The 60,956-nt window shown below is 50.1% G+C and overlaps 1 protein-coding gene and 2 gene segments (V, D, J or C); 2 read left to right on the plus strand and 1 right to left on the minus strand.

The window, feature by feature from the left end:
• Positions 1 to 2,152: 2,152 nt before the first annotated feature.
• LOC134151127 (olfactory receptor 6F1-like) lies at positions 2,153 to 4,897 on the minus strand. The gene is given in 5 exon segments (XM_062595401.1): positions 2,153 to 2,988; positions 2,991 to 3,087; positions 4,506 to 4,562; positions 4,564 to 4,602; positions 4,892 to 4,897. Coding segments are annotated over 5 exon segments (1,035 nt in total).
• Positions 4,898 to 29,658: 24,761 nt separating this feature from the next.
• Positions 29,659 to 38,268, plus strand: LOC134151128 (T cell receptor alpha variable 1-2-like). The segment is given in 3 exon segments: positions 29,659 to 29,707; positions 30,599 to 30,894; positions 38,236 to 38,268. Coding segments are annotated over 3 exon segments (378 nt in total).
• Positions 38,269 to 44,204: 5,936 nt separating this feature from the next.
• LOC134151129 (T cell receptor alpha variable 4-like) lies at positions 44,205 to 50,710 on the plus strand. The segment is given in 3 exon segments: positions 44,205 to 44,256; positions 44,717 to 45,054; positions 50,573 to 50,710. Coding segments are annotated over 3 exon segments (528 nt in total).
• Positions 50,711 to 60,956: the final 10,246 nt, after the last annotated feature.

Raw genomic sequence — 60,956 nt, forward strand, 5'->3', positions numbered from 1 at the left:
GCAGTGGGTATTGTCTATATTGATTTTAGTACAGGATTTTGACACTGTGTCCCATAACTTCCTCAAAGAGAAGCTGATGAAGTGTTGGTTAGGTGACTGGACAGTGTAGTTGATTGAAAACTGTCAGAACTGCTGGGCTCAGAGGGTTATGACTAACTGTAGGAAGTCTGGTAGGAGAACAATTATCAGTGTTGTACTCCCAGAGGTCAATACTGGGTCCAATACTTTTCAGCTTCTTCATTAATGGTCTGGATGATGGGATAGAGTGTACCTTTGGCAAATTCTTTGAGGATACAGAGCAAGGAGAAGTGCCTGATACACCAGAGGGTTGTGCTGCCATTCAGGGGGACCTCAACAGGCTCAAGAAATGGGCAGAGAGGAGCCTCATGAAGTTCCACAAAGAGAAATGCACAGTCCTGCACCTGAGAAGGAATAACCCTATACATCAGTACAGGCTGGGGGCTAACTTGCTGGAAAACAGCTTTGCAGAGAAGGACATGCAGGTCTTGGCAGACCGGAAGTTGACTGTGAGCCAGCAGTGTGCCCTCGTGGCAAAAAAGGCCAATGGTATCCTGGCTGTATTAGGAAGAGTGTTGTCAGCAGGTTGAGGGAAGTGATCCTTCCCCTCTACTCAGCCCTGGTGAGGCCACTGTTGGTGTGCTGTGTCCAGTTCTGGGCTCCCCACGATAAGAGAAATATGGAACTACTGGAGTGAGTCCAGCAAGGGCTACTAAGATGGTTAAGAGATTAGAACATTTCTCATATGAGGAAAGGCTGAGAAAACCAGGACTGTTTAACCTAGAGAAGAGAAGACTAAGGGGAGATTCTATCAGTGTGTATAAATATCTGAAGGGGAGGTATAAAGAAGATGGAGGAGTCTCTTTTCGGTGGTGCACAGTGACAGGACAAGAGGCAATGGGAACAAAGTGAAACACAGGAAATTCTGACTTTATCTAGGGAAAACCTTTTTTACTGTGAAGGTGGTTGTACACTGGAACAAGTTTCCCAGAGACATGGAGTCTCCAACCTTGGAGATATTCCAAAGCCATCTGGACACAGTCCTGGGTAGTCTGCTGTAGTGGGAATTGTGGCCCTGCTTGAGCAGAGGGTTGGACTAGATGATCTCCCGAGGTCGCTTCCAACCTCAGCCATTCCGTGATTCTGAGGATCACACGGACTCCATTTATTGTTAGTGTGCAGGAAAAGGAACTTCAGGAGCATGATTCATCTTGTTCTGAAATGAAAGCCCTAGGAAGGGCAAGTGCCCTTTGGAAGTGCTAATCTCCATCCACTGAGTGTAAAGACAGACCTACTAGCCCAATGCCATTTCAGACTTCTGTCATTTAGTGAGAGGAATCTGTTCTCTGGTAACTTTGCAAAAGTGCTTCCACAGCAAAGCCAAAAATGCATGGAATGATGGTTTGCTTAGCATTGGTGTGAAACTATAAATGTGGAAATGCCCTGACTCACCTAGCACAAATCATGGTATTTTGAGTATTTTTAATGAACATTAATAAATGCATTGAGAAATTGTGGGTGAGGAGGAAATAAGAATGTAAATTTTGTTGATAGCCTTATGTCAGGAATAACAGCAACTGCTAGAGATACCAGTCATGGTCAAATATGTCTTGCATCTAAGCATGATCCAATGAAACAGCCACAAGGAGGTGGCATAGATACATCTAGACAATAACAAATTAAAAGGGAGACTACTTGTCCACTTCCATAAAACAATGATTCAGGTATTTGAAATGCTTTAGAGGTTCACATTAATCCCTGACAAAGTTAAGCACTTAGCAAATTGAATCATGAACCACCAAAGATCCACTCCTCTGAATCTATCAGTAGGTTGTGTTTGGGTGGGATGTCTCATCCTTTTCAGTGGCTAGTCTTTGGAGCACTATGAGGCACTCTAGATTTATCCTATAATGAACAGAGGAAGGTGGGCACAGCAGAATCAAGCTATACCCCATTCTTCACCCCAGCCATCTTAATGGCTGTAAGCTGACTGAGATGAACTTGCACTGGAGCTGGTGGTTTGTTACCACCTGTGATACCCAGATGCTCTTACACTGAGGCGAAGAACGTTTGGGGACCAGAAGCCAGGGGGAATGTATCTGCTGCTCACAGGAAGGCCTTTTCATAAGCTACTTCACTTCTTCTGGAAAGCCCTCTGCAGAGCTTGTGTCACTTCCTTATTTCTGAGTGTGTAAATGAAGGGGTTCAACAAGGGAGTTACAACTGTGTTAAAAGTATTAACAAGTTTGTTTAGATCCAAGGATTTCTGGGCCAATGGCTTGACATACAAGAATATAGTGGAGCTGTACCATATTGTAACAACCATGAGATGGGCAGAGCAGGTGGAAAAGGCCTTTTTCCGGCCCTGGGCTGATTGGATTCTCAGGATGGTAGAGATGATGTACATGTAGGAGACCAGGGTAACCACACAGGAGACCACCACAACAATAATGGAGATGAGGAAGGTTGCCAGCTCCACAGGCCATGTATCTGTGCAGGAGAGGGCAAGGCAGGAGTCTATATCACAGAGAAAATGATTGATGACTTTTGGTCCACAGAATGTCAGCCTGGATGTCAAAAAGGCCAGCAGTGAGATGGCCAAAAAGCCTCCCAGCCAGGAGCCGAAGGCCAGCTGAGCAGAGAAGACATTGTTCATGAGGGAGTTGTATCTCAGAGGGTAACATATGGCTAAATAGCGGTCGTAGGCCATGGCAGCCAGGAGAAAACATTCAGTGGAGCCTAGGGAGAGAAGAAAGAACAACCGAAGGATGCAGACTCTGAAGGAGATGGTCTGGTTAGTGCCCAGCATGACTCCCATAGCTTTGGGAACAATGCCTGTTATGTACCAGATCTCCAGGAAGGAGAGATTACAGAGGAAAAAATACATTGGGGTATGAAGCTTTCTGTTTGCCCATACGAGGGCTATGATGGATGCATTGGCTGTTACTGTCAGGGAATATATCAGTGCACAAGGGACACCCGGAAACGCCATGTGCCTGGGAAACCCAAAAGGATGAATTCTTGCACAGTTGTCTTGTTTTCCATGTCCCTCCAAGTGTAGCGGTCCATCTGTCAAGATAGAAAAGATTGTGTGATAGCTGGAATGTCTAGGCTGGGCCTAGTGGTAGGTAAACATGCTATCAGTAATTAAATAAGATCACCACCCTCGGAAATACAGCTTTCCCAGCACAGGGAAAAGCTGTAACTGTGCTACACACTACATGAGGAAGAGACTGAACTGAGGTACCTTAGGGAGTGTTTTGTCTACCTTGATTTAAAGATGTCAGCTAAATCATACCTTTATTTGGACAGATGAATATGACTCTGAAAACCAAGTAGCACAGTCTAGGGAACCTAGAGAATTCTTTATCTGACGAAGTGCATGGATCTTCTTTAGAACATGGTGACTCTAATGGCTTCTGAGAGCTGAAAATCCCATTCAGGGAAGTGCAAAAGGCAGATTGAGAATCTTCACCTACATGAAAGGCTGTAGCACAGATGAAGGGAATAGCATATCTGCACTGTTCAGGGCAAGCAATATGAGTTACAATTTCACCAAGTGAGACTGAGGTACGTACCAGTAAACTGTAATGAAAACATGACTCTGGAGGAAATCTTCTGACCTCGTATAAGTCAGTTGATCACAAGGGCTTCTGACTGACGTGGCAGTGGCAGAGGATAACAGACTAGAATGACAAATATTACTTAAGAACTCATGGTCTTGTAAAGTTACCTTCTTCCAAGTACTCAAGACCAGAAGCTTTCAGAAATTATCTCTATTAGCTCCATTTAGGTCTGCTTCTCAACATAGCTACTCAGGGTAGGACTTATCTCCAGAATTTTGCCATCTGAAAGTCATGGGAAGACTCAATGCTGACTATACTTAAAAATTATTATTATTAGTAGTAGTAGTAATACAATAATAATAATAATAATAAATTATATCTGATCACCTCAGCTAAAGTCCCCTCTTTCTGAATGGATATAAAAACAGGAGGCATAGCTAACCTCATTTCATATAGATGGCTAAAAGCACTCTAAAAGTGCCAATTTCTCCCTGAGGACTAGGGCAGGAGTTTAGTGACCGGCTCAGGTGGACAGGTCAGACATGTCAACTTGGGAAGAGACATCCATGTATCATTTTTTGCAGGCCAAATTCACTGAGCTGAATCCTACCCAATGTAACTGTGTTGAGAAGTCAGCTGATCTGAGGGGTCTAATCTACTTCTTCCTCCCAGTCCATGGAGGGAGAGCTGTTCCTCCAGAGAAGAACTGATCTCTTCCTCAGGTGTGTGTCAAAGACAGATGGGGTTGAATCATCATCATCTGAATGAATCATCACCCTTTCTTTCTTTTCATCCTCCTTAGGAACATATATATAAAATCTCATGTGGCTAGAGCAAAGAAATCCTCCTTAATCCATTTCTCTTTAAACATGCCAGGTATCAAAAGTCTATACCAGATGTCCTGGGCAGGCTTCACTCTACCCACTCTGCCAGTTGAAATGATCCAAACAAACTCTCTTCATGCAACTTCATCTCTCCTGCAGATGAAGCCATGATCCCCTTTGGCTGAACGAAAACACTGACAAGAGGGTGATTTGTTGGAGCTGTTCTAGACAAGCACCTCAGAAAGCAAAGCCTCTCCCCATGGAAGTCTCCAGTCTCTCCACAAGAGAAGTTAAGATGAATACCTTCCTGACTCATTTCAAGATGCCTAAAATTGCCTGCTGTTGATTCCTCCCCTTCCACCCATTAGGCAGTGGCAGCTTGCATTCCTGCTTGTCTTTCCCCCTCACAGCCACCACTGCACCTCTACAAAGGGAGCTTAGCGTGCACACACAAACACACACTGCAAATTATCTCCACTTTACCTCCATGTAGTGACAGCACACAGCAGAGACTTAAAAGACAGTCAAAATCTTCACCGTCCAAAGACTGAAAAAAGATCTTTTTCCTGCTGAGAACTCCCCCAGCATCCTTAACAAAAAAACATCTCCACACCCACCTGGTTAACACACTGAAGCTCAAACTTGCTACGCAAAGGAGGCTGTTTTGTATTTTTCCTCTGTATGCCACAGGGAGTTTGATCTCTTGGGGATTTCACAGGCTGATTAAAGAACAGTAAGGCAATTCTCTAAAGTAACTGTCAAACGTGGGTTTGCTATGGTATGCGAGCCTTGGCAGAAACTCAATGTTCTCTAGTGTGACAATTTCCTGACAGGCTGATGTCTGAAATAGCTGTGTCCCAAAAGACTGGAAGTGTCAAATACCTGGATGTTGGACATTAAAATCTTGAAATCTCCAGTTTGGGGGATAATTAAAGACAAATATGGCCATATGAATACAGAGATGGAAAGGTGGGATTCACCTACCTTATTTCAGCTGTCAGAACATCTAAGAGCAGTTGAGGCCTAGCCTTCAGTCTTAATCTAAGTGAAGATCTAAGCTCCAAATCAGAGAAGACTTGAGCACAGACATATTAATCTACCTTGCTTTCAGGGCAAGTGTCTCTACATGATCTATTCATCTTTGCTCTACTTTTCAGCAGTGAAGAAATCAGGAACTGTCAGACCTCAGTTCACCTCCTCCAGAGTTATTGTCTAATACAGGTCAGGCAAAGTCTGCTTTAAAAGCATCGATTTTTCTTCCAGTGATGCTTATGAGAGACTTGACAGCTGACTCAGACAGAAAAAAAACCCAACCAAACAACCTCCCTCAAAACAAACAAAAAAAAACAAAAAAAAACAAAAACCAGCACAGTAGACATCCAGAGTTGATTGAGAGGATTTGCACCCAAAGAGAAGATGTCTTCACTGCCCAAGGGCACCACAGAGAGATGTTTTAAATGACAGAATCATCTTCTGCAGCTCCTGCATCATGTCTAGGGGCTTGGTTAATGTTAGAGGAAGAGTACCTGTCATAGTGGGTGTATGGGGCAGCTACAACTGATTAGAATCACCTGCCCAACTTGACCGCTTCACACAAAATCCCTCTGCCTACCACCCCTCTCTCTCTAGAACATGTTGGACACAGGTATGAGGTTCAGCAAGGGGGAGGTGCCTGTACAGGCCAATATGGCAGGTTCACTTCTACTCATGTGATGAAGTGAGCCATGCACATGTGGCCATACAACAAGTTCACAGCACTCAGCTAGATCAGAGGACATTTTGTTCACATTGCCTTTACCAGTACTCTCTCCCAGATTATCCTGATAGCCAAACTATGGAGATAAATTATGGAGAAACAGAGATTAAGGTGGATGAAACATTCACTGGATGTCTGGGCTCGGAAGGTTGTGATGAGATCAGATGGAGTATATACTCCATCTCCTATGAAGGCATCTTGTTCTACTGAATTTGTGACCTCTGAATGCCTTGTCTTTACTAACACTGGAAGGCAAAGCCTTAGACAGAAGACTGGAAAAAAATAAATTGCCATCTTCTGCAGCTCCTGTTATGGGGTAACAGTTCTGGTTAAGGCAATTTGTTTGAGGGAAGGCTGTTTCACGGTCTGTAGGCAGATGCAGCTGGCTAGAATAACTTATCTAGTTTGAGCACATTAATCCACACCTCTGCCCCTTTTCTGCTGCCTCTCTCCCTAGAGTACCTTGGTAGAATTACTGCATCAGCTGTGTTGGAAGCTTCAACCCAGACAGAGCCTTTGACACCTGATGCTGCCCTACAGGTCTCAGGCTGCAGGGAATGCTTGGAGCCTCTGCAGAAGGCCTGGACTGATGGTCTGCCCTCCTGCAAGAGCTATGCTATTGTTGACTATTTGTGTTGTCAAGTCAAGGAGTTGTGGGACGAAGTCAGTAGACTGCGAAACATCTGAGAAAGTGAGCAGGGGATAGACAGGGCATTCGTGGAGACCATACTGCTCCGAGAGTCCCAGTCCCCTGAAAGAGTTGCTCAAAGGCTCTGTGAAGAGTGAAATAGTACAGCACAGCACTGTAGAAGAAGGCTGGAAAATAGTTGCTTTTTGTAGAAGAAGAAGAAAAAGAAGAAGAAGAAGAAGAAAGGCCCCTAATCCTCCTGTAGACTTGGACTTACAGTTAAAGAACTGGTTTAATACCCTCCAGGATGAGGAGGACCTGGACCTGACTTCAAGGGAAGCAACTGGGCCGTCAGACCCTGTGCCTTGCATGACCACTAGGAAGAGGCGATGAGTGATTGTTGTGGGTGACTCCATGCTGCAGAGGATGGAGGTGCCTATCTACCACCCTGACCCCTCCTCTAGAGAGGTTTGCTGCCTGCGGGGGGCGAGGATACGAGATGTGACTGAAAGGCTGCCAAGGCTTGTCCACTCATCAGACTACCCTCTGCTACTCTTTCATGTGGGTGCTAATGATACGGAGAGTGAGCTGGAAACAGTCAAGCAATACTTCAGGGATTTGGGCATGGTGGTCAAGGGTCTGGGAGCCCAGGTGGTCTCCTCATAGGTCCTGCCAATTAGGGGGAGAGATGGGAGGAGGAGTAGAAAAATTTTCCAAATTAACAACTGGCTGAACCGCTGGTGTTGGCAACAGGGTTTTGGTTTCTATGACCATGGGACATTGTTGGAAGATTAGCAACTGATGGGGAGAGATGGGATTCAACTCACCAAGCGGCGCACCTGTGTCTTTGCCAAGAGGTTGGTCAGCCTGGTAAAGAGGGCTTTAAACTAAGTAGGAAGGGGGAGGGGGAGAGTCATAGAGAGAGGGTAGTCAATAAAACACAACTCGGTTTGGGGGGCCTCCAATGGGTGCATGCAGCTGGGGATGTGCCTTTGGGACATGCCTATGGGGGACCCCCCTACACCTTTCCTGGGAAACCTGCAGGCATGACTACCTCTTTGAAATTCATGTACACCAATGCATGCAGCATGAGGAATAAACAGGAAGAACTAGAGATCTCTGTGCAGTTGCAGGGCCATGATCTCATTGCAATCACAGAGACATGATGGGATTGCTCACATGACTGGAATGCTGTCATGGACGGCTGTGTGCTTTTTAGGAAAGACAGGCCAGGAAGGTGAGGTGGTGGAGTTGCTTTTTATGTGAGAAAGCAACTGGAATGCATAGAGCTCTGCCTAGGGGTGGAGGAGGAGGCAGTTGAGAGCTTATGGGTGAAGATCAAAGGGCAGGCTAACACCAAGGACACTGTTGTGGGTGTCTACTACAGGCCATCTGACCAGGAACAGGAAGTCAATGAGGCCTTCTACAGACAGCTGGAAGTAGCTTCAGAATGACAGGCTAGCCTTCTTCTCATGGGAGACTTCATCCAGACTGACATCTCCTAGAGGGACTACACAGCAAGGCACAAACAGTCCAGCAGGCTCCTGCAATGCATCGATGATAACTTCTTGTCACAAATGGTGGAGGAGCCTACAAGGAAGTGTCCTGCTGGACTGTGTCCTAACCAACAGAGAGGGACTGGTTAGAGATGTGAAGGTTGGGGGCAGCCTTGGCTGCAGTGACCATGAGATGGTGCAGTTCAGGATCCAGCATGAAAGAATTAAGGCAACAAGCAGGATTGCAACCCTGGACTTCAGGGGACTGGCCTTTGGGCTCTTCAGAGACCTACTTGGAGGAATCTCATGAGTTAAGGCCCTAGAAAGAAGGGGGGTCCAGGAGAGCTGGCTAGTATTCAAGCATCACTTCCTCCAAGCTCAAGAGCGATGTGTCCCTATGAGGAAGGGGTCCAGCAAAGGGGGCAGGAGACCAGCATGGATGAGCAAAGAACTCTTGGCCAAATTCAGACATGAGAAGAAAGTACACAGACTGTGGAAGAGGGGACAGGCCACTTGGGAGAACTGTAGGAATGCAGTCAGCATATGTAGAGACGCAGCAAGGAAGGCTAAGGCCCATTTGGAATTGATCTGGCAAGGGATGTTAAGGACAATAGGAAGGGCTTCTTCAAATACATCAGCAGCAAGAGGAGTACTAGGGAAAATGTGGGCCCACTACTGACTGGGGTGGGGCCCTGGTGACAAAGGATACAGAGAAGGCAGAATTACTGAATGCCTTCTTTGCTTCAGTCTTGACTGCTAAGCACAGCCCTCAAGAATCCCAGAGACTGAAGGTGAGGGAGAAAGTCTGGAGAAGGGAAAACTTTCCTTTGGTTGAGGAGGATAGGATTAGAGACCTTCTGGGCAAACTTGACATCCCCAAATCCACGGGCCTTGATGGGATGCATCTACAAGTACTGAGGGAGCTGGCAGATGTTGCTAGGCCGCTCTCCATCATCTTTGAAAGGTCCTGGAGAACTGGAGAGGTGCCTGAGGACTGGAAGAAAGCCAGTGTCACTCCAATCCTCCAAAAGGGCAAGAAGGAGGACCCAGGCAACTCTAGGCCGGTCAGCCTCACCTCCATCCCTGGAAAGGTGATGGAACAGATCATTCTGAATGTCATCTCCAAGCATGTGGAGGAAAGGGTGATCAAGAGTAGTCAGCATGGATTCAACAAGGGGAAATCCTGCTTAACCAATCTGATAACCTTCTGTGGTGGGATGACTAGCTGGGTAGATGAGGGGAGAGCAGAGGACATTGTGTACCTTGACTTCAGTAAGGCTTTTGGCACTGGCTCCCATAACATCCTCCTAGATAAGCTCAGGAAGTGTGGGTTAGACGAGTGGAGTGTGAGGTGGATTGAGGACTGGCAGAATGGCAGAGCTCAGAGGGTTGTTATCAGTGGCGTAGAGTCTGTGGAGGCCTGTGTGTTGTGGAGTCTCCCACGGCTCAGTACTGGGTCCCATCCTGTTCAGCATTTTCATCAGTGACCTGGATGAAGGGACAGAGTGCTCCCTCAGCAAGTTTACTGATGATACCAACCTGGGAGGAGTGGCTGATACACAAGAGTGGGCTGTGCTGCCATTCAGAGAGACCTAGAGAGGCTGCAGAGCTGGGCAGAGGGAAACCTCATGGGGTTCAACAAGGGCAAGTGCAGAGTCCTGCACCTAGGGAAAAATAACCCTATTCACCAGTACAAGCTGGGGGCTGACCTCCTGGAGACCAGCTCTGCAGAGGAAGACCTGGTAGTGCTGGTGGATAACAACTCGATTATGAGCCAGCAATGTGCCCTTGTGGCCAAGAAGGCCAATGGTCTCTTGGGCTGCATTAGGAAGACTATTGCCAGCAGGTCGAGGCAAGTGATCATGCTGCTCTACTCAGCCCTGGTGAGGCCTCATCTCAAGTACTGCATCCAGTTCTGGGCTCCCCAGTACAAGAGACACACAGAGCTACTGGAGAGAGTCCAGCATAGGGCTACGAGGATGATCAGAGGGCTGGAGCCTCTGCCCTATGAGGAATGGCTGCAAGAGTTGGGCCTCTTTAGCCTGGGGAAGAGAAGACTGAGGGGGGGATCTTATTAATGTGTATAAGTACCCGAAGGGGGAGTGTCAAAGGGGTGGGACTTAAATCTTTTCAGTAGTGCCGTGTGACAGGACTAGAGGCAACATACAGAAACTGAACCACAGGAAGTACCGCCTGAATGTGAGGAGGAATTTCTTCCCTGTGAGAGTGACAGAGCACTGGAAGAGGTTGCCAGAGAGGTTGTTGGAGTCTCCTTCTCTGGAGATATTCAAAGCCTGCCTAGATGCAACCCTGTCTAACATGGTCTAGGTGACTGAGCAGGGGGGTTGGACTAGATGATCTTCACAGATCTCTTCTAACCTTACCAATTCTAGGATTCTATGATTCCATGACATGGATATGGAATTTAGTTAAGGGATGGAGGCATTTGTAGAAGCCAGTAAAACAGGTGATTAATTCAGTTCTGATCATACAATGACATCCCTTCCAGCCTTACTGATTCTATGACATGAGCCATGCAAGCATTACCATGCATACTGTTGTTGCTGTGAGCTCATGCTAGAAAGGTAGTTCAAGGGCCATGATTGGGCAAGAGAGAGATCAGTGTCTCCATAAAGGTGATTCGTCCTATTTAGAGAGTAATGGAAAATAACCACTGTACCAACAGCTCTGATTTCTTCTAAAGCCTGTTAAACTCCCTTTTTATTCATCCTGCTCAGTAAGCCCACTGGCACTTCTTTTTCTTCCTGAATTTGTCAATGACAGTTGACAGTTCATTTCATTAGCTGAAATGGGTCAGTTTTTACTTTGTGTTAGCATCCAGCAGAATACAGTTCTACTTTTAAATTGAGATACAAACAAATATTTATTAAAAAATATAAACAATTTTAAATGTATGAATACTTAACTTTAAAAGATTACTTACATCCCCACTCTGATATCACTACTTTCAGGGCAGCCAGGGATCCCTATAGCCAAGGTGCCTGTGCCAGGGGCAGCACCTGCCCACACACCAAGGGTTGCTGCAGGCAGATGTCACCCCTCCAAGGGATCTCACACGTCTATGTTCAGACCCCACGCCTGAGAGGCAGCTCCTGCTCACAGCCCCTGTTACTGGGGACTCTCCTGGGGTTTCACAGTAGACTCAGCTAACAGCAGCCTGTAGGCACCTGGTGGGAAAGCTAGTGTTCCTTTGGGGTGTGCTGTTCCCATGCAGCAACATATGAGCTGTTAGTGCTTCTGGAATTCAGGATCTCTGAGTCACTCTGCCACTGTAGCTCGCCTCACTCCAGGGCATCAGGGCTTGTCCCTGCTGCAGTGCCCACTCCTGCCATGCTCCTGCTGCCTGGCCCCCACTCTGCCCACTCAGTCTGCCTTCTCCTCCCTACTCAGACAGGCATGGCATGGCTCACGTGTCCGGGTCATGGCCATGGCCACCAGGCACCGCGCCGGATCAATGCCGCCCAGTCTCGTCTCCACTGTGTGCCACAGCTCCCGCTGAGTGCCTCACTCCCACCCCTCTTGCCTCCTGGGCATGGGTGAGGCTGACAGCAAGGCCTACACTGAGCCAGGGCACAACCCTGGGGTGGAGCTGGCACCAGGCTGCAGCAAAGGGTCCATGCTGGCAAGCAGTAGTGAGGTGTGGACAGCAGTGTGGTGCATCACAGTGCAGTGCGATGGAGTGCAATGGTGTTGGGATGCAGGGCTGGCAGCGCTGGCCATGGTGCTCCTGGATGTGCTGGGCTAGTGGCAGGAAGCCAGGGCTGTGCCCAGGTTCAGACTGCCCACCTCTAGCCCTTCAGCTCCTTCACAGATTCCTTTCTCCATCTGTCCTGCCTTAACCCAAACTCCTGTCTGCTTCATTGCTCTTTGTCATTCACAGATCCAACCTTGAATTCTCCTGTTTTACCACTCTGCATCACTTCATCCATACTTTAACCCATGGTTTTTTTTCTATCTACTCAAGTACAACCAGCAAACTGCTTTTCCAACCAAATCCTAGGTCACATCTTCCTTCTACACAGGCTGTTTCTATTTCCACTCCTGTACCCAAGTTTGGGCCCTTCTTTAGATTTATCCAGGAAAATGAAAATTGGAGAAGGAAACTGATTTTCTACATTTTCTTCTTGCTTGGCAGTGGCTGTGGGCAGAACCTAGGTGCAGCAGGAGCCATCGGCAAAAGCCACCAAGGGCACCACCTGCTCACATCCCAACATACAGACCAATGAGTACATCCACTGGCACTGGCATCTCCTGGGACGAGGTCTGGTGTTCATCGTGAGCGCTCTCAAAGAGGTGTAAGACCCTCTAGGGACCCTGCTCATGGCCACAGACTGCCGGTCAAGTGCATTGCAGTTCACACAGCACCTGCAGTAGGACCTGGTGGTGTTTTACTGTGCCCTGGGAGACCTGGCGGGACAGGCCAGGGCTGCAGCCAGGCATGAACCTCTGTGGGCGAGGTGGGGGCAGGGTGAGGCTGGAGATATGCCCTTCCTGGGCCCGCTGGGGTGGGGGAGGTGCTGTTGCTGTGCCCACCAGAACTGCCTTGTCTGGCATGGCTCCCTCCCAGCCTGGGTGGTTTCCCCCCTACCACCAGGCTTGGGTGCATTGAGGACACTGCATCCCTGAGCAGCCAGCAGCCCTGCACCTCCACAGTGGGAAGTCCTCTTGAGATGGCTCCTACCCCGCCAGCCAAGTAAACCCTCAAACTGGGATAGCAGCAATAGGGAAGGAAACCATGACATGAGCAGCGGTGGTGCTCATCAGCCAACAGCTCTGCTGGCCTCAGCCAGGAGCTGGAGCTGGCTCCATGATGCCTTGCTCTCTCCCTTTGCTAGTACTTGGGTTTATGAGCCCTCAAGGCCCACACCCTCAGAAAAGCTGATGAGTAGGTTCTTTTCTCAGAAAATAACCTACTCGGTTCTACAGACACACACACACACTGTGCAAACTATGATTCCCTCTGGTAATGACACCCAGGTCTCTCTAGTGTTTGTTTGCTGTGCCTGAGGCAACTGGGAGACCAGGCTATCCAAGGGCACAGCAAATACATGCATACAGAGGAAAAGACAGAGGCAAATAGGACTCTCTAGTAGTTTGTTCCAGACCTATGGCCCTACTACTAGCCTATCCCAGGCCCCATGATTTCTCCAATAGCTGACTAGGATCTTCTGTTTCCTCCAGTGATTGTTTCTCAGCCCCTCTGGTCTTTCCAGTATCTGACCAAGACCTGCCACCTCTCTGCCCATACCTGGCTCAGAAGACTCTGTCCTACTTGCCAGCTGGTCCAGCTGGCAGTTTACTAGCGATTATATACCAACACTCACGCGCAGACAATCTGCACATGCTGCAGTCTCCCCACTTGCTAGCACCATAGACAGAGGGGGCCTCTATAGTAGCTGGCACTAACACCCCACACAAACATGTGCACAAAACACAGAGCTCCCTTAGCCAGGAAAAATGTTAGAAACAGAGTTCAATTAGAAGGCAAGGCAGACCTGACCACTTGTAGGACATAGCCAGGAAAGCATACTGACTAGTCACTTGTTGACATGGAATTGGCCATTTTTATCTCTTTCTCTATTTCCTCATGCTTGCTTCTTGCCAAATTTCCTTGATCCCTCCCTTTGGACATTTCCCAGTCTTTGGACATTCCTCAGAGCATCCCGTAATAAGTCTGGTGCAATCATGAAATGGTCCTCCACTGCATACCATACTGAATCCCATATTTCTGTAGGCAGTTGCACCCTTAAGTTTATACGATGTTTGAGAAAGAGCCATTCCCACTGATTCATCTTGCTGGTGTTACCTCTGAACAAGGGGACTGCAGGTGCTGATCATAGGGATATTTCCCTTGAGGAGCCTTCTCTGTGGCTGGAGGGAGAATGGAGAGAAAATACCTATGGGGAGAGAAAAATCAGACACCTGGGTCCAACTGCCTTTCACAGAATCACAGACTCACAGAATGGTTGAGCTAGTAAGGCACCTCTGGAGATCATCTAGTCTAATCACCCTATTCAGGCAGGGTCACCTAGAGCACATTGCACAGGATCATATCCAGGCGGGTTTTGAGTATCTCCAGAGAAAGAGACTCTACAACCTCTCTGAGCAACTTATTCCAGCACTCTGTCACTCTCACAGTAAAAAAGTTCTTCCTTATATTCAGGCAGAACTACCTGTGTTTCAGTTTATGCCCCTTGCTTCTTGTCCTGTAACTGGGCACCATTGAAAAGAGTCTAGCCCCATCCTCTTGACATCCTCCCTTGATGTATTGGCAGACATTGATAAGCTCCTCTATGAGTCTTCTCTTCTGCAGGCTGAACAGGCCCAGTTCTCTTAGCCTCTTCCTATAAAAGAGATGTTCTAGTTTTCTAATCCTCTCTGTAGCCCTACACTGGACTCTCTCCAGTAGTCTGTGTTTGGTTCTATCCCTGTTCAAAAACTATCTAGGGATAAGGGGGACACAAGTGGCAGCAAAGGGGCCCTTCCTCATCCCCAGCTGGGGTGGGTGAAAGCCTTGGTCTTGAGTTGGGCTCTGGATGGCAGGGGAAGATCACCATGGACACTTCTTCCTTGTCTGGGGGATGGCTGGGCTGCTTCTGATCTCCAGGAGGAGCAAAAGGCAGGAAGACACCCAGCAGCCTCCTGGTGCCTGACAGCAGGCTGCATGATCTTTGGCTGCTACATGATATTTTAGGTGCCCAAGGTCCCTTTGGCAATGGGGCACAGAGTTCAAAGGCAGCAGTGCTACAGCTGGGTACCTCTGACTGAGAGGCTACCCAAGCAGCTTTGGACCTAGAGGGTTGTGAAAGAGCTCAGATGTGGCCTGACTGCACACAGGAACCTCCCAGTGCTGAAAAAGCCTCCCCTTGCCTCTTGGGAGCACGGAACACAGCAAAGGGTGCAGATTATTGCTTTCCTTAGGTTGAGCATTTTAACAACTTCAGCTGCTTTCTCCAGAGAGCCAGAGGTGGGCAGAGGTGCAAGGTCCCAAGGAGATCTGTGTGGAGCAGCAGTGTGAGAGTTTTGCCCCACCCTCTGGGCTGCGGTCTGGAGGATGCTTTGAGCTTGCAGAGGGAAGGGAAGGCAGGACCTGATATCATCAGCACCCTTTTTCTTGGAGACACCTGGACACCTCGTGGAGTGGAGATCATGACATGGTCCTGATTTTTCTGGCAGCCCTTGCGGGCCTGGCAGATTTTGGTGAGACACAACTTTCACTCTGGAGCATATCAGAGCAAGAGAGTGTCCCATCAGTGCTGGGGGAAAATGCAAATTCTGACCTCATGGGGAACTGGCAGTCTTTCTGCAGGGAGATCAGGGGCTGCTGGTGCAGCATAGCAAGTACCCCATGGGATGTCAGGAGTAATGGGCATAAAAGGGGGAATAAGGCTCTGCACATCTCTTTCTCAGATAACGAGTGCCGTTATGTGTGCTGTCTTTCCATATCAATTCAGAGAGAGAAAGCTGCCAGGGGAGGGGCCAGTGCTAGACATGGGACACTCTCTGTTTGTGAGGGATTGGGATTTGAAGAAAATGTTGTCAGTCTGTGCTGGAATGATAAAACCCTGGAAGGGCATTCAGAAAAGGCTAAGTGCCCACTGGGAGAGAGGGAAAGCTTTATAAAGCAAGGGCATGGACGAGCACTGTGGTGTGACTTATGGAGGGAATGTGGTACTGAGAAGTATGGACAGAAGGAGAGGAGAAGTTTATCTCAGCTATGGCAGAAGTTAATACAGCCGCTCCAGATCTCCAGGAGGGGCAAAAAGCCAGTGACAGATCCAGAAACACCTGGTGGCCTCACAGCCTGATGAAGATGCTGATGAAAAGCAGGATGAGCTCACAGACTGGCCTGTCTGTGAGGAGTAACAAGAACTTGCAGAAAGCAGAGTGTACAGACAAACGCTGTAGTTTATTATAGTCCGCAAAAAGCAAAAAACGGAGATGGTGGATAGTGAGAGAGCTGATGAAGTGACAGATAGATGGATACACAGACAAGCAGTGCTGAAATGCCTTTGTGGCTTGTGAGGCCATGCACAAAAGGACTTGGTGCTGCAGTTCCCACCAGAAGTGACCATCCAGGTGGCACACCGCATAACACTGCACTGTAATTTCTCCTCCAGCTATTGCAATCCCCATGTCTTCTGATGCCAGCAGCTCCCAACCCAGCCACCTAAGCTGTTATTGCAAGGGGGAAAATAGAAACCTCAGGCAGAGTCAGGGAGGTTCTCCTCTGTGCTGTCTGTGGAGAACTCCCTGGTGCTTCTCCGTGTGCGGAATGCTGAGCCCCAGAACAGTGCTGTCTATCTTTGTGCACTGAGCCCACATGGGTGCCCTCAGGATGCAGCATTGCACAGAACAGCACGCAGAGTGCTCTGAGCAGTGGGTCTTGCCTCTTTGCATGTACCTTTGAGGCTCAGCCTGCCCAGCAATGGCACCTGTGGTCTGTGGAGAGGCTGGATTGTTGCCTCCTCTGCCCACGCAGCCGAAAGAAGTGTCATTATGAACATGTCAGTGAGGCTTGAATGGATGTGTGTAGATACAAGGTCCTGAGAAATGACCAAAGTGGTGTGTCAATACTGACATCGTTTAAAGGGGAGACTAAGCCTGGGGGAGAGCTACTGCAGAGCTATTACCACATCAGTCACACTAGAGTCAGGACCACTCCTGAGCTGCAGAAACTAACTGGGTCACAGGGACGAGTATGCAGGAGAAGTATGCTACTTGCTTGTCCAGCTCTTATTCTTTCCTCAGCTGCCGCTGATGTCCGCTGTTGGAGAAGAGGACCCTTGGCGGACGACGTGACTGTCCTTACAGTTTTATACCACCTAGCCTAAGTAGCCTGAAGAGGGAAATCTCTTTCCTACCCCTGCATCTGGAGATGGGGGAAACTCTCAGAATTTGAGCAAGTTGCCACAGCCAGACTATGGAGAAGAGTCTCTGGTCCATTCCCCTCAAGTTGTCCCACTCTTTTTCCTGTGTCTCCAGCAGATTTGGGGAAGCACTAGTGCTTGGCCGGGGACAGTCCCTATGTCTCTGAGTCAGTGTGGGTTTCTCTGCCAAAGCAAAATCAGCTGGTCTCTCTATTTTTCTAGGAACTAGTTTGTTGCTCTGTGGACAGTGCTCTTGCTGAGCTAAATTTGTCTGGTGGAGCAAAGAGGTTGCCCTGGAGAGCGTCTGTGGCAGAAGGTGACAAAAACAGCCAGGGTGCCTGACAGGAGACACTGGCTGCATTTTTCCTCCCTGAGAGAGTAAATGCGCAGGTGTTTGCAGGGAGGCCTGCTGAGGTGGCACACAGAGCTCAGTCTTTGTGTCAAGGAGAGAGTGGGGAATGCATGAGAAGGAGAAACAGGGCAGAGAGAATGAGAAGAAGGGAAGGAAAATGGGGCACCTGGAGAAAAGAGATGGCCTGTGCTGTGGGGGACAGGAAGGTGGATGAGTAGGAGTAGCCGTGCTCCCAGGTGTATGGGAAAGAAAGCAGTAGTTTGGCTGCCAGGTGGAGGATGATTTCCCTTCTGTCCTCTAGCTTTTGAAGCCCCCAGAGATGTGTGATGGAAGATTCTGACTTTTGTGAGAAAAGTGGGACATGTGGGAGAGCAAACAATAACCATGTTTGAATATGAGGGCACTTCTAACTCATTCTAGAATGCCATTAGAAATGATGTGCCTGCTTTTTCCTACACGTTATATTGATTCTGATTGCCCAAGGGACTAATCTTTCCCTGTTCTTTCACAATTATACCTTCCCCAGGTGTGCTGAAAAGTGAATGCCATGACTTAGCATTGCGGAAGATGCTGTTGGTGGACCCTTCACAGACTGAGCAGTGACTGCCTTGGGTCTTAGAAGGTTAAAAAATATTATTATTATTATTATTATTATTATTATTATCATTATTCATAGTAGTAGTAGTAGTAGTAATAGTGCAGTAGATGTTGCTAACATTACCATGGTGGAGTTTTATGGAGCAAAGCCTAAATGAGACTTTAAAAGAACAGAGCCGGTCTCGTATCAGGTGGCAGCTGGCCTGAAGGAGAGGGGCTGATTCACCACACTGCCGAACACCCCAGGAAAATATGCATCTTCCAGCTGGAGGAAGTCAAGGTCTCTGGTAAGTCCTTGTAGCTGTGTTACACACAAGAAACCCTGGTGCAAGCACATTCCTTGGCTGTGCAGGAACCTGGGGAAGGGAAGATGTGTCTCTGTGCGAGGCTGAGCTCCAGCTCTCCCTTGGTAGCACCATTTTCCCTCCACATCTGGGGATCTCCAGTCAAAGACTCTCTTTCTGAAAGGGGCTGGTGCCAGTGGCTTCATGGGAAGGAGGGAGGCAGTGAAAAGGCCTCTGCTGTACCATGTTGTCTCCACAGTCCAGGACAGGACCACACTCTGCACATACTTTTTGCATGGTGCTGATTCCATGTCACCCGTAGGGCTGGTGGTGTCCTCAGAGGCATGATTGGGCTTGAGTGCTACACCAGCCTCAACCCAAACAAGCTCAGCTGAGGGATGCTGGCATGTATTGCTGTGCCTTGAGGGACATGGGAAAGGAGCCTGTCTGGGTGCAGCACAGAAACTCTCTGAGCTGCCTCCCTGCTAACCCTGCTTTCACCTTTGCTGGAAATGACTGAGTTTGCAGGACTCTTTCTTACGAGCCTGAAACAAGTGGTGGAGTTGGGAGAGGGAAGCAAATGCGGCTCGAGTCCCTGAGTATTGTCTTATAATCACAGCTGGCCTCCCTGTTCTTCCCCATCTTCAGCCTGCATCTGGAGTCAAGAGCTGTCCTTTGGGTCCCCATGCAGCAGCAGGACTCTGCACCACCCTGTCTCTCCCGCAAGAACCAAGTAGCTCCAAGTATCACCACTCCAGTCTCCTGGGAATCAGACTGAGGTGTGAGCTTGGCTCTTGACCTGATGTCGCCCACCCTGTCCCAGCGTTTGGGTCAGGGGTTTTGTGCTGGCTGCGGAGAGATGGCTGAACTGGCTTACTGGCTGGGACACCACTGCCCTACTCCTCTGCCCTTGCTAGCTGGCTCAGCTGGGCAAACTCTGCTGGGAACCAGAACTCCTGGAGCCAGCCTGCAGCCCCTCTGGGCCACTCTTTGCAAGTTCCTGAAATCCTGCTGTTGAGAAGGGAAATCAGGCCCTCACCCAGCCCTGCCTAGCTGCCGTTAGATGAGGTGTTTTAACAGAGAGCCAGAACAGAACACAGAACAGCCCTGATTTATTGCCAAAGACCCGAGTGTTCCCCATGTTTGCAAGGAACAAGCAGATAAATAAATAAAAAGCAAAGATAAAAATGAAGCCTTACATTTCCCTGGATTTCTTGTGGTTTCCTTATGGATGACTGCTAATTTGTCTTGCCTCCAGTGCTGGGAGCGGTGCCACAGTGACACACTCACAAGGCAGCAGATGGGTTGTGTTGCTGGAACAAGACAAACTCCCTGCAGGCTGCAGAAGCTGTGTGTGAGACTCCAGAATCGAGGCTATGGTATGATGCTGTCTCCAGTGTCATGTACCATACTCATACACAGAGGTTTGTTATCCCCACAGCTGAAGAAGCCCTGCTACAGAAGCAGCCTTGTGTACAGTGTCCTTATAAGCATGAAGGTGCAGTCTTGTCACTCCTGATGCTGTAAAGGTGCACTGAATGCCACACAATCTACTGAAGTGCAAGGTACTCTGGGAAATATTTCTAGACTTCATTGGTCCTCATTTGTTCCTTGTAGCTTTCAAAATGTCATGCTCTGTCATTACAGAAAGTCACGTGTGTGCACACACAGACTCAGTCACATGCACAGTCATTGCACTCAGAAGATCCATGTTCATAACAGGAGGCACATTGGTATTCACCGAAACAACATGGATAACACTCATTTTGAGAGTGAGACCATTTAAAATTAGATTCATTTCAGTGTCTTATTTTCCCTTGTCCTTCAACTGCAGCCATGAGAGCTGACCTAGAGAGAACCTGTCCCACTTTTTCCTTCTTGTATGTACATGTATGACAATAAACAAAGGAAGAGAGAGATAAACAAAGTTAAATAACAGTTACATATATGTGTGGGTCAGTAACTCTTCGCTACCACTACGGGCATTTATCTGAGGATGTGATGAAATGCTTTAGAAGGTGGGTTGCTGGGGGAGAGAGAGACAGAGAGGGAGAGAGCCAAAGACATAGATTAAGAGGAACTGCAAAAAAAAAAAAAAAAAAAAGAAAGAAAAGAAAGAAAAGAAAAGAAAAGAAAAAGAAAAGAAAAGAAAAGAAAATAAGAACCAGTGTATATTGAGCAGACAAGGCTTAGTTAATAGAGCTCCACACACTAGCTCCATCAAACTGTTCTCCACCATTTTCGTTCACCATTTCTCCCCCTCCTCCTCCTCTTTCTTCTTCTTTTTTTTTTTTTTTTTTTTTTTTTTGTCAAGGAATGCCTTTCTCCCTGTGCAGCTTGAGATACTGTCCACAGAGGGAAAAATCACATGGACATCCAGGCTGGGATGCTGCAGTACTTTCACAGAATCACAGAATCACAGAATGGATTAGGTTGGAAGGGACCTCCTGAGATCATCTAGTCCAACCTTCCTGCTCAAGCAGGGTCACTTAGAGCACGTTAGCCAGGATTGCATCCAGGCGGGTTTTCAATAGCTCCAGAGAAGGAGACTCCACAGCCTCTCTGGGCAACCTGTCCCCATGCTCTGCCACTTTCATGGGAAAGAAATTCCTCCTCACGTTCCGGCGGAACTTCCTGTGCTTCAGCTTGTGTATGTTGCCTCTAGTCCTGTCACACCGCACTACTGAAAAGATTTAAGTCCCACCCCTTTGACACCCTCCCTTCAGATACATATAGACATTGATAAGATTCCCCCCTCAGTCCTCTCTTCTCTAGCCCTAACAGGCCCAGCTCCTGCAGCCATTCCTCATAGGGCAGATGCTCCAGTCCTCTGATCATCTTTGTAGCCCCACGCTGGACTCTCTCCAGGAGCTCCATGTCTCTCTTGTACCAGAGAGCCCAGAACTGGATGTAGCACTCAAGATGAGGCCTCACCAGGACTGAGGAGAGTAGCAGGATCACCTCCCTCAACCTTTTCTTCCTAATGCACCCAGGATACCATTGGCTTTCTTGGCCACAAGGGCACGTTGTTGGTTCATAATCAGCTTCTCATCCACACGCACTCCCAGGTCCTTCTCTGCAGAGCTGCTTTCTAGCTGGTCAGCCCTCAGCCATGAAGTTATTCTTCCCTAAGTGCAAGACTCTGCACTAGTCCTTGTTGAACCTAATGAGGTTCCTCTCTGCCCAAGTCTCCAGCCTGTCCAGGTCTCTCTTGAATAGTAGCACAGTCTTCATATGTATCAGTCGATCCTTCCAGGTTGGTATCATTGGGAAACTTGTTGATGAGACACTCTGTCCCTTCATCCAGGTCACTGATGAAGAAGTTGCTTGGGGCCTCTCCAGAAGGCCTGGTCTGATAGTCAGCCCTCCTGCAAGAGGCATGCTGTTATTGATGATTTGTGTCATCAGGTCAAGGAATTGTGGGATGAAGTCAGCAGACTGTGAAGCATCTGTGAAAGTGAGCAGGAGATAGGGCATTTGTGGAGACTGTATTGCTTCAGGAGTTCCCGTTCCCTGCAGCAGCAGAGTTGCTCAAAGGCTCTGTGCAGAGTGAAATAGTACAGCACCGGCACTGTAGAAGAAGGCTGGAAACTTGTAGAAGAAGAAAGGCCCCTAGTCCTCCTGTAGACTCGGACCTGCAGTTGAGCAACCAATATAGTGCTATCCAGGAGGAGGAGGACCTGTACCTGACTTCAAGAGAAACAGCTGGGCTGACAGACCCTGGGCTTTGCAGAAACACTTGGACGAGGCGATGAGTGGTTGTTGTGGGTGACTCCATGCTGCAAAGGATGTAGGCACCTATCTGCCGACCTGACCTCTTGTCTAGAGAGGTTTGCTGCCTGCTGGCAATGCAGATAGGAGATGTCACTGAAAGACTGCCAAGGCTTGTCTGCACATCAGACTACTACCTGCTGCTGCTCTTTCACATGGATGCTTATGATATGGAGAGCAAACCGGAAACAATCAAACAGGATTTCAGGGCTCTGGGCATGGTGGCTAATGGTCTTGAAGCCCAGGTGGTCTTATCCCCAGACCTGCTGATGTGGGGGAGGGATGGGAGGAGGAGGAGACGAATTATCCAAATAAACAACTGGCTGCACTGCTGGTGTTGGCAACAGGGTTTTGGTTTCTATGACCATGGGACATTGTTGGAAGATTAGCAACTGGTGGGAAGAGACAGGATCCACCTCACTAAGTGGGGCACCTGTGTCTTTGCCAAGAGGTTGGTCAGCCTAGTAAAGAGGGCTTTAAACTAAGCAGGATGGAGGAAGGGGAGAGTTATAAGGAGAGGGAAGTCGGTAAAACACAGCTCAGGTTTGGAGGCCTTCAGCAGGTGCATGCAGCTGGGGATATGCACATGAGACATGGCCATGGGGGCACCCCTTGCACCCTTCCTGGGAAACCTGCATGTATGACTACCTCTCTGAAATATTTGTACACCAATGCATGCAGCATGGGGAATAAACAGGAGGAACTGGACATCTGTGTGCGGTTGCAGGGTCATGATCTCATTGCAATCACAGAGACATGGTGAGATTGCTCACGTGACTGGAATGCTTCATGGATCACTATGTGCTTTTCAGGAAAGACAAGCCAGGAAAGCGAGGAGGTGGAATTGCTCTTTATATGAGAGAGCAACTGGAATGCATCGAGCTCTGCCAAGAGATGGAGGAGGAGCCGGTCGAGAGCTTATGGGTGAAGATCGAAGGGCAGGCTAACACAGGGGATACTGTTGTGGGTGTCTACTACAGGCCACCTGACTAGGAAGAGGAAGCAAACAGCTGAAGTAGTCTCACAATCACAGGCCCTGGTTCTCATGGAGGACTTCAACCACCCCGATATTTGATGGAAGGACAACACAGCTAGACACAGACAGTCCAGGAGGCTCCTGCAGTGCATCGATGATAACTTTTTGATACAGGTGGTGGAGGGGCCTACGAGAAAGGGTGTCCTGCTGGACTTTGTCCTAACCAACAAAGAAGAACTGGTTAGAGATGTGAAGGTTGCAGGCAGCCTTGGCTGCAGTGACCACAAGATGGTGGAGTTCAGGATCTTGCATGGAGGAAGCAAGGCAATAAGCAGGACTGCAGCCCTGGACTTCAGGGAACTCTTCACAGACCTGCTTGGAGGAATCCCAGGGGTTAAGGCCCTGTAAGGAAGGAGGGTCCAGGAGACCTGGCTAGTATTCAAACATTGCCTCCTCTAAGCTCAAGAGTGGTGCATCCCAAGGAGAAAGAAGTCCAGCAAAGGAGGCAGAGACCAGCATGGATGAGGAAGGAGCTCCTGACAAAACTCCAACAGAAGAGGAAAGTACACAGAATGTCGAAGAGGGGACAGGCCACTTGGGAGCATTATAAGAATGTTGTCAGAGTGTGGAGAGATGTGACGAGGAAAGCTTAGGCCTATTTGGAATTAAGTCTGGTAAGGGATGTCAAAGACAACAAGAAGGGCTTCTTCAAATACATCAGTAGCAAGAGGAAAACAGGGGAAAATGTGGGCCCACAACAGAATGGGCCGGGGGCCCTGGTGACAAAGGATACAGAGAAAGTGGTGTTACTGATTGCCTTCTTTGCTTCAGCCTTCACTGCTAAAGGCAGCCCTCAAGAATCCTGGAGCCTGGGAAAAAAGGAAGAATTTCCTTTGGTTGAGGAGGACAGGATTAGAGATCTTCTTGGCAAATTTGACAAGTCCATGGGCCCAGATGGGGTGCACTCACGGGTACCGAGGGAGCTGGCGGGTGTTGTTACTAGGCAGCTCTCCATCATCTTTGAAAGGTCCTGGAGAACTGGAGAGGTGCCTGAGGACTGGAAGAAAGCCAGTGTCACTCCAGTCTTCAAGAAGGGTGAGAAGGAGGACCCAAGTAACTCTAGGCTGGTCAGCCTCACCACCATCCCTGGAAAGGTGATAGAACAGATCATTCTGAATGTCATCTCTAAGCATGTGGAGGAAAAGAAGGTGATCAGGAGTAGTCAGCATGAATTCACCATGGGGAAATCCTGCTTACCCAATCTGATAGCCTTCTGTGATGGAATAACTGGCTGGGTAGATGAGGGGAGAGCAGTGGACGTTGTGTACCTGGACTTCAGTAAGGCTTTCAGAAATGTCTCCCATAACATCCCCCTAGGCAAGCTCAGCAAGTGTGGGTTAGACGAGTGGAGTGTGAGGTGGATTGAGAACCGTCTGAAAGGCAGAGCTTAGAAGGTTGTACTCAGTGGCACAGAGTCTAGTTGGAGGCCTGTGGCTAGTGGAGTTCCCCAGGGCTCAGTACTGGGTCCCATCCTGTTCAACTTTTTCATCAATGACCTGGATGAAGGGACAGAGTGTCTCATCAACAAGTTTCCCAATGATACCAACCTGGAAGGATCGACTGATACCCCTGAAGGCTTTGCTGCCCTTCAGAGAGACCTGGACAGGCTGGAGAGTTCGGCAGAGAGGAACCTCCTGAGGTTCAACAAGGGCAAGGGCAGAATCCTGCACTTAGAGAAGAAAAAACCTATGTACCAGTACAAGCTGAGGGCTGACCAGCTAGAAAGCAGCTCTGCTGAGAAGGACCTGGGAGTGCTGGTGGACAACAAGTTGACTGTGAGCCAGCAATGTGCCCTTGTGGCCAGGAAGGCCAATGGTATCCCAAAGTGCATTAGGAAGAGTGTTGACAGCTGCTCTAGGGAGGTGATCCAGCTGCTCTACTCAGCCCTGGTGAGGCCACATCTTGAGTACTGCATCCAGTTCTGGGCTCCTCAGTACAAGAGAGACATGGAGCTACTGGAGAGATTGCAGCGTAGGGCTACGAAGATGATCAGAGGACTGGCGCATCTGCCCTATGAGGAAAGGCTGCAGGAGCTGAGCTTGTTTGGCCTGGAGAAGAGAGGACTGAGGGGGCATCTTATGAATAAGTATCTGAAGGGAGGAGTCAAGGGGATGGGGCTGAACTCTTTGGGAATGGGCACAATCTGAACCACAGGAAATTCTGCCTGAATATGAGGTGGAATTTCTTTCCTGTGAGAGTGGCAGAGCACAGGGATAGGTTGCCCAGAGAGGTTGTGGAGTCTCCTTCTCTGGAGGTATTCAAAACCCTCCTGGATGCACCCCTGTCTAATGTGCTTTAGTTGACCCTGCTTGAGCAGGGAAGTTGGACTAGATGATCTCCAGAGATTGCTTTCAACCTAACACAGTCTGTGATTCTGTTATCCTGTCCTTGTTCCCAGCTCCCCTGGGCTCTTGGAATAGCTCTGACCAAGTTGCCCTTGTTAGGGGGCAGGCCCTGCCTACTCTCCTGCATACTCATGGCCACAATAACCAGGTTTGCTCCTGTGGGGCTCTCATACATGTCTGCATTTAGGTCCTGCAGCTGAGGAGAGGCTCTTGCTCTCTGCTGCTTGTGGCCGCTGTTCTTTCTGGCATTTCAGGGAAACATTCTCATGAGGGCAGCAGCTCCACCATTAGCAACAGCCAGCCGCATTTAAAGGGGTGGGGGGCGTCAGTGTCCTTTTTGGGTGCGCTGTCCCTGTGCAGCAGCGCATGAGCCATTACTGCAGCCGGGATGCAGGAGCTCCAGGAATGCCGGCTGCCCCCACCACTGAGGCTTGTGTCACTTGCTTTGTGCTGGGGGCATCAGGGCTCATTCCTGCCACAATGCCCAGCTCCTGCTGCTCCCCTTCTGCCTGGCCCCTGTTGTGGGCCCGGAGCTCTGTGTGCAGCACAGAGCCGCTGCCTCTGTGCATTGCTGCTCCACCGAGTGTCCTGCTCCCACCCCTGTCGCTTCCCCGCGGCAGCCTGGGACTGGGCACGTGCGAGAAGCGAGGCCAGTGCTGGGACAGGGTGCAGCCCGGGGCAGAGCCAGCATTAGTGCCGGTGGCCGAGAGGAGATGCTGGCGCTGCAGCAGAGAGTCAGTGCTGGCAGGCAGTCGAGCAGTGCAGTGTGATGTGGGGATGCCAGGGCACAGGGTTGGTGGCGCTGGCCACAGTGCTCCTGGGTGTGTGGGGCTGGTGCCAGCAAGGGGGAATTAGGGATCTGGGGCAGTGACAAAGGAAAAACACACAATTTCTGAGGCCCTTATGGCCACCATCACCACTGCTCCTCAGGCTCTTACGCTGAACTCCTTTTGCTGGACATCCAGCCCACCTCTCTCCCTCCTTCATCTGTGCTGTCTCCACCAGATGATTCAGCCATGCCTCCCTCACTACAGCCCTTCCTGGCTGTGATCCTCCCTTCATCCTTCCATGCACTCCTTCTTCCTGGGCAGGAAAGGAAAGCTGTTGTCAATGTGAATTTCTCCTCTCTTGGCAGTGGCTGTGGGCAGAGCCCAGGTGCAACAGGAGCCATTGGCAGAGGCCACCAGCATCAACATCACCTGCTCACACCCCAATGTGCAGGGGACTGCAACATTATTTTGGTACCGGCAGTGTTCACACCAACCGCCACAGTTGATAACAACGGGTGTCAGAGGAGGGGAAAAAGTGGTGCTGGACCCACTGAGAACCCTGCTCATCGTGGCAGACCATCTCTCCAGTGCCCTGCGCCTCACCCAGCCCCACTGGTGGGACGCTGCGCTGTATTACTGCATCGGGAGAGACACAGTGAGACGAGCTGGTGCTGCCGCTGTGAGCGTACGCTGCAGGGAAGTGTGGGGGGCTGTGTGTGCACAGGTGCCTGTCTGCTCTCTGCACAGTGCGGCACCCGTGGCTGCCTGGCCAGGCATTGGGCAATGCGTTGTGCTGGGTGCACTGGATGCTGGAGGTGGGGGCAGAGGAGCCAGATGGGCCTAACCTGAGCCATGGGCAGTCAGAGGAAAATCCTGCTTGATGAGGAGTGCCGGCGACATTGGTACAGCAGTCATGGTTCTGGAGCCGGTGGGGGACTGCCACAGGGCTGTGAGTTGTGTTGCCACAGGGCCAATGAGTTCTCCCCACAACGCAGCCCTCCTGGCTTGGCCCTGCCCGTCTTGTCCAGCCTGGGAGCGGTGGTGCCACAGACCCGCGCACTGCGCCACTGGCTCCCGTGGGGAAGAGGGCACTGGGGAGCCAGCCAGGCCAGACCATCGTCCAGGCAGAGCTAATGAGGGAGCGGCCTGAGTGCTGGGCTGAGCCCCTGTCAGCCCCTGGTGCCCTGGCAGAAGCTCCCTGCAGCACGACTCGGCCTTGCAGCCCTGGCACTGGGTTCCAGGACCCAGGGACGTGCTGCTTCTCTGTCAAGCTGGACTCACCAATATGGAAGAGGTCCCAGCCTGTCCGCTGCTCCACAGAATAGTCTCCTGACTGCTCGTGACCTTCCTGCTGCCTGCCCATTCCAGCTACGTCTTGGTCTTTCCGGGCCAGGGGCAGAGCCCGGCAGGGAGTGGCAAGCCATGCCAGGACATGGCCACAGGGCCTGACTCGGCCCTGCCACTGTCTCAGCTTGGTTTGACTATGGGGGAGTGACAAGTCCTCACACGGCTCTCCCTTTGTTGGGTCTCTCCCTCTCTTCCCGGCCCCTAAATCCCTCTCTAAGTTTACCCACAGCTCCCTTTTCCTTACTTGCATTTCACTGCCTGCCATCCTTTTTCTGGAGCTGATCTCGGTCCAGGCAGACCAGGCCTACGTGCGCCAGCAGCTGCTGGGGAACACGCTGTGTCTCCAGCAGCTCACATTTCATGGACCTCAGAGGCAGAGAAGAGGTTCAGCCTGACGCCCTGTGTTAAATGGCCTTTGTAACTGCATGACAAGGAACTCCTGTCAGGTTTACAGTGTTGGGAGAGCAAAGCACAGTTCACCATCCCTCCTGCCATGGCCTCAGCTGAACAGTGAGACCTTGAAGTCAGTGTCAGCAGAGGGCTATTGATGAGAGTGGCTGTGCTGAAACCTGCCTTTGGTGGCTCCCGCTGACCATATTAGCAAAAGGCCCTGCATGAGAGCTGATGAAGGATCCTTGTTGGAGGCATTCATGGGAAGAGATTAAGGGTGGGTAGTCTTTGTGCTTGCCAAGGTAGTCAGGTCATGAGACAGAAGGTGGCACAAGCAGTCAGGGGCTGTGAATGCAGGAGAGGGAAGAGAGGGACTCTCTAAAAATCAAGGATCTATTGGGATCTCTTCCTCCTTGCCAGAGGGAAGGGTGTTCTTTCTGCCTCTGTGTGAGAAGCCCCTGCAGCAGGTGTCCTTCACAAAGATGTTTCACTTGAGGAGCCTCCTCTGTGTGGGACAGGAACTAAAGAAAAGAGTGAAAAGGTAAGGAGAAAGAAAACCCCACTAGAAATATTGAGGTGGACGCCTGGGTCTCGGCAACTCTATTTATGCCTGGTGCTTCCAACATTCGAACAGGCTGCAGGCCAAGGTGGGCATGGGTAGATGTAAGGATACCTTCACCATTTCCTGCGGGACTGGGTATAGGCTCATGTGTCTGGCTGAGTGCTAGATGACAGGAGGTGTCAGAAACGCTTCTCTTCTGCTGGGGGATGGTTTGTCTGGTTCTTATTTCTAGGAGGGACAAAGAGATGGAGGTCCCCAGCAACATCCTCCATGTCCTTTTGACTGACCACAGCATGCCTAAACTGTCCGTTAGGCTCATCCGTTAAGCAAGAACATGCAGTCACTGTCCATACAAACACAAGTCCACACTGCCAACTTCTCTCGCTTGCCTATATTTACCTTTCCGGATCCAACCTGGCACTCCCACTGCAGCTCTGTACTTCCCCTCACTTGCCTCCCCAAACTCACTCCTTCCAGAAGAATAGGGTCCCAGCTGCCTCTGGAGATCTCAGGGAGAGGTGTTGCTCCCAGGCAAGAGAGGAAGGAAAGGGTAGAGTGGTAGAAATAATGGTGACATCTGTTCCTGGGAGAAGTAGCACTGTCTGCAGAGAACTGGGCACCCCTGGGGAAGGTGAGGAACTGCCAGTGGGGAAAACCCCTGAAATCCCCAAAGGACCAAGCAGTAGTGTGCAGGAGAGCATGTGTTTCTAGCTGGTGAAATGAGGACTGCACTGGGACATCAGGCCAGGAACAGCCACTTCTTACCATGGGGAACCCAGAGCCCCCACGTCTTCCCCCATAGTGAAGACATTCAGTGGGCTGTTGCCTGGGGAGCAACATGTGTCACTGCCAGAAGAGGCCGAGCTGCAGATGGTGTGTTTCAGGCATGATAAGAACAAATACTTTCTCTTCCCCCTTTCGTTCTTTGTTCCCCTTGCAGAGTCATTTCCGGCAGCTCAGCTCTCTTGGGGGTGGGAGGTGGTTTTTCGACTCTCTCACACACAAACAGCAGGGTCAGCCTCAGCATGTACCTCCAATACCTCTTCCTCGCTGCCCTCCTGGGGAAATGGCTGGGTAAGAACAATCTTTTACTCCTGACATAGTCCTTTTCTTTCTCCCCTCATTAAACCCTCACCCCATCACCAGATCTCTGCAAGGATCTTCTCTTGAAAAGTGGACATGTTGGGAAATATCAGATCACATGGATGTTTTGCACCTGTGTTCTGAAGAGGCTATCACTGCTGGAAAGGAAAAAGATGAGATAGAAAGAAACACCTCATCCCCTGATGAGCTAAGACCCCCTTCTCCAGCTTTTCTTTCCCTAAGCATCCATCTCACTCTGTCTCTCTCCTCTGATGCATCTGGGCCTAATGTTCTAGAGACGCGTCACTGCAGAGGCTCTCTGCTATCTGCCGTGCCAAATGACTGCCTTGCAGCCCAGATATACAGGACTTTTAAAAGCAGGTGCTGGAAAGGTCTTATCCCACGGATGTTATTAGGGTGTCCCAATCTCTCTTCTGGCTGGCAGGTGTAATGCAGCATGCCCTGACGATCCATTTTTTTCCTGTACAGCCAGGGCTTCCTTCTTCCTCATTTCCCAAGACCGGAGAGGCATGCTCGATGACAGGTAATGTAGAGAGGGATGAAACATTCTACAGGACCTATCTTGAGCCCTCACCTCCCTAGAGGTGTTCTGGTGCCAGCACAGGAAGACCAGGCAAGACAGCCTGTCCCCTGGGAAGTCGGGGGAGTGGGGAAGCTGGGCCACAGGAAAGCTCTAATCCAGGAGCATCCTGTTAGGAGGTGATGATGTTATTACTGCACTGAGGCAAGAAAGCCAATCTCCTGCCCAAAACCACTCACTCACTACCTTGCTGCAGGGCCACGGAGAGGGCACCTTCTTCCCTGTGGGTTTGCATCCTGAAGCCTTTCCCTGCACACTCACTGACTCCTGCTTTCTTCCAGATGCCATGGGCCAGACCACTGTGACTCAGAAAGATGGTCCAGTCACAGTGGAGGAGAGAGGCACTTTCCAAACCACCTGCAGCTACCAGGCCTATAACTTTAATGGCTTGCTCTGGTACCAGCAGAGGAGAGGACAAGCCCCACAGCTGGTCTCCTATCAGGTGGCAGCTGGTCGCAAGGAGAGTGGCCGATTCACCACATTGCTGAACACCACAGGGAAATACAGCCTCCTGCGGCTGGAGGAAGCCAAGGTCTCTGACACTGCCTTGTACCTCTGTGCTGTGCAAGACACTCTAGTGCAGGAAGCTTCCTTGGCTGTGCAAAAACCTGAGGCAGGGAGGAGGGCGAGGGTGCCTCTGGACAAGGCAGAGCTGTGGGACAGGGTTCCTCAGCTCTCCCCTAGCAGCACTACTTCCCTTGTGCACCCAGGGATCTGCAGGCCAAGACACACTTTCTGGAAGGGACTGGTGTCTTTGGCCTGACAGGGAGGAGAAGCTGGTGAAGGCGCCTCTGCCATGGAAGGGTTTTCCCTCTACACCCAGGATAGGACTGTGCTTGGCATGGGCTGTGCAGGGAGTCTAAGTGCTCTTTTGATCCGATCTCTTGGCACAGCACCAGGGCTCAAAGGAATCACACTGTGTCTCATCCAAGTCTTGCAATCCCATTCCAAAACCCCTGTTCAATCTCTGTCCAGCACATTTGCCCAGATCACTGACAGGATGGACCTCCACCCAGACTGGGTGCTTTCGAAGGACCTGAGGGGTGGTGGCACAGTGCTTGGGCAGGAACTGGAGCCATGACTTGTGAGGAGTGCAAATCTCTTGGTGTAGGGAGGAGCAATGGAGAGGAGCCAAGGTTTCCTGGTGCATTTGCCAATGCCAGTGACAACCCACCTGCATATTGACCACCGTGTTGCGAGGCAGGGGGAGTGGTGGGAGGGATTCTGGTTCTGGCTGACAACAGCTCTTGCAGATATTATTTTTTCACCCTTACAGTTCTGGAGGCCAGAGGCAGGAAGGAGGGATGTTTCAAGCCCTGGGGGCCTGAGCAGTTTCACAGAGGGCAGTTTGATTGCAGCCCCTGCAGAGCGGAGGGCAAAGGAGCTGGAAGTGGAGCTGGGAATGGAAGGAGAGAGATCCCAAATTGGTGAACTGTCCAGGTAGTTAGCCAGCTTGAAAATATTGAGTGCACTTTATGCATTGAAATTGTATTCAGATCAAAATACACGAAAGTAAAGCTCCGATGATTCAATTCATCAGGAGAAACAAGATTGCCCTAAGAGAGGAAAGGAAGCACACTCATCACTTATCAGTCTTCTAAGAAGTTGTTAGTTGGAAACAGCGAGGAAAAAACAAAACTTCTCTTTGTGTTCATAAAATGTGACTTTGTGAAGGAAGTGCTGACCTGGCCTGGAGAAACCTGGACTGGTCTTCCATGTCTGCAAGAGGCTCTGGCTGAGCAGGACAGCTTGTGCCCAGCATCTCTGGCTGTGTCTGGAAACAGCCTCCTTTGGGCAATCCTTCCAGGTCTGTGAGGAACAAATACTGGGAAGAGATGGATGTTTCTAGCCTGGTGGGAACAGGAGCACATGTGTGCACACCTCAAGGTTTTGCTACACTGCTTAGGGATCTCCTCTGTGCTTGGGGACAGGCCTCAACCAGGCAGGGACTGCAGAGCTGGGGAGATATTGCTGCTGGCTCAGGAGATCCATAGGGAAGAGTGTGTCAGGGTGAGGAGCAGAAAAGGGCAGTGTTGCTCCAGTCCTGTGCATGGCAGACCTTGGAGAATGCAGTGCTTGTGAAATCCCATCTGAGCTGTCTGGGACTCAGCAGAGTGTGTTCTGAGACTCTTGTGGTGTTCTGGTGCTTAGAGTATCCACCTTGTTTTCTCTGCCCTAACTCTGGAGGGGCCACAGTGAGGTACAGACCTTAACAAACTGTGATTTCAGTTTTACACCTACAGAAGGCATGTTGATCCTGCCTGAAGCACCCTAGCTGGGCTCTTAAATGCCTTTAGAATGAAAACTAACCTGAAGAATTTTCCTGCTCAAGAGCATGAGGAGCTACCCATATATACGCACCTGCTGCACAACTCAGGGAATGATCCCCATGTCAGGAATAAATACAGGTTCACAGTAACCGATCACTCATAGATAACAGACTGTATTCAAATATGAAGTTCTAGAAATACAAAGAGTATCCTACAAAGAGTATGCTGCATCCCCTGCTGAGCTAAACTGACTCCTTGGAAACCATCAGAGACTGAGGGGTCCTTTGCTGAAGCAAAGCTTTCCTGTGAACGTGGACAAAGAGACTATCTGGGAAAAGGTTGTCCTTGTGTGCATCCATAACTAAGTTCCATCTGGGAAAACATTGTCCTTGTGTGCATCCATAAAAAAGATTTTGGCAATTTGATCTGGAGAGGTCATTCCTTTCCTCCCACCAGGGTATTGTTTCTCTCAAAGAAAATGACATGTTGTTTCCAAGCACAGCTACCATCTATGCACATTCTAGGAAGAGGTTAGTAAGTATTATTATTTTTCTTTAAACCTATTGTCCATTTAAGAGATGCCACACCTCTAAGTCAAAGGAGTATGCCATTTCCATATTGTCCACTGCTTCAAAGGCACTGTTTCCACACCTCCAGGTTGGGATACTAGGGGTGTGTGTAGAGAGGCCCCAGCAGAGGCATCAGGCCTGCATCCCCTGCCAGAGGTACATCACATCACTGCCAAACACTCTTTCCGCATGTCCAAAGCAGCCAGTGGGTATGCCCCAGGCCACACTAAGTGATCAGGAACATTTACTTTCCAAGAATGACCTTGTCATCTAACAGCCATAGCCTCACCTGGGAAAAATATTTCCCATTTGCTCTGTCCATTTATCCATGCTGGCTAATTTGTATGCAGCACATCTGGTTTAGTTGTTGATGCTCCGTCAGTTGGCGACACAAGCATAAATACCAGTGGTGATTGTCTTTAGTGGAGTGAAAAGAAGTGTCCTGATGGAAGAAGTGTGTCTGCCTTTTGATGGCAAAGATCTTTTGCTGTTCACTGTCTCTTTTGTCTGCTTATGTGGAAGACTGTCGGCAGAGACTGCCTTTTCTGTCCTCTATGTGGTAGATTCTGAAAGGGGGTTAACAAGAACTTGGTGCTCTGTGGAAAGTGTCTGCGTGGGAAAGGGAGTTGCTGGGAGGGCCAGGAAGTCGGGCTGCATGCTGCAGGGCACAGCTGTAGCCTGGGAGCAGCAGGGCCCTCTGCACAGGCTGTTCTGGGGATCATATTCCCTGTGCTTGGGAGGGCAGAGGAATGTGGGGAAGGGACAGAGACCAGCTCTCTGCAGCGATGTGTAGTGATGCCCTCCCAAGACAGTGCTGGGTGCCCAGCTGCATCTGCTGGGCAGACAGGAAGTTTGCATGGAGTTTGCAATGCAGCCCCGCTGTTGGGGCTGGCTTTGTGCCACTGTGGTGAGCTTTGCATCTCTCTCATTACTAGACTGTGATGTGGGCAGGGGAGGGAGGGCTTTCTAGGGGACAGGGACAGTGCCTTTTCCCCTGGCACAAGCATAAGCCATCTGCATTAGGCAGTGCTGCTGGATGCCTCTTGAGGTCTAACTTGCCCTCTCTGACTGGACACATAAAATGGGCATTGCAGCCCCAGGCTCAGGGCATGCTGGGGCCGCCCAGGCAGCCCCAGCTGTTGGCATCATCATCTCATTCTGTGCTACAGCACAGCAAATCCCCAGCACCTGGATGATGATTCAGGAAATCAGGCCTCTGCTGGCCACAGCTCTCTGGCCTGCTGGGCCTGGAAGCATCACCTGAGGCCCTGAGGCCACAACTCGCTGCCTGTCATTGCAGACAGCGGGATCCTGGGTGGTGCAGAGCAGAGAGGCAGGGCCAACCTGGGCTGGGTCACACCAGGGGGAGCTGGGCTCCTTAGCACCACAGTTCCCTGGCCTCTGAGGTCCCGCTGAGAGATACTGATTTAAAGAGCAAGTTGGTAGTTCCTAGGAGATGGGACTGGGATCTCTGACACAGGGCTATGCAAAAAGAGCCAAGGCATCTGAAGGGCTGGAATTTGCAGGCTGTGCAAAGCAGCACATGAGTTTCTTTGCCTCAGCTTGCCAGGGTCCTTGCAAAGAGCAGCCAGGCCCCAGGAGGCTCCAGCCTAGCCCAGAAGCACCAAGTCACCTCAGCCAAGCCTCAGTGTCTCTCTGAGCAAGACCATCTCTTCCCTTCCCTCTCCCAAGACAAGAAACCATGACCCTCCACTGGGGACAGAGCTGACATCAGCTGAGATATCCACTGAAATGAGACCTCATCTTGCAGGAGCAGGAGAAGGAGGAGGAGGAGGAGAAGGAGGAGGAGGAGGAGGGGAGGGAGGGGGGAAGGGCGTCATACTCACCCATTTCCCAAGGAGGAGGATAGGAGAGAAAGTGAGTGAGAGAGTGAGCAGTTGGCTTGGCTTTTATACTGGTCCTACACTACCCCAGGCCCAGAGACATGCTTTGCAGAAGTGATGATTTTCTGGCAAGTTTCTCTCCAGTGCAAAACATCCCAGCTAATTGACTCAGGCTCTGTCACTGCTTTTTTGATTTCTGTGTTGTTGCATCTCCATTTCCCACTTTATGTCGTGCCCATTCCCCCATGCAGGCTTGTTCTGAATACTTGGATGAAAAGCCAAGGACTTCCAGGGCAGGAAGACATCAGTGTGGGCAGAAGACTCAGCTCAAGTGCCAGAGGGGTCCAGCGCAGGCAAGTGATGTAGGCCTGGGTGATTCCTGTGTGCCTGTTTCTGGCCCTGTTTGATGGAAAGCGCCCAGTGGCTGCAGTCCTCAGCTGGATGCCCAAAGGCTCCCACACAAGAGGACATGCATCTCCTTCTTTCTAACTTCCTCCCTCCTAGCTCATTCCTATACTCAGTCATTGTCACCTCCCCTGGTGAGTGGGCTGTGTTGCTAGGTTTTGAACCTATGCTGCATAAAACCATTCTCCAGAAAATCTTTTTGGCCTGTTTTGTTATGGAACCTCTCTGTGGAGTCTCTGAGGGTCCCCAAACCACTGGCAGCACCAGCATCTTTGGGGCCAAGTTCTTCCCAAGGGTGCTCAAGCACTAGCCATCCTGGCTGCTTGGCAGCATTTCCTCATCCGAGTCCGCAGGTACTCCTGCTTAGGCACATGTTCTTTTCTTGTGTGTGCTTGTGGGCATGCTGGATTTGCTTGAGTCCATGTGGGTGAACAAATTTGTGCATGATTCCATGCAGGGATACGTGAGCAGGTGCAGGTCAGTCTCTACTTGTGAGTACATGCTCCCCCACTATGAGGGAACATGCTACTCCTGGCAGGGGCACTCTCCACTGCTCTATCCACAAATACCACAGAGCAGCAGGTTCCCAGGGCCAGAAGGAGCTCGACCCCAACTGAATGGTTATGGTACAGTCCTGTCTGAGAGCTGCCCAGGGCACAGGCACAGGAATGCAGCCCCTGTCTCCTGAGCCCTCCTTTTCATCCCACCTCCAAAGCTCACCCTCTGCTACTGCCTGTTTCAGGCTTCACCAAGGACAGTTTTGCACCAGCTGGGAACCACAGTTTCATTGCAGGTAACAATACTCAGAGTGCCTTGGCATGGCTGGTGGCACTACCCCATGCTTCTCCTGGCCAGGACACAACCCCTCTCCCCAATTCTAGAGAGTCCAGAAGGATAACCTTAGCGTTACGTACAGGGAGAAGGGCTGAGAAATCCTGCCCACCTCCTGCTTGCCATGCCTGAGTGGATCTGCTGCCAGTGCAGTGTCAGTGGATGGAATGCAGGCTCCTTGTGTCCAGGTGCCAATGCCAAGGGCACCACTGCAGCTCATCAACCTGGCTCTAAGTCAGGTAGACCTGGTGCTGAACAGGTATGGAAGCAGAGGGACATGGATCCTCATGTCACTGAGCTGTGAAAGGAAGGACAGATCCCCTGCAAAGCACAGGGATGCACAAAGAGCTTATGACCCCTTTGGTGTTTGGGCACCAGGCCCTTCCTGCCTCTCCTTGAAATCTGAGCCTGAGCACTTGTTCTAGCTAGATTCCCTGGGGGCCAAACATCTGGTTTGGCAAGCCAGCACAAACTCTCTCTCTCTCTCTCTCTCACACACACACACACAAATACTCTTCAGAAGCAAGCAGTTTATTAGTAGATACTTACAAACAGACCGACCCGATGGTAATCTCGAGAAGGACCAACTCAATGCTTGTCCCGATTGTCTGCATGATAAGAGAGAGAGTCAGCAGGCACGGTCCTTTTGGGCGTCCTCAAGGAGGCAACGTGGTCCTCTGTTGTGTACCAGCCTCTCTCTCCTTTGGAAAAACTCTGGAATTTATGATTTTTTGCGGTAGGCAGGAGTCCCCGCACATGAGGCCAACAAGTGCAGGGAGTCTAGCCCAACTCCGCCCCAGTTGCATAACCAGGCTGTGATACTGCGCACATGTGCAGGCTTATTTTAGGGGCCACATTTGACTTTGGGAGTCGCTATTTCATTACTCTTCAACTTCTGACCTTCATGTTGATTGTTTCTTATGGTTATTCTGTGGCTGGAAGCCACAGAATCAGTATGTAACCAACCCCTGTTCTTTCTCACAGATTTCCAAGACCTTGTTAGTTACTTATTTGTATTCCGCTTAACACAGTGGTATTGTTCTAGGCACTAAAAAGTTACAACACTAGATCATTCTCACCAAGTATCAGGTAGCACAGATACAAAAAGTTACACCACAGACCATTCCCACCAAGTATCACATGGTCTGGATATATGCCACAGCGTGGTCCATTATTGGAACATGTCTGTATTCCACCACACGAACAATGTTGTGTTGTAAAGAGGAGGCCATAGTAGAACGTAATAAAGATCGCATACAAAGGATACAACAGGAAATACAAAGGAAAATTACAAATAGTAAGCAGCAAAAAAGCAATAATTTCTATAGGCAAGGCCATCCCCATGTCCATGTCCCAAAAGGATTCCACTCATCACTAACTTGCAGTTGCTTTGTTAAGTGTTGTAGCTCTTGAATCTTTGCATGAATGGATTGCGAAGGATCACTTAAATTCATACAACACATGCCTTTAATATCTTGACAGCCATGAGCATGGACCAGCAATAGAAAATCAATGGCACCACGATTCTGCAATGTAGCTTATTGTACAGAATCAACATCAGTCAGCAAGCCTATTAAAGCACTACTGGTATCGTTACTAAATTTACTTAACCGACAGCCAAGTTTAGTTAATGTAGCTGATGCTTGAGCACTTGCAATGTTAAAGGACATTGTCCACTTGGTAGTAGTGATGTTACACCAAGCAGTGGTGTTTCAGTAAATCGCCCTGGTACTGCTCACCCACCAGGCTGCAGACTGATTTTTCTCAGTATAGTTAAACATAGTACAATAAGGAGCGGACAAAGACCCTAACAACTGCTGTTCTCGTGGTGATAACGCAGGCAATATGCCTGCTCGCGATAGCCTACTATCCCAGGAGCTGTTCCACTGTGTACAAAGAGACTGGCCGCTGCCTAGTGAGGTGTTACACAGGGCTGTTAATTCTTCTGCCATCAACAGTGCACCAACCAAGAAAGTAGAGAACGGGTTCTGTGGGGTAGCAGTACTTAAGCATAGGTGATCTTGTCCTGTGACATTGGCTAGGGTCACCCAGACATTCTGTTGTGGCTGAGGTACAATCCAGGCATACCTGAGAAAATAAGAGGGGGAGAAGACAACACACTTCTATCCCTGACTATTCTCTTCGCCTAAGGTGTTCGGCTGGTACTCGCTTCCACTGCTGCTCACCCTGAACGACAGTGGTTACTGCAGGCGAATCATCAGCTGCAAGTATTTCGGCTGGAAGCAGCACCTGTTATAAAGGGGATTGGTACCAAACATGAGCTCCTGCAAAACAAGTTGGTGGTTCATTTGGTGTTACACTGTGGACATAATACTCATTAACCCATGGAGCATTCACACCTCAATAGTCCACTGTCATTCTCCAACTGCCATCTGGTTTCTTTATTGACCAAATGGGACCATTGAATGGGGAATGTGTATATCAGACTATTCCTGCCTGTAGTAAATCATTAATTGTGGCCTGAATTGCTTCATCACCTCCTGAAATTCGATACTGTTGCTGATTAACAACAGTGGTAGCAATTGGAATTTTTGCTTCTTCCATGATCTTTCCTACTTGGAAAGCATGGATGTGCAACCACCACACGATACCAAATGCCCAGAGGGACCCATCTATTTCTAACGTTTGGCCTCGCAAGATGTCTATCCCTATTATATATTCGTCTACCACAGCAATCATGACGTGGTATTTGCAAGGTAGCCAATCACCAATTTTCATTTTTAATAAGTTAATTTTTCTCATAATTGGTTGGTCGCCCAGACCTCATACAGGGGTCTGTGTCCCTTTGTGTTGTCAGGATTGCCGTGTATAATAGTGACCTCTGGCCCAGTGTCCACCAATGCCCGAATCTGTTGTGAATTTGTTTTTGACCACCAAATAGTACACAAGACAAAGGGACGCAGGTCATGTCGTAGTACACGGCAGTCTGGACTTGAGGCTTGGTCTAATCCCTATTCTGTTTTCAGATTCGTTACGGTTGACAAAGCTTGTTGCTGCACGAGATTTGCAGTTTTCTGCTCTTACACCTGTTGTTCTAGCTGTCCTGCCTTTTCAGCTAATTCATGAACTTGTCCCTCCAGTACCTTACAGGCAAACAGGAAGGCTCCCCCCATTTGCCCTGCATGCTTTAATCGCTCCTTGTCCTTGGTGTGTGAGGGGGTTTCTACATTTTTTTCCCCAATACTTTAACACTTCCATGGGGCTTGTCCCAGTCCGTGGCTCCGGAGAAGCACCCGTACATGTTTACCACTTATCACATAGTGCAGTCCATGTCTCTTGCGGCCACCGAGGACACTGAAGGGTTGGGGCTGCTTCTTTTCCCCTTTTTGTTCCTATAGCCTGAACGAGCAGGCTCACGTGTAATCTTATGCTCGGTAAGATAAACTTTACGATGACTACAGTGACAAAGATAAGCAGTAGGTGCAATGCCTAAGCTCCCTGAGTGCATCTCCCCTCCTGGGGGCTGGTCAGCCTGGGCTCAGGTCCAACTTACACACGGCACAGCTGAGGGCTGCCCACCTTTCTTCTAAGGACCTTGGGGAGACAGATCACTGACAGACAGCTCGGCTGGGAGGCCTCAGCCAGGTCTGAGCCTGCCTTTTGGTGTGAGCAGGATGAAGCTGAGGCCCTAGTGCTTGGTCCCCAGCCAAGCTGCAACTCCAGCTGCTTCACAGCCATACCCTGTGACTGGCCATGGATCTGGCCCACTGATGTGGAGTCAGATTCTGACCTGTGGATGACTTCCCATCCTGCCCTTGGAATGCCTCATCACTATGGACCTGTATGGCAATCCTGGAATGTACTGTCATCTGATTTCTACCATTAGCCCTGATCCTCATCCGATAATGCTGATTCACCTCCTTATCTCAACCTCAGGCTTGCCAGAGACAAGAGCCTGAACCACACAAAGCAAGGACAGACAGAGAGCATGGTCAAAGAGGCAGTAGAGGGAGGCAGTCAAGATGGGTGTGGCTGACAGATGGTGACTCCTGGAAACAGGACATAGGCTCCTGTTTAATGTGCAGGCCTGCAACTTCAGAAGAGGTGTAGTGTCCTTGGTACCTGTGAGGACAAACAAGACCCACTGGGGGATTCATTAGAAGGTGCTGAACCCAAATCTTGTGCCTGTGTGAAGGAGGAAAGGCTTGGGATAGTCTGAAAAGACTCCCTGCTGCAGGGACCAGAGGCACCAAACTGCTGACCTGACCTGTTGCCTTGGGTGGCCAGTTGAATGCCAATGGCTAGAAGTTCAGCTGTTTTAGAAGGAGTGCCAAGTCTCGTGGGACCCTTGCACTATTCCCTCATGCTGCTCTTCCATGTGGGCACCAACAATCCTGTCATGGCTAACCATAAGCATGTCAAGAGTGACAGCAGGGTTATGGGGGTGAGGTGAAGGCCATGAGGGCCCAGGTGGTGTTCTCAATCGCTTCAAGGAGGGGGAAGGGCTTGGGTAGAAGTGGATTCCTCCCATAGATCAACACTTGACTGTCTGGTTGGTGTTGCAGGCAGGGCAGGGCTTCTGTCACCACTGCTCAGGGGTGGGATATACGTGACAGAAAGGGGAACAACTGCCTCTTTAAACAGGCTTGCTAACCTAGTGAGCAGACTTTAAAGTAGGTATGGGGTGGAGAAGGTTCATCTTAACCTGAAGAGAGGTGCGGGCACAAAAGGCAGAGCAAATTTGTGTGGAAGACATCATGAGAGGGGAGCCTCTGCCACTTCTGCTTCCCTGTAAAAGCAGCACAAATTGGGGCCCATCTCAAAGGGCCATACAGGAGGCACATAGCATGGGGAAAAGTTGGGAGACCTTTGTAGTGCATGCACAGGTGCAGAGCTATGACCTCTCTGGAGATTTGGAGACCTAGTGGGATAACTGTTGTGGCTGCAGTGCTGTAGTGGAGGGAAAGAGGCACTTTGGGGAAAGATAGGGTGGGCATGGGTAGAGGAGGGGTTGCAATCTGTGGAAAAGAGTGTCCGGAATGCATGGAATTTTGCCTTGGGGCAGGCAATGCAACAGTTAGGAGAGCTTGTGGATGAGGATTAGAGGGCAGCCCAGCAGAGGTGATGTTGAAGTGGACGTCTGCTACAGACCTCTTGATCAAGAAGGGAAGACGGAAGAAGCTTTCTTTAGGCAGCAGAGAAAGCTTCAGAGCCCTGCAGAGTGGTACTCCTCAGTACTGCGTAGGAGAGATGCTCCATTGTGTCTGCTCCTCACAAACAAGAAAGGACTGCTGCATGATGTAAAGGTCAAGGACAGTTTTGGCTGCAGCGACCCTGAGACTGTGGAACTTGAGATTCTCTGTACTTCAGAAGACCAGATTTGAAACACCTCAGGGACCTGCTTGGCTCAGGCCACTCAGCTGTCTCAGGCTGGGCTGGTGCTGTGCATGCTTACTCCTGTTGGGCACTTTCCAGCTGGGCTAGTGCTTTCTTCTCACTTCACTGACAAAGGAGGTGTCTCAGCATTTTCCCACCTCTCCTTCCTTTTCTCCTGTGCCTTGGGCTGTGCCAGAGGAAGGGGAGTCTCCAGTTCCCAAGGGCCAGACTGCTGCCAATAAAGAGACACCTGTAACAAACATGACTGCAAACAGGTCTGTGTGTGTGTAGAGGGAAGATGGCTTTTGATTTTTTTTTGTATGTTTTTGTTTTTGATTTTTCCCTCCCTAAATGGCATCTGGCAGGGACAGTACAGCAGTCAGTGGGGATCTGGGCAGTCACCACAACTTGCTCTCAGTGGGATGCCTGAGTCAGTTCCCTGTTGGCCTCTTCAGCTCATTAGCACACTAAGAGAATGAAGAGAATTATGTGTGCATGCACACACACACAGTCACACATATCCTGGAGCCTGGCCCTGGAGAGGCCTTGCTTGTCATGGGAGCCTGTATTGCACCTCTGCCCTGGCAGCACCAAGGCAAGGGCTGCCTGAGCTTTTTTTGCCCTGACACTCCCACAGGCAGAGGCAGGGCAGTTACCCCCTGCCCCAGAAAGGATGAGTACCCACCAATAGCCCTCTCTTCACACAGAGCTCTCCCCGTGGGGGCATTTGAAGCCCCACTGCTGCTGGTTGCATCATCCTGCCCACAGCTGAGATGGTAGGATTTCCCTGCATGTGCACTTGAGGCTCCCATGACAAGCTTGGCCTCTCTGGGGCCAGGCTCCAGGATATATATGTCCCTGGAGGTGAATGCTGCTTGCTGTTCCCACCAGGAGGATGGATAGGCAGCAGCAATGACAGTTCTGCCACGGTTGAGAGACCTGCGGGCACCAGGAGAGCTCAGGGTACAGGGGGAAGGCATCCTGGCAGCCTGGCCACCACTGGCCACACAGAGCAGCACCAGGCTCAGGGCTCTGAGCAGGGGCAGAAACCCAGAAGGGGAGAGCAGTGCACAACGTATGTGGCCCTCGATCTCGAGGAAGCGACACTTTTCCTAGAGGCTCTGATCAATTTCATCCCATTACCTCAGTGCCTGCAGAGCTGCTCTCAAATATCCACACACACCCTGTGTGCACATGCTGCCTTTTCCCACCCCCTGGGGCACAGCTGCCCCCCACGCTGTGTGATCAGGTAAAGGACAGGCTCCTCTGGGAAACACTTCCAGACTTCCTTGATTTGCTTTGGGGTCTTTCCTCTCTCTCACCTGAACTGCTTCTTCTATATTGGTGGCTTCACAAGCTGCTGGACCACATCTCCTGATCCTGCACTTTTTACAAAACTGTAGAATTAAAAGTTGATATTACTTCCTATAATTTATAGCTTTTTTTTTTCCTTTGGTTGCTTGGTCTTTCTTGGTAATTCTGCCTTCAGGGCTGCTCTGTTTTTGTGCTTTCTTGATGCTCCCCACAGAGGACAGCAGACACCAGCGATCACTGCTCTCCCAGCAGCTCTCTTCTGTTGCCTGCTCTACTTCTCCCTCCTTGGTTCTTCTGCAGTAAATACCCCTTCTCCTGCTACCAGCTCTTCAGCATTAGCTGCTTTCTGCATTTATCCTGGCCTGCTGCAGTTTGCTTTGCATCAGCTACAGCCTGCCTCTACGAGCTGTGGCTCTGCACTGTATGGAAATACAAACGAGAACGAGAATCCAGAGACTCTTTATTGCCTCGGAAACAACTCACATTTACGGCATTTCCAAAACCAAGAGCATAGGACGTAAACGTGCATATGTGTAACGTACTTAACTTTCAAAGGTTCTTGCCATTCACCTTAGCTCCGCCAGACCTCCACTGCTACTTTCCGGGCAGCCAGAGTGTCTGTGGCGAAGGGGCCCAGGCCAGGGGCAGCCCCTGCCTGCATTGCCACACACTGCAGGTCGCTGCAGCAGGTCTGCATGGAGGCCTCGTGGCTGAGCTGTGGTGCTGTCTCACTTCCGCTCGCAGGCACCTTTCCCAGTGTCGCTGTGGCTGGACTTCTGTGGGACACTCGCCCAGTGGTAGCAGCTCATCGGGCAGCAGCAGCCTGCAGCACCTGGGGCAGTTGGTGTCCTTTTGGAGTGCGCTATTCCTGCGCAGCAGTGCATGAGCCATTACTGCAGCCGGTATGCAGGAGCTCTGGGAGTGTCAGCTGCCCCTGCCACCGTGGCTTCTGGCGCTCTGCTTTGTGCCGGGGGCATCAGGGCTCATCCCCACGATGACTCTGTCACTCCCGTCCCACCTGGCCCCTGTCATGGGCCTGGGAGCGCTGTGTGCAGTGCGCAGCAGCTGCCTCCATGTGCCGCCACACTGCCAAGCGCCTCACACCCGCCCCTCTCGCCTCCCAGCCGCGACCTGGGACCAGGCGTGGGTGAGGCCGAGAGCAGGGCTGGCACCGAGGCAGGGCACAGCCCCGGGGCGGAGCTGCTGCTGACGGTGGTGGCAGAGAGGAGGCGCCGGTGCTGCAGCACAGAGTTGGTGCCAGCGGGCCGCAGTGAGGCACGGGGAGCCAAGCGGCGCGGCGCTATGTGTGGTGGTGTGATGCAGCAGAGCCAGGGCGCAGGGCTGGCAGCGCTGGCCATGGTGCTCCTGAGTACGTGGGGATGGCAGCGGCCCGGGGCAGTGCCGGGGATCGCTTCCCCTGGGATCCTCGGAGCCGCCCTCACCTTTTGCCCTCAGGCTCCTTTGCATCCTCCTGACCCCTGGCCCTCTTCTCCTCTGTCTCTTTCCCTTCCATATTCCCAGACATCCTTTCCTCTTCCAAACCCTCCTCTCTCACTACTTTCCTCCTCGCCCATCAGCGGGCATCCTTCCATTCAATCCCTGCACCTTCTTTCTTTGCTCTCTCCCTTACACTTTTCTCCATTTGGAGCAGCCCTCCAAACATCACTTGTCAGTTTTTCCAAGGAGCCACTCATCGAGAAAGCTGCTCTCCATCCTTTCTTCTCCAAAGAGTTTTCCACCAACCCTCAACAGTCTTCTCTCCTCTCCCTCTGCCTGACCTCTCGGGGAGCAAAGGAATTTTCTGAGATTTTTTGCCTTCTCCTTGGCAGTGGCTGTGGGCAGAGCCCAGGTGCAGCAGGAGTTGTCAGCAGAGGCCACAGAGGGCACCAGCATCAGCATCAGCTGCTCACACCCCAACATACAGACTAACGAGTACATCCACTGGTACCGGCATCTCCCGGGACGAGGTCCCACATTCATCGTGAGCATTTTCAAAGAGTCCAAAAAGGTGCAGGACCCTCCAGGAACCCTGCTCGTGGCTGCGGACCGCCAGTCCAGCACCCTGCAGCTCGCACAGCCCCGGCGGCATGACACAGCAGTGTATTACTGTGCCCTGGGAGACCCGGCGGGACAGACTGGGGCTGCGGCTGTGCACAAACCTCTGCAAGTGGGGCATGGTGTAGAAGGTGGGGTGGGGGTGGGGGCAGGTGCATGGCCCTCCCTCACCCCGTGCCTGCCAGAGGGCGCCGCCCCTCCTCCAACCGGGGCAGCCTCGCAGGGCTTGCCCAGCCATGGATTGCCCTCTGCTGGGTCCTCAGTGGCAGGAGTATTAGAGAAATACTGTGAGAAAAACCTTGCAAATAGTTAACAAGATTCAGGGACAAGGGGGAGAGAAAAACAGTACTGCAAAGGATAACCAGCTCTGGCTAAATAACCTTGATGAAATCACAGCACTTTGAAGAATGTGAGGGGTAGGTAAGACAAAAACAGCAGAATAACCCAGAAGTGACCTTAGGTTCATTAAGGTTTATTAACGTATTAAACTTCACACCCCTAAATGAATAATGAGATGGAAATGACATGATAATGATGTTACCACCTCTTCTTCGCTTCCTATGCTAATTAACAAGAATGTGAAAGCGCAAGCGCAGAGCAATTACCTGATGTAATGAAACTGTAACCAATAGAAAGATTTGTATAAAATACTCCCTAAAAAGTGTGTATAAATCAAGAATGAGAGGGGGAGAAGGTGTGCTAGCTTTGTGGATTTACCACCAGGCACCCATCTCTGTGCAGAAATGAAATAAACAAATATATCGACCCTGTGTGTCTATTGGTTGCTTGCACACCGGGTAACAGAACCCAGATTTTGGGACAACAGTTTGGCACCCCAGGTGGGACTTGCCAGAAGGCCTTGCCCGGATTATCTTGCCATTCCTGACAGCGGACTGGATCGGATCGAGCTCCAGCGTGCACCGACCTGTTGATCGGGGAGTCCTCTGACCTCCCTCCAAAGTCGGGATGACAAGACACTCAAAGGTGCAACACCGACCAGAGATATTTGTGCCAGGGCAAAAGCGGGGAGTGAATCTTTGGATTGGTGAGTATAAAATTTACTTACTTCCGCAGAAGATTATGTTGGATTATGTCGCACGTAGACGCTCGGCAAAGGTTGCCTTAAATTGACCAGAGGGGTCAGAGCTGAGTGCGCACAAAGGTACAGGTAAAAAAGTATTTCTAGGTAATAAGGTTGGTATTTCTAGGTAATTGACATGGGATCAAGCCAATCCATGATTCCTCCCTGTAGCCCTTTGGGTTGTATTTTGAAACCCTGGAATATTTTTAGAGGAGATCGGATAAAAAAAAAAAAAAAAAGAATGAAAAGATGTTGTAATCAGTGGTGGCCAATGGGTAAGTTGGAATGTGATGAGCAATGGCCAAAAAATGGGACCTTGAACCATAATACTATATTACAGTTACTGCTGGTTTTTTTTGCTGGAAGGAGATGTGGGATGAGATATCCTATGTAGAGGCTTTTATGTCACTATATAGGGAACCAGAAATTCAAAGAGAATGTGAACTTATAAGTAAAGAGGAATCTGTAATGGTTGCAGTAGGAAAGAAGGAAGAGAGCAGGTATTGTGCTAACAGAAAAATTCTGAATGGAGAGGCACAGGAGGATGTACAGTCACTGACAATGCCCCCCTCTTGTGGAAACGATTCCACCTCAGTTGAAGCATCGGCCCCCCTGCTAGAAAGCAAAGAGTCCAGCCCTATTTCTGGCCAAACTAGGAGACGGAAATAACCTGTTATGCAGGCTCCTTTGAGACAAGCGGTGGGACCAGAAGGGCTGCCAGTATTTGTACATGTTCCTTTTACAACCTCAGATTTACTAAACTGGAAGCAGTCTATTGGATCATATAGGGAACATCCTGAGAAGCTGCATCAACTTTTGGAGACTATTATGATAACTCATAATCCTAACTGGGGAGATGTGCAGGCGCTGTTGAACACTTGCCTGACGGGAGAAGAAAAGAGGCTGCTAATTGATAAGGCAAAAGAAGAGGGTGAGAGAAGGGACAGAAAGGCGGATCCTGAGGTCTATTTACCCACCAGAAAGGATCCAGAGTGAGATCCAAATAGCAGCGGGGGTAGGGAGCTATTGAGGCAGTATCAACAGCTAATTTTATATGGGGTTCGGTACGGGGTTCCGAAACCAAAGAATGTGTCAAAGTTGTATGAAGTAAAGCAAGGGTCTGAAGAAAATCCCTCCGCCTTTTATGAAAGATTATGCGAAACAGCCAGAAAATGGACAGACCTGGATCCAAATGAGGAAACGAATAAGAGACTGTTTAATATGCTATTCATTGGCCAGTCAGCTCAGGATATTAGAAAGAAGCTACAGAAGGTAAATGGAGCTGGGGGAATGTCTATTTCACCGCTGATAGAAATAGCATATAAGGTATAAAATAATCGAGATGAAAAGAGAACAAGAGAAACACAAAATCGAATGAAACTACAGGCTTCTCTCCTGGCAGCTGTCCAGAGGAATGAATTCCAAGGCAGGGGCAGGGGAAGCAGAAGAAGTAACAGAGGAGGAAGCCGTGGAAGGGGAGGGAGGCCAGGAGGAGGCCTCCCTAGACCCGCTTTGAGTCCAAATCAGTGTGCAATTTGTAGACAGGAAGGGCACTGGAAAGATGAATGTCCAAATTGAAGAAGGATAACAAAGCTACAGAGCCCAGCAAACACCGACCTAATTATGTTAGAGGAGTCAGATATGGAATGAAGGGGACCAGGGGAGAAAATTAGAATTTCCTCAGCTGATCCCGTGGTTCCAGTAAAGCTGGGGAATGAAGCTATAGATTTTTTACTAGATAGTGGAGCCACTCATTCAGTGATAACTAGTTGTAAAGGACCCTTAAGTAAGACTACTACCACCATTGTTGGGGCTACGGGAAGGAAAGCTTTGAGGCCATTTTTGCTACCAATGGAATGTACGACTGGAGGTACTAAATTGACTCATGAATTTCTCTATATTCCAGAGTGTCCCCTCCCTTTATTAGGACGGGATTTACTATGCAAACTGAATGTGCACTTGACCTTTTCTGAGAGTTCCGTGCAGCTCCACATCCCTCCAGAATCAGCATGGAGAGCACAAATCTGCCTTTTGATGGGATCTGCTCCAGACGATAACAGTGCAAGTATCCCTTCAAGTGTATTGGATGCGGTGATTCCCTTGGCCTGGGCCTCAACAAAGCCAGGTAAAGCAAAAAAAGCGACTCCGGTCAAAATAGAACTACAACCAGGAACGAAGCCAGTTAGGGTGCATCAGTACCCTATCAAGCTAGAAGCACGTAGAGGATTGGAACCCCTAATTAATGCCTTCTTGCAATATGGCTTGCTTAGAGAGTGTCAGTCTGAATTCAATACACCAGTCCTGCCGGTAAGGAAACTGTGCTCCCAAGAATATTGACCGGTCCAGGACCTAAGGCAGTGAACCAAATAACAAAAGATATCCATCCAACCGTGCCAAACCCATATACTCTTTTAGCCGCGGTGCCTGAGACTAACAATTGTTTTACAGTGCTAGATTTAAAAGATGCTTTTTTCTGTATTCCTATAGAAGAACAAAGCCAGACAATTTTCGCCTTTGAATGGGAAAGTCCCATTATGAGGAGGAAGGAGCAGTTATGCTGGACGGTTCTTCCTCAAGGATTCAAGAACAGTCCTACCCTGTTTGGTGAGATCTTGGCCAAAGAACTAGCCCAATGGCAGGAAGGTAACAAAAATGTCACTCTTTTACAGTATGTGGATGACATTTTGACTGGAGCGGATTCAAAGCGAATATGTTTAGAGGCAACAGTGAGTCTGTTAAATTTTTGGGGACTTGCTGGGTATCGTGTTTCAAAGAAAAAGGCTCAGATTGCGAAGAAGGAAGTCCAGTATCTTGGTTTTAAAATATCAAAAGGACAACGTGCACTAGGAGCAGAAAGAAAAGAGGCTATATGCCGAATTGCAGTACCCCGCACAAAAAGACAGCTGAGGGGATTCTTGGGAATGGCAGGATTTTGCCGTATATGGATCCCTAATTTGGGGCTGATAACTAAACCTTTATATGCAGCCCTAAAGGGTCCAGGAGAATGGTTAGAGTGGACCCCAGAATGCCATGCTAGTTTCAATGAAATAAAAAAGAAATTGATGGAACTCCCAGATATGGTTAAACCTTTTCAATTGTATGTGCATGAGCGGCAGCAGGTGGCCTCGGGAGTAATGACCCAAATGCTTGGGAGCTGGAAAAGACCAGCGGCATATTTTTCTAAACAATTAGACGAAGTAAGTAAAGGATGGACAGCCTGCCTCCGGGTTATAGCAGCCACCGTCTTATTAATACAAGAGGCCCGCAAATTGACTCTGGGACAGCCCTTAACAGTTTTTGTACCACATGCAGTATCAGCAATTTTAAATCAAAAGGGGCATCATTGGATTTCCCCGAGCAGACTGGTAAAATATCATGCTGTGTTATTGGAACAAGGAGATATTACCTTAAAGATGGTTTCGACCTTAAACCCTGCTACTCTGCTACTTGGTGAAGAGCAAAAAGAGTTACAACATGACTGCTTGGCCACTATAGAGCAAGTATATTCTAGCCGGCCTGATTTAAAGGCTGAACCTTTGCAGAACCCAGATGTGGAGATATGTACAGATGGTAGCAGCTTTGTACAGAACGGAGAGAGAAAGTCTGGATATGCAGTAGTGACTCAATGGAAAGAAGTAGAAGCTAAACCATTGCCACAAAACACCTCAGCACATAAGGCTGAAATCATTGCCCTTATACGAGCCCTTGAAATCGGAAAGGGCCAAAGAGTAAATATATATACTGACTCAAAGTATGCTTTTGTTCACGTTCATGGAGCGATTTGGAAAGAATGAGGGCTCTTAAATTCTCAAGGAAGTAATATAAAGTATGGACAAGAGATATTAAGATTGTTACAAGCAATAATGAAACCCAAAGAAGTAGCTATAATGCATTGCAAAGCCCACCAAAAGGGAAATAGTGAAGCGGCACAAGGAAACAGGAGAGCAGATATGGCAGCCACTAGCAGGACAGGTGATTGGGGCTTTATTACCCAGTAGAAAAGTACAAATGAGACTTCCTGGATATTCAGACAAAGAAAATCAATTGGCAGAAACGCTAAAATGTACAAAAAATGCTGAAGGGTGGTGGGTCACCCCAAACGGACAAGTTTTAACTACAGCCAAAATGATGGAAGTGCTCCTCAAGAGACTGCATAAAGAAACTCACATGGGAGCAGATGCTATGATAAGCAGGGTGAAAAGACATGCTGTGGGATCAAAGATGCTGTCAAATGCTGACCTTATTGTAAGAGATGCCCCACCTGTTGTGCAAATAACCCCAAAATTCAGAAGAAACCACCTATTGGAGAACTAAGAAGAGGATTAACCCCAGGGAAACACTGGCAGATAGATTTCTCTGAATTGCCTAAATGTGGTCGGTTTAAATATTTACTTGTTTTGGCAGATACATTTTCTGGTTGGCCAGAAGCCTTCCTATGCTCCACCAGTCATGCAAAAGAAGTAATTAAAATCCCATCTCTGGGCAGAAATGAAATAAACAAATATCTTGACCCTGTGTGTCTATTGGTTGCTTGCACACCGGGTAACAGAACCCAGATTTTGGGACAACAGGAGGGCCCCCGGATTTAGCTCTGAAGGCCCCAAGGAGGAAAGGAGTTCCCGCCCTAGCCATTGCAGACATATTCACCCCTGTCACAGTGGAGGTGGGTGAAGAAACAGCGATCTAAATGGTGGTGATGCCCACGGTGCCTGGGGATGAGACTGCTGAGCTGATCAGGATCTCTTGATCTCCTCATTTCTTGGCACCTTGATATACGAAACCCAGTGCCCACAGCCTGGGTCTCACAAGAGGTGGTAGTACACAGATCTATACACACACACACACACACACACACTGGACATGCTGGATTCCTCTGGAAACTGGCCCCAGACACTCAGGCTCATCAATAGATTGCACAGCATCACTAGGTCTCCCAGTTGCCTCATCCACAAGACTCAGACACACAACAGAGGCAAAGAGGTCTCTCCAGCAGGTGGCCCAGACCTGTGGCCTTACGTGTAGCAGATTCCCAAATCCCATGGTCCCTCCAGTAGCCACCTCTCAGCCCACCCCTGTCTCTCTGACATCTGACTCAGATTTATGCCTTCTCCCTTACCTAGCACCCAGAGCTGTATCCTACTCACCAGTTGGTCCAGCTTGCAAGAAGGCAGGAAAGGCTCTGCTGATCAGGTGCAGGGCATGGCCAGAAAAGCACAAGGGGCAGCCACATGGTTTCTTCTCTCCCTTTCTCTGCCTGTTTCCCAATGCTTGCTTCTTGGCAAACTACCTTCATTCCTCTCTTTCCTGCCTTTGGACCTTCCCCAAAGCTTCCCATAGTATGTCTTGCACACTCCTGCACTGCTCTCCCACTACATCCTGCAATGAGGCCCCTACCCCAGTAGACAGTGAGGCCCTAAGTTTGTCAGGTGATATGGGGAGAGCATCCTCAGCTGACTCATCATGTAAAGCCCTCTCAGGCAAGGGTGCTGACTGCTGTCCTTGTGATTGCCCTGGAAAGAGTCAGGTCAGGGTGTGCTGCTGGCTCTGATGAGCTTTCTAGTGTTCCTCTGCCTGCCACTGTTCCTCTGCTACTTAATATTTGAGACTTTAATCACATAAACTTACACCTGAGCAGGGATTAAAAACGGGCAGCACTTGTGCTCACCCAGGCAGTGGGAGCACAACAACCAGGTAAGGCCCTGCAGTTGGAGGCTGTGCACATGAATACTAGATGGAGAGGGCTTTTCAGCAAAGCGAAGGGCTGTGCTGTGATTTTACGCCCTACTCCACCCTGCCAGAGGGGGGCAGTGTGTCTGCCTCTGGTTGGGGGATCCTTGAGGAGCTGCTTCTCTGTCTAGGGGAGAGTAGAAGGAAAATCCTTCTGGGGGAAGACCGCCTAGGTCCAGATGCCTGGGTCTGTGTCTGGTCCTTCTTCTGTTCAAACAATACCGAGGCACAAGGGGATACAAGCAGGTGCAGAGGGGACCTTCCCCAACCCCTGTGGGATGGGTGTAAGCCTTGATCTTGGGTTCAGCTCTGGATGGCAGGGGAAGTTCACCATGGACACCTCTTCCTTTGCTGGGGGATGGCTGGGCTGCTTCTGATCTCCAGGAGGAGCAAAAGGCAGGAAGACACCCAGCAGCCTCCTGGTGCCTGACAGCAGGCTGCATGATCTTTGGCTGCTACATAATATTTCAGGTGCCCAAGGCCCCTTTGGCAACGGGGCACAGAGTTCAAAGGCAGCAGTGCTACAGCTGGGTATGTCTGATTGAGAAGCTACCCAAGCAGCTTTGGACCTAGAGGGTTGTGAAAGAGCTCAGATGTGGCCTGACTGCACACAGGAACCTCCCAGTGCTGAAAAAGCCTCCCCTTGCCTCTTGGGAGCATGGAGAACAGCAAAGGGTGCAGATTCATTGCTTTCCCTAGGTTGAACATTTTAACAACTTCAGCTGCTTTGTCCAGAGAGCCAGATGTGGGCAGAGGTGCAAGGTCCCAAGGAGATCTGTGTGGAGCAGTAGTGTAAGAGTTTTGCCCCACCCTCTGGGCTGCGGTCTGGAGGGTGCTTTGAGTGGAGGGAGGACCTGGTCTCATCAGCACCCTTTTTCTTGGAGACACCTGGACACCTCGTGGAGTGGAGATTGTGACAAGATTTTTCTGGCAGCCCTGGTGGGCGTGGCAGACTTTGGTGAGACATGATTTTCACTCTGGGGCGGATCAGAGCAAGAGAGTGTCCCATCAGTGCTGGGGGAAATGCAAATTCTGACCTCATGGGGAACTGGCAGTCTTTCTGCAGGGAGATCAGGGGCTGCTGGTGAAGCATAGCAAGTACCCCATGGGATGTCAGGAGTAATGGGCATAAAAGGGGGAATAAGGCTCTGCACATCTCTTTCTCAGATAACGAGTGCCGTTATGTGTGCTGTCTTTCCATACCAATTCAGAGAGAGAAAGCTGCCAGGGGAGGGGCCAGTGCTAGACATGGGACACTCTCTGTTTGTGAGAGATTGGGATTTGAAGAAAATGTTGTCACTCTGTGCTGGAATGATAAAACCCTGGAAGGGCATTCAGAAAAGGCTAAGTGCCCACTGGGAGAGATGGAAAGCTTTATAAAGCAAGGGCATGGACGAGCACTGTGGTGTGACTTATGGAGGGAATGTGGTACTGAGAAGTATGGACAGAAGGAGAGGAGAAGTTTATCTCTGCTATGGCAGAAGTTAATACAGCTGCTCCAGATCTCCAGGAGGGGCAAAAAGCCAGTGACAGATCCAGAAACACCTGGTGGCCTCACAGCCTGATGAAGATGCTGATGAAAAGCAGGATGAGCTCAGAGTGGCCTGTCTGTGAGGAGTAACAAGAACTTGCAGAAAGCAGAGTGTACAGACAAACGCTGTAGTTTATTATAGTCCGCAAAAAGCAAAAAACGGAGATGGTGGATAGTGAGAGAGCTGATGAAGTGACAGATAGATGGATACACAGACAAGCAGTGCTGAAATGCCTTTGTGGCTTGTGAGGCCATGCACAAAAGGACTTGGTGCTGCAGTTCCCACCAGAAGTGACCATCCAGGTGGCACACCGCATAACACTGCACTGTAATTTCTCCTCCAGCTATTGCAATCCCCATGTCTTCTGATGCCAGCAGCTCCCAACCCAGCCACCTAAGCTGTTATTGCAAGGGGGAAAATAGAAACCTCAGGCAGAGTCAGGGAGGTTCTCCTCTGTGCTGTCTGTGGAGAACTCCCTGGTGCTTCTCCGTGTGCGGAATGCTGAGCCCCAGAACAGTGCTGTCTATCTTTGTGCACTGAGCCCACATGGGTGCCCTCAGGATGCAGCATTGCACAGAACAGCACGCAGAGTGCTCTGAGCAGTGGGTCTTGCCTCTTTGCATGTACCTTTGAGGCTCAGCCTGCCCAGCAATGGCACCTGTGGTCTGTGGAGAGGCTGGATTGTTGCCTCCTCTGCCCACGCAGCCGAAAGAAGTGTCATTATGAACATGTCAGTGAGGCTTGAATGGATGTGTGTAGATACAAGGTCCTGAGAAATGACCAAAGTGGTGTGTCAATACTGACATCGTTTAAAGGGGAGACTAAGCCTGGGGGAGAGCTACTGCAGAGCTATTACCACATCAGTCACACTAGAGTCAGGACCACTCCTGAGCTGCAGAAACTAACTGGGTCACAGGGACGAGTATGCAGGAGAAGTATGCTACTTGCTTGTCCAGCTCTTATTCTTTCCTCAGCTGCCGCTGATGTCCGCTGTTGGAGAAGAGGACCCTTGGCGGACGACGTGACTGTCCTTACGGTTTTATACCACCTAGCCTAAGTAGCCTGAAGAGGGAAATCCCTTTCCTACCCCTACATCTGGAGATGGGGGAAACTCTCAGAATTTGAGCAAGTTGCCACAGCCAGACTATGGAGAAGAGTCTCTGGTCCATTCCCCTCAAGTTGTCCCACTCTTTTTCCTGTGTCTCCAGCAGATTTGGGGAAGCACTAGTGCTTGGCCGGGGACAGTCCCTATGTCTCTGAGTCAGTGTGGGTTTCTCTGCCAAAGCAAAATCAGCTGGTCTCTCTATTTTTCTAGGAACTAGTTTGTTGCTCTGTGGACAGTGCTCTTGCTGAGCTAAATTTGTCTGGTGGAGCAAAGAGGTTGCCCTGGAGAGCGTCTGTGGCAGAAGGTGACAAAAACAGCCAGGGTGCCTGACAGGAGACACTGGCTGCATTTTTCCTCCCTGAGAGAGTAAATGTGCAGGTGTTTGCAGGGAGGCCTGCTGAGGTGGCACACAGAGCTCAGTCTTTGTGTCAAGGAGAGAGTGGGGAATGCATGAGAAGGAGAAACAGGGCAGAGAGAATGAGAAGAAGGGAAGGAAAATGGGGCACCTGGAGAAAAGAGATGGCCTGTGCTGTGGGGGACAGGAAGGTGGATGAGTAGGAGTAGCCGTGCTCCCAGGTGTATGGGAAAGAAAGCAGTAGTTTGGCTGCCAGGTGGAGGATGATTTCCCTTCTGTCCTCTAGCTTTTGAAGCCCCCAGAGATGTGTGATGGAAGATTCTGACTTTTGTGAGAAAAGTGGGACATGTGGGAGAGCAAACAATAACCATGTTTGAATATGAGGGCACTTCTAACTCATTCTAGAATGCCATTAGAAATGATGTGCCTGCTTTTTCCTACACGTTATATTGATTCTGATTGCCCAAGGGACTAATCTTTCCCTGTTCTTTCACAATTATACCTTCCCCAGGTGTGCTGAAAAGTGAATGCCATGACTTAGCATTGCGGAAGATGCTGTTGGTGGACCCTTCACAGACTGAGCAGACACTGAGAAGTACAGGCCGAGGACATGAAATAGTGTGCTGAGTTAATATGCTCACATCTGTTGTGTTTTCCTGGCCACATTTGGAGATGGAGAGCTGGATGCACAGTGTGGCTGGTGAGAGCTCAGAGGATGATTCTTCCATGGGGCTGTCTGCAGTATTTCTAGCACTACCGCCTGCCAGGAATGGCTCATCATCTCCAGTGGCTGCCTCCGGGACAGCAAGCCAGACTGGTGGTTTCTTGGGCCCAGGCATCAGACAGGAAGAGAGATGCTGCTTACCAGGGCATTTTCTCCCAAAGGCTTTGGCTCAAGAGACAACTTTTCCCCTAGGGAAAGGTGCCTTTCAGCTTCTTGAGTCACTGACATGCAGGAGTGAGTTTGGCAGAGGCCACCGAGCAGGGTCTTGGGGCTGGAGCACATGTCACACGGGGAGAGGCTTGGCAGCCTGGGCTTCTTCAGCCTTGAAAAGAAAGAACTTAAGGAAGACTTTCTTGCTGTCCACAGTTGTGGTAGGCGACACGGGGCGCTGCAGAAGATCACGGGATGTGACGTCCCGACGAGGCAGGGCTAAGACAGGAAAAGACAGTGCGAGCGCGTATATAAAGAATTGTAACGACGCAATAAACGCCATTTGCCGCATCCTCCCTAGGGAGTCAGTGTGGTGTGGCCCAGGGGCGGGCGGGGTTGCGGGCTCCTGACCTCACCCTAACTCTGGGTATTGTTGCAACGGCAACACACAGTAACCTGGCTGGAGGCCAAAAAGCCAGATGGAGGCAGAGTCTTTTCAGAGGTGCTCAGGAATAGAGTGAAAGGCAATGGACACAGCTAGGAACAAGGGAAATTAGGATTAGAAATTCAAAAAAAATTTTTTTAGCATTACTATGATTGTTATCTTTATCACTGTCAGTGTCATTAGTATTATTTACCTGAGGGTGGATCAAGATTCCCAGAGAGGCTGTAGAATTCTAGAATCATAGAATTGATAAGTTTGGAAGGGACCTCGGAGATCATCTAGTCCAACCCCCCTGCTCAAACAGAGTCACCTAGAGCATGTTAGACAGGGTTGCATCCAGGCTGGCTTTGAAGATCTCCAGAGAAGGAGACTCCAACAACCTCTCTGGGCAACCCATTCCAGTGCTCTGTCACTCTCACAGGGAAGAAATTCCTCCTCACATTCAGGCGGAACTTCCTGCGGTTCAGTTTGTGCCCATTCCCTTTTCTGCTTTCACATGAGACAACTGAAAAGAGTTTGTCCACATCCCCTTGAAACCCTCCCTTCAGGTACTTATACACATCGATAAGATCCCCCCCCAGTCTTCTCTAGGCTAAACAGGTCCAGCTCTCACAGCCATTCCTCATAGGGCAGAGGCTCCAGTCCTCTAATCATCCTCATAGCCTTATGCTGGACTCTCTCCAGTATCTCTGTGTGTCTCTTGTACTGGGGAGCCCAGAACTGGACACAGTACTTGAGATGAGGGCTCACCAGGGCTGAGGAAAGCAGTGGGATCAACTCCGTTGACCTGCTGGCAACACTCTTCCTAATGCACCCATGGATACCATTGCTCTTCTTGGCCACAAGGGCATATTGCTGGCTCACAGTCAACTTGCTGTCCACCAGCACCCCCTGTACCTTCTCTGCAGAGCTCTTTTCCAGAAGGTCAGCTCCCAGCTTGTACTGGTACATAGGGTTATTCCTCCCTAAGTGCAGGACTCTGCACTTGCCCTTGTTGAACCTCAGGAGGTTCCTCTCTGCCCCTCTCCAGCCTGTCCAGGACTCTCTGAATGGCAGCACAGCCTTCAGGGGTACCAGCCACTTCTCCAAGCCTCGTATCATCAGCAAACTTGCTGAGGAGGCACTCTGTCCCTTCAACCAGGTCATTGATGAAAAAGTTGAACAGGATAGGACACAGTACTGAGCCCTAGGGGACTCCATGAGCCACAGGCCTCCAACTGGACTCTGTGTCACTGAGTACAACCCTCTGAGCTCTGCCATTCAGCCAGTTCTCAGTCCATCTCACGCTCCACTAATCTAACCCACACTTCCTGAGCTTATCTAGGAGGATGTTATAGGAGACATTTTTGAAAGCCTTGCTGAAGTCAAGGTACACAATGTCCATTGCTCTCCCCTCATCTACCCAGCCAGTCATTTCATCATAGAAGATTGGGTAAGTAGGATTTCCCCTTGGTGAATCCATGTTGACTACACCTGATCACCTTCTTTTCCTCCATATGCCTCGAAATGACATCTGGAATGAGCTGATCCATCACCTTTCCAGGGATGGAGATGAGGCTGACCAGCCTAGAGTTGCCTGGGTCCTCCTTCTTGCCCTTTTTTGAAGACTGAAGGCACACTGGCTTTCTTCCAGTCCTCAGGCACCTCTCCTGTTCTCCAGGACCTTTCAAAGATGATGGAGAGTTGTCTGGCAACAACATCTACCAGCTCCCTCAGTACCTTGTGGGAGAGGGCAGCAAGGAAGCAGAGCAGGGTGGTGTGTGAGCAGCCTCCTGTCACCTGCAATGAAAATGTCAAGGCACTCACTTGGCCAGGATTGGCATTCTGTGCAAGAAGGCATACAGGCTTCTTGTCTATCTTGTGTCCTGCTAGGACCCTGGAGGGAGCATGAATGCCCAGGAAGGCTCCTGCCTGGCCCATAACCCAGGAGTCACTGCAGCCAAGCCTCAGTAGCACTGTAAGCTATGTCTTGTTCCCCCTTCTCCCTCCCATGACAAGCAGCCCCAAGACACAGCCTAGGAGGAGGGAGCAGGTATTGTCTGCAGAAGGAGGAGGAGGAGAAGGGGGCCTCAGATTCACCTGGCTAACACAGAGGAGGAGGTGAGGGAAGTGGATGAAGGAGTAAGGGAGTCACATTGGCTTTTACAGTGGGCCTGCACTGCCCTAGGCACAGTGGCTCCCTTTGCAGAAGGGATGATTTTCTAAGATGCTCACAATGAATAGAAAACATCCCAACAAATGAAACCAGCTGTGCTACTGCTTCCCTCTAGGCTGCCTTTCCATTTCTGGGTTTATGCCCTGCTCATTCCCTCATGGAGGGAGGTTTCTCTTGAGTGACAGGATGGAAGGTCCTATGATTTCCAGAGCAGAAATGTATCAGCATGGGAAGAGATGTGGAACAATTGCCAGAGGGGCCCCCTGCAGGCAGGTGATGTCAGATTTCAGCAATCCTGTGGGGCTGTTTGTGGCTCCATTCTCAGGAGGGGCACAGCTGCTCCCCACCCTGCAAACCCTAGATGGATGCCTGTGGTCTCCTGTGTGTGAGGCTGTGCCATGTCCTTCTCTCCCTCTCCCTCCTAGCTCCCTCCAATGTCCACTCCTCCACAAGCAGGTGAGCTGTGCTGCTGGATTTCCTGTCTCTTCCTCCTAATGCGTCTTGCAGGAGAAATCTGCTGACCTGTTGTTCTTCCTCCTCTCTCTGGGCAGGTAGTCCCTCAGAGTCCTCAAAGAGTACTGTCAGCTTGTCTGGGGCCTTGTCCTGCACAGAGTGCTCCATCCCTACCCTTAAGGGAGGTCCTCAGCTTCTCCTCACTGAGGTATCTTGGTATCTCTCCCTTCCCCTCTGTGTGGGTTTGTGGGCCCACCTGGGTGTGGGAGTGCATTTGCATACCAGCCTGTGTGACTGAGCACATGCACACGCCTGTGTTCCTGTGCATGTGTGTGCACACACCTGTGTGAACGTACCTGAGGTGTGCACGTGCATGAGCTCATGTTTCTGTGTGCACATGTGTTTGCATGAGCAAGCAGGAGTATATTTATGTAACTTCATGTGCATGTGTGCTCATGCACGTGTTTGCTTGTGTCTACGCATCTGCGTATGCTTGCCATCCCTGCAATATGCTACCTTCCCCATCCCTTCCCTTGATCTGGGCTTCTTCACAGCTCAATCCTAACTGCCCCTGTCATGGCTTGAAGGCAACCCACATCTTGGGAGGAGTGTGATGGTGGTGTCTGATGGGCCTCTGCCCTGACCTGCTCTCAGCTTGAGTGTGGGGCTTCCCAATGTCTCAGGTATTTCCTTGGCAGGGGGCACAAGAGGAGAAGAAAGCATCAGGCCACACAGGCCTCAATGGTCTGCACAGTCCTGGGCTTGTATATCGTGGCAGAGGAGGAGCTTCTCCACAGGGCTCACCCACCAGTAGCAGGGCCACCCCTGGCTCTACCACTCCAATGGACACACCCCCATTGGTAGATTTCAGAGTAGCACTTCCAGCCCTGTGTCTGACTGAAAAATGCCTCTTCGTCCTGGTAGCAAAGGGAGGCCAGTCCCGGGGGACACCCAGAACAACAGCCTTTTTGGTGCCTACATCTCTGGCATGTTCTGCTTCCCTCCAGGTGAGCACAGGCAGAGCATGGAGGCTTCTCTCTATTCCCAGGGAACTCCTGGGTCACATGCAGAGAGCTGTAGATTGCTGTGTGCTTGTCTCAGGTTACCCATGCAGCGGTCTGGCCAGAAGATGCCATGCAGGACAGGATCCCTACTTTGTTTTCCCACTCTCAGCCCTTCTTACCCTGCCTGTGGGCTGGGCCCGGAATAATGCCCACAGGCTGGACCATCTACTGCAGTTGTCCTGCCTGGAGGCCCCTCCCTGGACACTGGAGGCAGGGGATCCACTGCTTCTGAGGTGAAAGGAGGTCAAGTCAGTGTCCTACAGCTGTGAGGGGCTGCTGGAGGAATCATAGAATCATTAAGGTTGGAAGGGACCTCTGGAGATCATCTAGTCCAAACCTCCCTCCTCAGCAGGGCCACCTAGAGCATGTTAGACAGGGTGCATCCAGGCAGGCCTTGAATATCTCCAGAGAAGGAGACTTCAACAGCCTCTCTGGGCAACCTGTCCCCATGCTCCATCACTCTCACAGGGAAGAAATTCCCCCTCACATTCAGGCGGTACTTCCTGTACTTCAATTTCTGCCCATTGCTTCTTGTCTTGTCACATGGGACAACTGAAAAGAGTTTGTCTCTGTCCCCCTGACATGCTCCCTTCAGATACTTACGCACATTGATAAGATCCCCCCTCAGTCTTCTCTTCCCCAGGCTAAAGAGGCCTAGCTCTCAACCCTCAGTCTCTCCTGCAGCCCCTTGATGGACTGGGTGACATGATGCAGGAGCTGGTATTTGATGTTCACAGTGCCAGACTCCTGAAGCCTTTGGGCATCTTGCAGGTCCAGCACTGGCAAAGAGTGGGGGCTCACAGAGGTCTGACACCCACCCCCAAGGCACATAATCCCTGAAATGGGCACCTCCAGCACCAGGTGAAGAATGCATGCTGCAGGCAGGGGGCCTCTTTCCAGGGACCACGGCATTCCCACTGCGCTCTTCTGGGAGCCCTGGGTCTCCTCACCGCAGTTAGAGTCTGTCCCTCCCCTCTTCTCTAGTGAAATGGGAAGTCATTTCCATAATTGCTGCTGCACGACCACTCCAAAAAAACCTCCCTGCCAAGGTACAAGGGAGGGAAAGCTGGGACACAGAGCCCCTCACAGCCTTTTAGCCACTGTTGGAATAGGGCTAGCCAAATCCCTTCCGAGCTCTGGCTCTCTTAGTCTCGCACCCTTGCCTCCCATTTCAGTTCAGGGCTCTGGAACCAGTGGTCCCTTCAGCCCTGCTACCAGTCCTT

Source organism: Rhea pennata, chromosome 26 (assembly GCF_028389875.1).
Source record: "Rhea pennata isolate bPtePen1 chromosome 26, bPtePen1.pri, whole genome shotgun sequence".
NCBI lineage: Eukaryota > Metazoa > Chordata > Aves > Rheiformes > Rheidae > Rhea > Rhea pennata.